General features: G+C 39.8%; 1 protein-coding gene across 4 annotated transcripts; it reads left to right on the top strand.

Annotated features, from left to right (window-relative positions):
* Nucleotides 1-35,317: 35,317 nt before the first annotated feature.
* On the top strand, nucleotides 35,318-63,169 carry C4H15orf39 (chromosome 4 C15orf39 homolog). 4 transcript variants are annotated; one of them, XM_075208181.1, is made up of 4 exons: nucleotides 35,318-35,871; nucleotides 44,195-48,148; nucleotides 59,017-59,050; nucleotides 61,732-61,817. In XM_075208181.1, exons 2-4 carry the CDS (start codon nucleotides 44,251-44,253, stop codon nucleotides 61,733-61,735), a joined length of 3,936 nt encoding a protein of 1,311 aa, XP_075064282.1. In that variant the 5' UTR covers nucleotides 35,318-35,871; nucleotides 44,195-44,250; the 3' UTR covers nucleotides 61,736-61,817. The 4 variants fall into 4 exon arrangements, with proteins under 4 accessions (XP_075064282.1, XP_075064281.1, XP_075064280.1 ...); XM_075208180.1 differs by lacking the exon at nucleotides 59,017-59,050 and having other exon boundaries at nucleotides 35,332-35,695; nucleotides 61,732-63,169; XM_075208179.1 differs by lacking the exon at nucleotides 59,017-59,050 and having other exon boundaries at nucleotides 35,332-35,850; nucleotides 61,732-63,169.
* The last annotated feature ends 8,920 nt before the right edge of the window (nucleotides 63,170-72,089 follow it).

Raw genomic sequence — 72,089 nt, 5'->3', positions numbered from 1 at the left:
AAATGAGGTTAATAAATTAAAGCAACCCAATGTTCAACTAAGCACAAGCAAAATTCATTCTAAGTGCTTAAAATGCAGATGGGGAAAATGATGGCTGTCAGACTCATCGTGTCACAATATGTATTACCTTCCAATTTGCTGCTGTTTCATCATTATTACACAAAGTGTTTTTAATCTGCACTTTACGTCTAAGGTACCTAACTAGATTATAATTTTTGGGGAATTGGGGCTGATTCAAAGCTCAGTGATGAACTTGCTTTTTGCTGTGAATTACAATGGCTCTTTTTAGTGCATTGTCTGGCATCCTGGATTGGTCTGGGTCTGATAAAAGCACGCATGCCGGGGGTTCAGCGCTCGTCGCCATGTATTAGCTATAGAATTACCACAGTTATCCAAGGAATGGGTGGAACGATCAAATGAACCGTAACTGATATCATGATCAAAGGACAATTCCATCTTGCAACACTTTTCTTTACTGACACTGCTGTGTGCCAATGTGTCCTAGATGTGGTATGAACCGCCGTGTGTTTGAGTCATTGCTCTGTCGCTTAGCATCCAGCCAGGTCGCTGCAGTCTTTCTTTGAAAGTGTATGAAAATAATATTGTGACCTGTGAGATGTTCAAAATTGACTGCAAATGACTTGAAATTAGTGTTATTGAGGTTAATAATAATGTAGGGGGGGGAAAAGCAAAATGACATGATTTTAGCAAAAACAATAGGGATTTTAGGAAAAAATAGGGATCCAAAACAAAAACCAAAACCAAAACACACAAGGGCGGTTTTGCCAAAACCAAAACCTGAAGTTAATCCAGATCCAAAACTAAAATCAAAACCAGAACACGGGGTCAGTGAACATCTCTAATTTTCACTGGTTGGCTTGACATTACGAAGATGAGAATAGAGTAGAAACTTTCTCTTCATTTGTGAGATCAAATGAAGAGAAAGTGTCAGAGGGTGCTATAAAGGAATTGAGCTGATTGCTTGTCGAGGGAGATGATGCCATTTCAAGTCTGATCTTATCTATGTTGTCCTTGAAATAGGAAGCAAGATCCTGAGCACTGATGGTTATTGGAGGGTTTAAGGTGGGAGGATTGAGAAGAGATTTAAATGTGTTAAAAAGGCGTTTGGGGTTAGAAGCCCGAGCATAGATGAGAGATTGGAAGCATGTTTGTTTTGACTGTAAGATCCAATGGGGCAAGAACTGATGTGAATGAGTTCTCTGTACAGCGCTGCAGAATTAGTGGCGCTATATAAATAAATGATGATGATGATGAGTGTCCAGAGAATTTCTAGGAGTGGTAGATACCAGTATATGTGATGAAATCATTAGAGGTACAAGATTTACGCCAGTGACTTTCTGCTTTATGAGAAAGTTTTTGTAGAGTTTGTGTTACTTTAGTGTGCCACGGTTGGCAACAAAGTCTACGCGGAGTATGTAGTGTCGCTGGAGCCATTTGATCAAGGGCAGTTGCTAGGGTTTGGTGAAAATGGGGCACTGCCCTATCGGGGGAGGAGAATGTAGAAATTGGGTAGAGAAGGTGTTGGAGAGAGGTGGAAAACTGTTGAAGATCAATAGAGTTAATATTCCTGCAGTTGTGAGGAGGCTTGGATGAGTTTGACCCGAGTAGCTAATAAGGTGACGATCCGAGAGGGGGAAAGGAGTGTTAAGGAAATGAGAAATTGAGCATAGTCTAGAGTAAACAAGATCAAGACAGTGGCCATCCAGATGAGTAGCAGATTCAATCCACTGAGAGAGGTCAATTGAGTGTCACACACCGCTCTCATAACTAGGTGCTGTTGTGTGACTTGCCCTTTAAGGAACTATGTTGGTGCTTGTCTCCTGTTTCAGAGTCTCTACCTTTTCATAGCTGTTTTTTGTTATCCTAATTGGAAACCTCCTTCTGAAGATTATTGGTTACTGAAGACTATATCAACCTCTTGTGATCATTGCCTGATCTTCGTGTTACTCACACTACCGTGGGTTCTGGCTGCATACCTACTCCCTGAGTGTCTCTTGGATATTATTCGGTTGCCGAGATTGCCTGTCATCGCTGATCTCCATTTGGCCCTGCTGAATATCATTTCATGGTTCATCTTTAAGCTGCAACTATTCATTGAACTTTCATCTGCACATTGAACTGTCGTGAGTTGCTTGTTATAAACTGTGCTCATATTGATTGGATTCATTACCGCTCTGCTCGGCTGTTCATTATTCTGTTGAACTACAATCAAGTTCTGCTCATCTGTGGTTCTAGGTCTGGCACTGCTATTATTATCATTCTGCTGTTTGTGAATTGCTGGACTATTTCTAAGAATCATTGCCGAGCTAGGAGCCAGTTCCTTTAATTAAGTTCTGTGCGATATCAGCTGCTTTCTGTCAAAGGGATGAACTTACGTTTCTCTGTGTGTTGGACTTCTATTGTCACGCTGTACTTCTAGCAACATTCTATTGCATGTCTCTAGTTCACCAAGCTCTTGGACTTTATATACATCAGTTGTTCCGCTGACAAGAACGCTAAAGTGAATCACATTCCATCTGGATCAGCCAAGTCTATTTACTATCCTCATCGGACTTTCAAGCTGTGTCAGTGATTCTCCTTTATTGCTGTCTGTGTTACAAGGTTACAAGTGTTCTGGATCATCATCTCAGGGTTGAACTGTATTGCTTGTTTTTTTTTCATGCTGTTGCTCATGGTTACCACTTGAAGTACTGAAGTGATTGTTTAATTTCTCAACTACCGTGTGCTCAGCACAGCTGAGTTGTACATGCCTTTTATTACTGCTGTTGCACCATTGAACAATATACTAAAGTTGCAACACTACTTTATCGTCTGTGTATTTCTTCATTGTGATTCTCCATCTGAACTTCTCCCAGCGTGTTCTGTCTCCACCACCCTCTGCTTTACCATCTGAGTAGAGGTTGGGGATCCACAAATATTCCCAGCCTAAACATTGAGGATGTTAGAGAGTGTAGTTTGGAAGCAGCATTGGAACGTGAATTAGCACTAGAGATGTTGAAGTCCCTCATGATGATGGTGAGGATGTCAGAGGATAAGAAGTGAGGGAGCCAAGCAGAGTGGTGTTCAAGAAATTGTTGGTGTGGTCCAGGGGGCGATAGATGACAGCAACACGCATAGAGAATGGGTTAAAAATCCTAACAGAATGTTCTTCAAAAGATGTGAACGTGAATGATGGGACATTTGGGAGAACTGTGGGTAGAGAAGTGGTCCAACCCCACCTCCTTGTCTGCCTCCTGGTCTGGGGGTGTGGGTGAAATGGAGACCACCGTGTGAAAGGGCTGCAGGTGAGGCAGTGTCTGATTGTGTGAGCCATGTTTCCGTTATTGCTAGAAGGTTTAGGTTGTTTGAGAAGAAGAGATTGTGTACGGAGGAAAGTTTGCTACAAACAAAGCGTGCATTCCAAATGGCACATTTAAAGGACTTCAGAAAAGAGGGGAGACAGGTGATACGTTTGAGTATATGTGTATGGGAGAAGTAAGGAGGACCTGGACTAGGTGATATATCACCAGCTAATAGAAGCAGGGAGGAATAAAGATAGGAAAAATGATTGTAAGATGTGTGTCCTTTTAGTTTCTGGCGACAGGGTGAGGCTTTTAAAGTTATTGAATTCAAATAGGAAAAGAGTTTATGAGTGTTAACTAGAGGTGACTAAAGTAATGAACGGGCAATGTGGACAAAGGTTTGTGTTGCAGGATGGGTGAGGGATGATATAGTCAGTGCTTTTTTTCCCATAGAACGCTGGGAACGGCGTTCCGGGACCTTTTTTTTTTGTTTGCGGTGGCTTCTCCGCCGGCCTTTAACAATAAAAAGTAAAAAAAATAAACAAATACCATCTCTCCGGCGCGGCTGCGCCCTCCTCCATTCTCTATTTGCTAGGACTGTCGGGCGTGACGTCATCACGCACGTTGCGCCTGGCATTCATTCGCGGAGGTGTGAGGAGCATTTTCAACACAAGAAGAGGAGCGCCGCGCCAGAAAAGAAAGCTAATAAGATGTGAAGAGGAGAAAGGAGGCAATAGAAAGCAAGGTAAGTTAAAGGAAAAATGGGGGGCCGTTTAAAAGAAAGTGTGCAAAAAAAAAAATGGTGATTTTTTTTTTAAAAAGGCCAGCATGAGGGTGGGGGGAAGGGGGAAGGGGGTTCGGTATAAAAATTAGTAGGACCCGGGGCACAGCATAAAAACTCAAGGGGGACCAAAAAATTAGTAAGGGCACTGGCATTGGCACAGGATGAAACCTGAAGGGGGACATAAAAATTATTAGGGGCACTGGCACAGGATGACACCTGAAGGGGGACATAAAAATTATTAGGGGCACTGGCACAGGATGACACCTGAAGGGGGACATAAAAATTATTAGGGGCACTGGCACAGGATGTCACCTGAAGGGGGACATAAAAATTATTAGGGGCACTGGCACAGAATGAAGACTGAAGGGGGGCATAAAAATTATTATTAGTGTTTGGAATTTACTATGAACATTTGCCTGAAATACAATACATTAAAGGTATGTTTAGACATGTATATATAATTTTTTTTCATAAAATATTAACAAGATGTGAGTTCCACCACCTTTTTTTTTTACAAAAAAAACACTGGATAGTCCTAAAGATAATGCCATGAAGAGAGAGAAAGAAAAATAATTTGTCAAGCATTGGGATTTGTGAAAAAAATAGCAAAACATGAGGGAGATAAAAGAAGTACCTAATTGCAATGTCCTGTGTAATCAGAGAAGTATTGCAAAGTGAGGCTGTAGTAGATGTAGTTTATTCATGGATGTTGGGACAGCATGGAGTAATGATGTGGGTGGAAGTGTTGAATGGATAGTAATAAAGAACAGGTGATGGAGTAGCTGAGTTCTTGCAGAGAGAAGAGTGGTTCAAAATCAGTTTAATTTCTTCCTACTTCTGATGCAGACAAAGCCTTGAGTAGAATTGAAAGTACAATGATGATCAGGGCTGCCAAGAGGAATTCAGGGCCCGGTACAACAAATTGATGCCCCCCCCCCCCCCCTTATAGTTGAGTAAGCAAAAAAATTTTGCGCCGCAAAATTGTTCAGGGGTGTGGTCACACAATTGGGGGCCTGGCAATGCGCCATTGGGGCGTGGCTAGAAAAACAACATCACTAGGTCCTGAATTCACCGGAGCGTGACATTTGACCAAGCACTCCTGACTTTCAGGACATCTAGCACCCTTGTGTAGTATAGGAAGAATGCAGTGTGTACAGAAAGAGTTCAGTCTTGGCCTGCGCCCACTGGGCTCACCAAACACTCACCAAACATTGGCATTGTCCCTTCTAGAATCACAACATTTCACACACTATGCTGCTCTGTCCCACCTGTTCTTCTCACTTTTACCACATGTGGCTGCTGGTTTCTTTATTTGCTGCTTATCTGGATCCTGGAATGTTGGAGAATCTATTTTGAAAAAAAATGGCTACATTTAGAAAATTACAGCCAGCCCCACCGTTAAATCAATAGCATCCATGATTAATAATTAGGCCTTCCTCCAGCCCCAACATTAAAAGTATTCACATTACCCCGCAAACAAAATAGCAGCCATTAATTAGCCACCATCTACCTCACACACACTACATTGCCAGAAGCTCCGTGCCATCACACACACATTACTGTGCACCTTTATCATCACCACGCTATGCCCCTTATGATCACACTGCACCCTTCATGCTGCCTTTGCCTCTTTCTTCACCCCCCTATGCCATGCTGCCTTTGCCCCCTCCTTTCATCATCCCCCTGTGCCATGCTGCTTGTCCCTCTTTTCTTTAACCCTCTGTGCCATGCTGCTTGTCCCTCTTTTCTTTAACCCCCTGTGCCATGCTGCTTTTGTCCCTCTTTTCTTTAACCCCCTGTGCCATGCTACTTGTCCCTCCTTGCTTTAACCCCCTGTGCCATGCTACTTGTCCCTCCTTTCTTTAACCCCCTGTGCCATGCTGCTTGTCCCTCTTTTCTTTAACCCCCTGTGCCATGCTGCTTGTCCCTCCTTTCTTTAACCCCCAGTGCCATGCTGCTTTTCCCTCTTTTCTTTAACCCCCTGTGCCATGCTGCTTGTCCCTCCTTTCTTTAACCCCCTGTGCCATGCTGCTTGTCCCTCCTTTCTTTAATCCCCTGTGCCATGCTGCTTGTCCCTCTTTTCTTTAATCCCCTGTGTCATGCTGCTTGTCCCTCTTTTCTTTAACCCCCTGTGCCATGCTGCTTGTCCCTCGTTTTTTAACCCCTCTGTTCCCCCCATTTTTTAACCCCTCTGTGCCCCGTTTTTTAACCCCTCTGAGCCCTCCTCTCGTTTTTTAACCCCTCTGAGCCCCCCTCATTTTTTAACCCCTCTGTGCCCCCCCTCATTTTTTAACCCCTCTGTGCCCCCCCTGCCCCCGCTTTCATCCCTTTACTTACGTTTTCTTCTCTCTTCTTTCTTGGTCTTCTCTGCTGCTCTGTGCTCCATTGCTCCAGACTGAGTGAATGCTGGGCGTGACATGATGACATCACACCCGGCATTCAGTCAGTCTGGAGCAATGGAGCACAGAGGAGGGACGCCGGCGCCACGATAACATGAGTATTTTTTTTTTTAATTTTAACTACCCTGCTCCCCCCACCAACGACCGAGACCCAGCCCCTTCGCAAAAAAAAAAAAAGAAAAGAAAAAATGTAGTTTTTTAAAAACATTTTTTTTAAAAAAATCGTCGGCGCTAGGGCCCGGGCCGGGCTCCCTGACATGCCCAGCCCGGGTAATTAGTACCTGCCCTCCCCCCCCCCTCTCGGCGGCCCTGATGATGATATTGAGGACTGAAATAACTGTAGTATGGGTAAGGAGTAGCTGAGCAAGTAGTACAGCAGGCTGATTAAACAGAGGGGATTTTGCAGGGAAAATAAACTGACAGATAAAACAAACTTTCATGAGCTGAGTAGAAAATATGATCAGAGTCCAAAACAGTCTTCTTTTGGTGTGAAGCTTGTAGCCAGGGAGAGATGAATACATCAGGAGTAAAATATGGAGTTTCAGGTGAATACTGACTGTTGTCCTTGTGTAGCTGTGATAATAGGCAGAATGTTCTTCTTTTGTTTCCTCCAGTATAACTCCAAATTATGCTATTTACTTTTTTTACACTTGTAACTATACACTTAGAACTATACGCACTAGCTAAGCAGCCATCACTTGGCTTGCAGCCATTCTACAATGCATATATATTGTTAACAAACACATGTGATCAGTGTTCTTCAATCAAGCCCTCAATAAACTCCCCCAACAAACACTAGCAATAAAAGGTTTAAGCAAACAAACAGTGGAAGGACAGCAGACCATTAGAAATAAAAATGCACTTTATTAATTCAGTTCAAACACTGGTGCAATAATGAAGATGTTCTAGAAGGACATACTGTATCGGTAAAAAGGTTGTAGGACAAAATTAGATAGTAGGATACAGTTGGGATCCCTTTGGAGTCAGAGAAAGGGATGTCAGTCTTAACATAAGGATTAATACAATGTTTCATTGCTGTGCTGTACTGCTGCATATATTTATGTGTCAAATGTAATGCAAAGTATTTCAAAATCATTTTATGTCAGGAGGAATTAAAGGTAGCAGCTAATCCATCTTCATCCACAGCCCACCCATCTGACTATACTCCTATGTTTAGCAGGGAATTACCCCACTACCAAGTAGTATTACCAGGGGAGCAGTAACATGTACACAAACTCTAGTCATCTGATACTAGCAGTTAATCCAAATAAGGTGTATGATGGGTCAGTGGGAGTTTAGTGACAAAATAATTATCAGAGGGAGGATTGTGATTTAAAATGAATCCTGAAGCTGAATGAAAAATAAAATGGAAGCTTTAAGATATTTGTGTTTGTCATAGTGGGAACGTGCAAACTGCAAGCATGGCAACGTCCCTAATCTAATCATATGTGTGAGTTAAATGGCAAACTTTTTAATCCATCAAGCCTTATATAGCTGATGGCTTACAGAGCTACTGTAGAGAGCTAGGGCCTGATTCATTAAGGAAAGCAAAAAAAAAGAGTAACTTTTCACCTTGGCAAAATCGTGTTGCATTGGAGAGGGAGGTAAATTTAAACCGTGGGGACAGATTTATAGTTGGATAGGGTTCGTCCTAGATCAACTTTAAATTTCACTGTATAAATAAAGCTATCAAGTATTTGTGCGCTACATGAATAAACAGACAGTATTTAAATTATGTGCAAAATAATAAACTAATCTGTACTCCTTTCATTGTAACATGGTTTTGTCCAGGAGAAGATTTACTCAATTTTTTGTTTTACTTTCCTTAATGAATCAGGCCCCTAATTTCTTATCTATGATCTCTTATGTAACCTGACTGCATGTTAACCCGAAGCCTATATAAACCATGAGTAACCCTTGTTGTGTAAGTCTGCTGTGGTGAAGAGACAAATATCCATGTTGCATGTTCAGCTTTGTTTTTCATTGATCTGAGAAAAATTCAGTGTCAGAGCAAAAATGAATATACATTTCAGCACATACATCCACCAAATTAGTCATAGAATGAACATTTGGCTTGTTGGAAGGTCAATTTAGTTGTCAAGACTTTTTGCTCAGGAATTTCACAAATTTGAACACAGCCTCACTGCAGGTTTCTTGAGCTTCATTGACGCATGTGCTGGTCGTGAGGTTGTTTGAGTTCCAACTACTTTATGTGCATCATCCCAGGTACAGACTGTAACAAAGCCTTGTTCATGTTTGGTGAGTGACAAGCTTAGTTGCAGGTGAGAATGCAAGCAAAAATGCATCTTATATATGGTTCTCTGTTAGTTCTTCTGTGCAGAACTAGTCGCTTGTGTCAGTGATATTTCTTGAGTGGTCAGTGATCAGATCATGGGGCGGATCTAGAAAATTGTACATAATCAGAGCAGCCGGGCAGCACACTGTCTCTGCCTGTCACTGCCGAACAGACCTGCACATAGTGTGCAGCCGCCGGCAGCAAGCCCCCCCCCCTGGATCAGCCGCTGGATCCGATAAGGTTATTCATACATCTGGAAAGACAAATGAACACACACAGGTGAAGTGTTGCATAAGCTATTAGTTTATCAAAACAAATCAACAACATAAATCATAAAGTCCTTCATCAGCAAATATTAAACAAAAGCATATACATCTCTTGCAGATACTGTTTAGAACAGGACATAATTGTTACAAATCATAGTTGCAGTTTTTGCATGTCCCTGAAAGTTGCTAAAAACTAAAACATATTGTGACTTGCAAAGTTGTAGGCCTGAACAATATTCTTTTGAACTATCTGAAATCGAGTTAACTTTTTCACTTGCATCTGCGTGATGACGAAATAAGGCACACCCTCATGACACATTCCAGTCACATTTTTGTACTATTTAAAATAGGAAGGAGATGGTTAAGACAAGTGAAACTCAGCTATTTTTTTTGAGGCAAGGCTCTTCCTTTTAATTAAATGTAGGGACAAATACATTCAGACTGGAAATGCAAATTCAGGAAACGCAATGAAACAGAACGACTTCATGGTTATTAAATTATAAAAAAAACCATGAATATTGATCACGTCATACAGCAGCTACATAAACAGGTGACAGCTGAAATGCTGTTCAGAAGATCTGCTCAAAAAATGGCAGAAAACATGTGTGGTTTGTTTGTCTATAATGGTATTGGACAAAAGAAATGTAGTAATAATATTGCATTGCACATGGCTAATGCTTATCATTGTAATATGAGATAAGGGTTGTAAAGATCACATTATTTAATTTATTAAACATTTTATTTAAAAATAACAAAATATATAAATATGTAATATACATATTCTTCTATCTGTTTCCGATGTGTATTATATAGAAATACATTTTTAACTTATATATTAACTGTAACGAGCGACGGTTCCCCGCCGCTCGCTCCTACCTGCTTCCCGGCTGTCATGACAACAGCCGGAATGTCGCTTCTGGGTCCTGTGTCTCGACCATTGTCAGGGAAACGGCCGGGGCGCTGGTTTTTTTTAGTGCCACGTCCCGGCAATGCTGTGCAGCTGGGTGCGTGCGCTCTAAATTTAATAGCCTGTGGGCTAATTAATGACCTAATCAAATTACTCCTGGGGCTCATTTAGTTTCACCTCTCCCCTCCTTCCTGATTGGTCCTTTTGAGTATTTAAGGCAGGGAGGGTTTAGCCTCCCTGTCAGTTATAGCATAGATTTTGTCTGTTGCTGACCTGCTCCTGTTCTGTTACACGTGTTCCTATGGATACTCTATCTCTCTGGTATTAGACCTTCCATTGTGACCTCTAGCCTATTTCTGGATTCTGCTTACGTTCTGGTGACCCTGACCTTTTGGCTTGTTATGCAGACACCTCTGCTCGCTGCCAGCCCTGACCATTTGGCTTTTACCCTACTACTCTGTGTGCTTCGGACCCCTTACCTTGGCTTACGTCTGAACACCCATTATCATCTGGATTCCCTCCTCTGGCCTTGACACTGTGGTGTTGTTGATAAACTTGAACTACAATAGAGTTAAGACCTGGGGGCATCCGAGTATCTGTGAGTGCGTCAAGCTCTACGGGAAAGGCGGTTGCTATAGGTGAAGATATCTACCGCTAGTTCTGCAAGTTTATTAAGAGACCTGTCAGCTTAACATTACCAAATATTTGATATATAAAAAAAATCATTTTCGGTGTATACAAGTAATTTTTAAAATAGATTTGGGCATAACATTTTCTTTTGCACAATACACATAAGGAATATCATTTTTTTAAAAAAAACCAAACATTAAAACATATGACATGAGAAATTAAAATGTTCATATGTTATGTTACACAGAGCAGTTGACATGACAATGTGTCCCAGAGGAGGAGCCAGAGGAGGTGGAGCGTCTGTTAGAGCAGGTGGTACAAGAGGCAGCTGTGGTTGAAGAGGTGGAGGTAGGGGGCATCAAGTTAGAGAAAAATGTAAATATTCTATATTATTTGTTATAATGCGTTTCTCAAATATCACATGCTACATGCATGACTCCCAAGAGACAGGATGTCTTTTGGAATCATCAAAGAATCCAGTAAGTGCTATTGGAAACATCTCCAGCGCTGCTGCCGCTCTGTGGTGTGGTCCCAGCCAGGGCAGAACTGCAGCGTCTAGCTGCCACCAAGCTGCAGAGACCCATCTACTGGATCAGCTGCGGTATAATTCTCCTAAAATCACCAGGGTGCTCTTTACATTAGTAAATACAAATATAAATACATTTATGTTTACATAAAAATATTTCCCCCCATAATGTGCAGCTGTGACTGAGCTACAGAAGACAAATAATATGATGCTGCTATTAGGCTACCGGCACTTGTCATAAACTTGCAGAAGTAAAGGTAGAGGTCTTCACTTATAGCAGCCGCCTTTCCCGTAGAGACGTGCTCGTAGGTACTCGGATGCCCCCATGTCTTAACTCTAATGTAATGCTCAGCCCTCCCTTCCTGAAATACAGAAATTGGCCAATTAAGGTTTAGGGGCTGTGATTATCATAATTGGCCCCAAGACTGTGCTTAATTAATTATATTACTTTGTGCACGCGCCCAGCTGCCAAAGCTGGCGGGGTGCAGCACTGACTGTAATAGCGTCCCGGTGATTGCCCAAGGCAGCCAGGAGGCAGGAGGAAAGAGCCGGGCGCGACCGGCGGCTCTCAACAGCTTCCTGTGAAATCTGTGTGAGAAATTTTGGAATAGGTTCACTCATTAACCATTTCCCCAAAACTATGTAACCACTTGATGAAGAATTAATTATAAAAATACAGGTCTTTTTACAATGAATTACAAAAAATACAAGTCTTTTACCATAATTATGTCTTATTGACCTAATTATTTGCCTTGGGAGGAGTTCGCTTATAATACCTATTCACATCTTCAACTGGAATTTTCCCATCATTTTCTTCAGGTAAATGTATATTCAGCTTTTCAATATAACCTTTTTAATTTTCATTTTTATAAAAATAGCATTTTTGTGTGTGTGAGTATAGATCATCATACAAATAGCATAAGGACAGTAGTTATTTAAAACACAACAGACAACCATAAGTAAGTTTACCCAGATTTTTCTGTAGTTATAGGGAGACAACTGTGGGACTGGAGGAGAGACCAAGGTAGGAAGAGTGAGGGGGGAGTGAGCAAAGTTTTATATAGATTGTTTTTTTAATGTAAATGAAAGATATTTAAATGAGTAATGTATTTTTGTTCTCTTGGTACTTGTTAATTAAGCAGATGCCCATTAGAGCAGCTTCTGCAACTTGACCCGTTTAATAATGCGAACATTGAGCCAGCAGAGTAGAATTTGAAAACAATGGTTCAAGTGGAAGAAGCGGTATGGTGCTGGCTAGCTAGTGGTGTCTGTGTAATTTAACATTACCCTTCTTTAACTAATAATACTAATGTAAATAGTACTGCATTAGAAAAATGTTTTATTCCATATTTATGTTAATGCTTATGTTCTGGTAACAAAATATGATGATGGCTCTAAGAAAACAGGCAGTACCGCCTTAATGCTTGACAAATAGGTTTCCCCAACATTGGTTATCACCGGTGATATCCCTAGTAGTATATAGGGCGAAGCAAAAACAAGCCATTTTGCAGGCAAAAACATCACTTTTTTAAAGCAAATGGACTTTTTGCACTTTAATACTACTGTGTTCAGTACTGAAATAAAACATTATTATATAATCTATTGCTATAATATGACATACTGCACTCACATCTTCAAGTAAATCCTCCTTTGGGGTGCTCCATAGTAGCTCTCATTTCCATAGTAGCTAGTACATACCCAAAGAGTAGAAGTGACCAGTTTCTTTATATTGTAGTCGACGTTTTGGTCTCACATCCAGACCTTTTTCAAGACAAATTTACATAGAAGAGCAGACAAGACAAGTATAAACAGGATTATAATTACCTGACTAAATATAGTGCCAAATCAGCTGTAGTTCATCTCAGAGGATTACCAATTCTAAAACATATATCCACCTCACACAATATTGCAAACAATATGTGTTTCACCTTGGAATGCACATGAAGATCACATGGTTTCAGATCTCCGTTTTTAAACTATTAATAGGTGCAACACTCAACCACTACACAGAAATTAACATTTACCATTAATCTACCAATGAACATATCAAGTTCTCCAGGCTCCATTTTTGACAGCATAACTATTTAGCTATAAATTCCTCAATAGATGTTCGTAATTCTAAATTCGTCATGTGTTCCACTGTGGAAAGCATAGCGGGAAGTCTAGTAAGACATTGCTGTTTCAGAGTCTTACTATATACATTTAATTTATTGAGGCCAACAGGTTATGTATCATTCTTATCCACCAATAATATATATATATATATATATATATATATATATATATATATATATAAAATATATATATGTATATGTGTGTATATATATATATATATGTATGTATGTGTGTGTGAATATATATATATATATATATAATCAGCCAGGTATGTAAAAAATAGGTGCTGCAGGGGGGGAGAACATATAAAATAAAGTGTAATATAACATGAGATTTGTCTTTTTGTTGAATTATTTCTTTTCTTTTTCATTATTTATCATTTATCATACATAATAATACAGTTCTGCTGCATTAAGCAACACTAAAGTATTTTTTACTTTTTTTTACCTTTTTTATATTGATAAATATATATTGCAGCTTTGCCCAAGCCTTCAGGCTGCCTGTTCTATGACGCATTCACCTTACCTCCACTTCCCCTGTCTGTTGCTAGTAATGAGAGCCTGATAAGTATACGCCTAAAACCCTGTGCTAAAATGGGACAACAGAGTACCCGCAAGCATAGAAGCTATACGCCAAAAGGGACTGTTATAGGTGAAACACAAAATTAAGCCTGATTTTTGGTGTTTGCAGATAAGATTGACAAGTGTTGTGCTATTGAGATGGGGGTTTCCACTACCTTACGCCACAGAAAGAGTATTCAATGAGGTTGAAGATCATTGGCACAATTGAGAAATAGATGAGGTGGTGGATCATCTATTGGCCCAAAAGAGTATCAAACTTAACTCACTAAACTGTTCAGAGGTGTTTATTTGTATCAGGGAAGAGATCATCTGATTTCCAGGCTCCTGTGTTCTAAAGCACAAAAGCTTATTTGTAAGTGACTAAGGAAAACAAGCTGAGTGCTTTGAGTACTACCCTGGAACAGAGCGGTTCAAGACTGGGAATGTATTTCTATTAGTGGCGCAGGTGCCAATTGCCATAATTTCAAATGCCCTTTTTTATATATATTGGTAGGTGTTTGCATGGAAATTAATTGATTTCAGAGACAGTATGTCATATTTGGGTTTTGTAACTGTTCTATAGGAAGTCCCAAGTAAGCATCTGAATGGAGGGGATGTGTTTTTCCAACTGTCAGGAGACAGGTAATCTCATGTTAATTAGACCTTTTCATTGCTGAATGACCAACACATCTGTTGAGTCTGAAAGCACAGGGGGGTAATTAGACTGACTTGTAGACTTCCTATGCGTGTAAGACTCAGGATGTGAGAAAGTGATTACAGACTAATGTGAATTTTGCAAGTTAAATTGCGAGATTAGAGAAATGTTATATCCTAATGGTAAACATTTAATGGAAAACCTCAGACGTTGTGGTGCCAATAGCAGCAGTGTTAAACCCCTTATGACGATTATGTAATACGTCTAATTATTGATTGTTATTTTTCCTTGAATTTTCATGTATGACAAGAGTCTTTTGAAAGTAACCAGGCCAGACAGATAACATCTCTGAGGCGTGATGAAGTTTGTGTATGCAATCCAGCCACTCAAGCAGAGCAAAGGTGAGAATCATGCTCTCTGAGATGCCAGACATATATCTCAGGCAGTGGTTCCCAAACTTTTGCAGTTCGCGGCACCCTTAGAGTCTCCAAATTTTTTCAAGGAACCCCTCCAAAATAATTATTGAGCAGTCCTGTTTTAGAAGTAGTTGGGTCAAAAAATTATAATAAGTATTTAGGTCAGGACAGAAATACTTATTTAGTTGTATGCAAAAATGCCCCCTCTGCATCCAGACACTCTGTCCTCAGGCACTCTGCCCCCTCTGCATCCAGACACACTGCCCTCTCTCACACTGCCCCCTCCTCTGCCCTCTCTCACGCTGTCCCCCCTCCTCTGCCCTCTCACGCTGTCCCCCCTCCTCTGCCCTCTCTCGTGATGTCCCCCCTCCTCTGCCCTCTCTCACGCTGTCCCCCCTCCTCTGCCCTCTCTCACGCTGTCCCCCCCTCCTCTGCCCTCTCTCACGATGTCCCCCTCCTCTGCCCTCTCTCACGCTGTCCCCGCCTCTGCCCTCTGTCCTCCTCCTCTGCCCTCTCACACGCTGTCCCCTCCTCTGCCCTCTCTCACGCTGTCCTCCTTCTCTGCCCTCTCTCACGCTGTCCCCCTCCTCTGCCCTCTCACACGCTGTCCCCTCCTCTGCCCCTCTCACGCTGTCCCCCTCCACTGCCCTCTCACGCTGTGTCCCCCTCCACTGCCCCTCTCACGCTGTGTCTCCCTCCACTGCCCCTCTCACGCTGTGTCCCCCTCACGCTGTGCCCCTCCTCTGCCCCACTGTGCCCCTCCTCTGCCCCGCTGTCACCATCCTCTGCTCTCTGTCCGCCCTTCTCTGCCCGCTGTCCCCATCCTCTGCTCTCTGTCCCCCCTTCTCTACCCGCTGTCCCCATCCTCTGCTCTCTGTCCCCCCTTCTCTGCCCGCTGTCACCATCCTCTGCTCTCTGTCCCCCCTTCTCTGCCCCACTGTCCCCATCCTCTATTCTCTGTCCCCCCTTCTCTGCCCGCTGTCCCCATCCTCTGTTCTCTTTCCCCCCTTCTCTGCCCCGCTGTCACCATCCTCTGCTCTCTGTCCTCTCTGCCCGCTGTCCCCATCCTCTGCTCTGTCCCCCCTTCTCTGCCCCGCTGTCACCATCCTCTGCTCTCTGTCCGCCTCCTCTGCCCCGCGCAAGTCATAAAAAAAAGAAAGAACACAGAAACTTACCAATCCGCCGGGCGCCGGGACCCTGCAGCCTCCTCTCTCCCGCAGCAGCTTGTCACTGACGTCGATATTCAGTTACAGCTGCGGGAGAGAGGAGGCTGCTGGGACCCGGCGCCCGGCGGATTGGTAAGTTTCTGTGTTCTTTCTTTTTTTTATGTCTGGCCCGCGGCACCCCAGTGACAGGGCCGCGGCACCCCTGGGAGCCGCAGCGCACACTTTGGGAACCGCCGATCTCAGGGATAGATAACTCATTTGGAGAGCCCTGTGTCAATCTGGGAATCAACCTGCCCTGACATTGAAAGAGCTAAATTCCAAAGGGGGTGAGAGCAGTGTAAGAAATTAAATCCGTTACCTGACCTGGTAATGTTGTTCATTTCTCTGAGGAGATCTATCTAGTTGAAATGTGCCATCTTTCTAAAAGTGTATTCCTCTCACTCCAAGGGCTAGATTTACTAAGCTGCGGGTTTGAAAAAGTGGAGATGTTGCCTATAGCAACCAATCAGATTCTAGCTATCATTTTGTAGAAGGTACTAAATAAATGAAAGCTAGAATCTGATTGGTTGCTATAGGCAACATCCCCACTTTTTCAAACCCGCAGCTTAGTAAATCTAGCCCCAAGTCTTAATAAGTAAGTTCGTGATTCTGGTTTTACCTCCTATTCTATTTCTGAAACTAATTTCTGCAACTTATTTTGTATGTCTTGTTATTAACCGTTTTGTAAGTAAGCCTTGGAAACATTTTCGGATTAAATACATTTAATCTAGCATATTTTCCGTGATTCTTTGTGAATTTACGAAGTCAAGTAAGGCTAATGCTACATGTGTATGTGATTTAAGTGTGTAATCTTAATAAGTGGTTTTGGTGAATGTAAGGACTCCATTGTAAATCCTTCATGGTGGCAGAAAAGGTGTATTCATTGGTAAGTAACTAAGGTGTCTCTCGTCACGGCCAGCTGTTCAGATTGCTGTATCTGAGACAGGCTGGGTGTTCGTGACACCTCTCTAGGCTGATTTATGCGCAGGCTGCATGAAGCTCTTGGATTGGTTAGAGGGGCAGGAGGCTGGATTACCGTCTGCCAGGGTATTTGTGTAAATCTGTATAAAAAGTGCACTGTTTGACCATGTAAAGCATAGAGATCTTCACTGACCCCGTGTTCTGGTTTTGGTTTTCATTCTGGATTAACTTTGTGTTTTGATTTTGCTAAAACCGCCCTTGCGCGTTTTGGTTTTGGATCCCTATTTTTTTTCTAAAATCCCTATATTTTTTGCTAAAATTACATAATTTTTTTCCCCTACATTATTATTATTAACCTCAATAACACTAATTTCAAGTCATTTGCAGTCAATTTTGACCACCTCACAGGTTACAATATTATTTTCATACACTTTCAAACAAAGACTGCAGTGACCTGGCTGGATGCTAAGCGACAAAGCAATGACACAAACACACGGCAGTTCATAACACATCTAGGAAACATTGGCACACAGCAGTGGCAGAAAATAAAAATGGTGCAAGATGGAATTGTCCTTGGGCCCTCCCAACCACCATTATGTAAGATATTGAAAAGGACATATACATTTTAACAAAGCAAGCACTCCAGCGACAAGCAGTGCCACTTTTGTGGCTGAAGTGCTTGGTTTGTTTGGGCCCCCAAAAAACAAGCTAACAATGGGCTTAAGGCACCTAAGCAAACAGTGCTGTTAATGAACTCTACTGTGGCAAGTCATGCACCAGTTCTTGCCAGTGATAAGAAGAAGGCCATTGTCATGCTTGGGCATAAGACCAAAAAATCCACCTCTTATGTCTGGAATTATTTTTACACAAATCCTGACAACAGTTGTCTAGCCATTTGTAGTATTGTAAAGCCACACTCAGTAGAGGTAGGGACCTTAACCATCTAGAAACCTCATCCATGTTACGCCATTTGAAGCGAGTTCATGAAAAGCTTTTGTGAAAATCAGAAACTTATGCTAAAAAAATAACAAGCAGTCCAGCATCAGCTACCTCCCTTCTCTCAGCTAGATCCCAGCACCTGCAATCTACACCCCCAACACCTTCATTATCAATATCCTCACAAATGATTGGAGTTAGTCCTGCATCCAAAAGTCAGGGATTTGCAACAGTTGGGGGCCCAGTCTTTCGGGGAGAGGAGCTGCAGATCACCACGCGTTCTTCACCTGTTCCTAGACCTTTAAACAATTTGAGGATAGAAGGCTTATTCATATGTAGATGTGGGGATTTCAGAAAACCATTGACTTTCCCTGCCTCGGATGAAGGTTGGAGGAACTTACTATGAATGATTTTATTTGCAGGGGTGGGTGATATTTGATAAATTATATGCATTGCTTTGTTTGCTGCAGCAGGGAATCTTAAAAAAAAGTTTAATTTATGTATTTCTATCTGGGGAATTTCATGCTCCAAATGCTATAGGAGAGCATGTGCCAACTTCAAGATCAGCTTGGAGTGCAGATGAATCCGCTCTATGTGAGATTTGAAATCTGAGGGCATAGATGCACTCTATCAGAGACTTATATTAGTTTCAGAGATGAGAACTCAGGTGTCATTGTCAGAGGAATCACCTGGTCCAGTGATGTTGAAATGTCTAGCCAAATGATGGGCTATAGTGAACTGGAAAATCAAAGTGGGGTCATAGGAACAAGAGGTGACAGAGATATTTTAGAAAGAAAATTGACACAGGTCCCTGTCTGCCAATATAGTGCTTTTCCAACTATCACACTGTCGGTAGGATGACAAGTAATGAAACTGTGAAAGAGAAAGTGATCCAGACACAAATGTATTCTGAGATTGTATACACCTACCTTGTAAATTAATGCAAACTACATTATTCACATGGGACGATGACCTGGAGCTGACTATTCTAATCATCTCTGTCTGTCAATTACTTCAACTGTCTCATTTATACACACTGCATGTTCATGGACACTTTAACCTGCATATGGCAAAAAAAACAAAACTGGGCTGAATTAATTAACTGATGTTTAATACATGTGTTTTATTGCTAATTAATTAATTCAATTATTGAAGTAAAAAAATAAGTAGGAAGAGCTGAAAAACTATTGTTACTGGTTAACTGTTATGCAACATTTTACAACAGTTGCAACACAAGGACAAAGGAAGGTCCCTGCTGCAAATATATAGTGTTCAAAATGGTTTAACTGAGACATATGCAGAGCCCGCGCTATCATTAGACAAACCTAGGCAGTTGCTTAGGGCACCAATGGTTATGTTCACCTAATACACTGAATGAGTGACAAAATATCACTCATCCAGTGATTTTATTGCCCCCACAGCACTGCCACACTGAGCACCGTTCACTGATATGAATTGGAAGAAACCAGCTGCTCCATAAATGTTTAGCTGCTGAATACAGCCCCTCCATGTCATTGTTATGCTGGCAGTGTGTCATGGACTTCACAAGACCTCTGAAGATGTCCATCGTCCAGTTCCTGTGCTCACTTGCCCATTGTAGGTGCTTTCAGTGGTGGACAGGGGTCAGCATGAGCAATCTGACAGGTCTGCAGATATGCAGCCCAATACGCATGCACTGTGTGTTCTGACACCTTTCTATCATAGGCGGCATTAACGTTTTCAGCATTTTGTGCTGCAGTAACTCTTCTGTGGGATTGGTCCAGACAGGCTAGCCTTCTCTCCCCACACATTTCAATGAGCCCTGACTCTGTTGCCGGTTCACTGGTTGTCCTTCTTTGAACCACTTTTGGCAAGTAGTAAGCACTGCATACCAGGAACACCCCACAAGACCTGTGGTTTTGAAGATGCTCAGACCCAGTCATTTACCCATCACAATTTAGCACTGGCCAAAGTCACTCAGAGCCTTATGCTTGTCAACTTCAAGAAATGACTGTTCACTTGCTGCCTAATATATCCCACCCCTTGACAGGTGCCATTGTACGAGATAATCAATGTTATTCACTTAACTTTTCAGTGGGTTTAATGTTGTGGCTGATCAGTGTATATTTGACAGTCTGTTTAATAATGTCTCCAATTCATTGTTTACCAGTAAATCCAGCAGGATTACAAATCCATATTATTTGGCTGATTACCAACCTAAGGATAATTAATTTATGTTAACTATTTGCTACAAATAGAGAAACATACAATAACATTTATTTGCAGCACTGGATATTGTTTTCCATATTTCTATATATGTGATTTTCCTTAATCTTTACCTCGCTTGTTATTCTGTAGGATATTTGTATCAAATCTGATTGTTATAATGAAAATTATGCTTTTGAGTTCATAATAGGTTCTTAGATAAATATATGATATTAGTAATAGTTATATATGTTTACAACCTACCTTTTAATAAATATGTTGCATTATTAGAGAGTGTTAGGTGGTGTATATGATTGTGGAATATACTAAAACAATATTATATATATTTGTACTGGTTATTCTATTATTATTGCATTTATTTTCTTCTTTGGTTGACTGATTTATCAGTGGAGGATTGCAGCTTTCTGTTTATACCTGCTTAACTATTGCACTTACTTCATCATCATCATCCCCATTTATTTATATATCGCCACTGATTCCGCAGCGCTGTACAGAGAACTCATTCACATCAGTCCCTGCCCCATTGGAGCTTACAGTCTAAATTCCCTAACATACACACACAGACAGACACTACGGTCAATTTTGATAGCAGCCAATTAACTTAGTAGTATGTTTTTGGAGTGTGGGAGGAAACCGGAGCACCCAGAGGAAACCCTCGCAAACACAGGGAGAACATACAAACCACACACGGATAAGGCCATGGTCGGGAATCAAACTCATTATTATAGTTATTTTTATATATTGTGCATCAAAATCACAAGTTTTTTCATTTTTCTAGTTTGTATGATCAGTGCAATATATTTAGGTTGAAGTTATTCTATATATTTCATTAAGACTCAAGAGTAGATGTAGTTTCCGGTTGTCCACCTGGACACTTCTAACCATACCATACATAACATAGAGTTTAGTATTACTGTATGTCAGGAATATATACACCTTGCTGTGTTGCAATCTGTCTAGCTCTGTAATTTGAAGCCGATCTTACATCATTTGTTTCATTAGCTTTGTGCTGGCTCTGTGCATCCCTTGGGCTTGCTGCCTGCAGGATCCAGATACGGATACCTCCAGGGATATTTTAAAAACAGGTCTGTAAGCTTACTTTCCTGTTGTAGGAACTTTGTATTGCAACACAAGATTGATTTACACTATATAGTGATGTTTACATATATATAGTAACCTATTAACTTCTCCTCAGGTGCATTTGTATATATAATATGTATAAATTGTCACAAGAACTAGAAGCCAAATGTCCTTGTGCACACGGTATTGAATAAGGAAGTTTTAAGGCTGCACATTGGTTGGCTGCACATATATGCTGTTAGCAGACAAGCAGTAATAAATTCATAGGGGCATATTCAATTAGGGTTCCGGTTCGCGGTAACGCGCGTTACCGTGAAACGTGCGTGTTCTTGTCGGTATTACGGTATTGCAATAACGCAGATTTTCGTACGCAACCCTATGGGCTGCGAACGAAAATCCACGTTATTGCGGTAACGTGGATTAAGTTCGCGGCCCGTTCCGGCGCGATCCCGCGAACCGGAACCCTAATTGAATATGCCCCATAAATTCCTAGTTGTTGAACTGCTAAATGATGTATACATTTGTTCACAGCTAACACTTTATCATGTCAAGTTGACATTGGCAGTTGTTACTCCCATGACCCTAGTGAACGTGTAGACTCCACAAAGTTCTATAATGCTATGTTCAAGTTTTTGGGGCATTTGTAAATGTCCAGAAGGCTGGAAATCTGCAGCACTTAAGACCCATCCACAAATTTAAGAAAAACGTGTTTAAAATGCATGTAACCAGCTAGAATAGTGATAAAAGAAACATAAAATAATCCTCACAAACAATACTCTTAGTTCTTACTAAGAACAATGTACTCTTGTGGTCTTCCAAAAAAAGCATGCTTAAAAACACTTAAAAATGTAACATTCTGGAGAAAAACTGTGTATATTGATGCTAAAGGGCAGCATTTCTGCCTCATAGCGCTGGGGCCATAGGTTTGATTCCAACCTGAGCAATATCTGTTTGAAGTTTGTGGGCCTGAGTCATTAAGGCAAAAAAGGAGTAAATTTGATCCTAGATAAACCATGTTACTATGCAAGGGGTGCAAATTAGTTTATTATTTTGCACATAAGGAATATCCTGGCTGCTTTTTCACATAGCATACAAATACTTGATAGCTTTATTTTTACATTGGAATTTAAAGTTGATCTAGGACATGCCTTACTTCAAATATAAATCCTTCCCAACATTTTAAATGTATCTCCCCCTCCAATTCATCATGGTTTTGCCAAGGTGCAAAGTTACTCCTTTTTTTTGCTTTCCTCTCCTTAATGACTTAGGTCCCATATGTTCTCTATGTGCTTGTTTGGATATCCTCCAGATCTTCCGAACCACAGTCCAAAAAATATACTGATAGGTTAGTTGGATGCTGACAAAATTAGACCGTACTGTGCATATGTGTGTGCGATAGGGAACTGTACGCATTGGGCCGATATGAATGATCAAATATTCTCTGTACAGCGCTGCATGATAAGATTGTGCTATCTAAATAACTGGATACTACATCCAAAGCATATTGCACAAATCTGTATCTGCATAATATAATGGCACACTATAAATACCTGGTAATAAATAAATATTAATCCTATCATCCAAAGCTGGTTTCTCAATTCCATATTTCATTTTTTATAGGTAAATTAGTTGAATAATTACTGACCCAGTCAGGCCTGGGAATGTGGTACTTGAGAACCCAGGCTGGGACATGGTTTACAATAGCAAGCATTCGCTAATCGTCCAGACCGTTTCCTCCACTATCTCCACTGCTGTGGAGATAGTGGAGGAAACGGTGCCTGTCCATCTCTCCACGCTGACAGCATGTGTGAAGAAGACACAAGATTCAGCATCAGCAGCTAGCTGTAACGCCACATAGAAGGGGTTGGGTATACGATCTGGCGACACTGAATCTGATGACAGTCAGCCTGTTGACACCAAAATGGCGACAGTCTCACTGTCAGCAGATTCAGTGTGTTAACATGGCTAAAATGGCGATATTGTGACAAGTAGGACAGTCACAAAGTCGACAGTTAAAAAGGCAATGCCAGCGGAAGCTGGCTGACCCGGCACAAAATAGTGACTGCATAAATAAAATGTTAAAAAAACAGCGTGCCCCCCCAACCGATTAACCCTAGTCCTGCCACTAGGGGGGGGCACAAAGGGTGGGGGTTTATGTACTGCTGGGACAGGTTAGTGGGTGGGAGGCTTAGAGTGTTCACACATTGCTAGGCTTTCCATATTTCATGGACCCATAAGAGTTCCAACTTTCCAGGATCCAGGCAAGCAGCTAAGAGAGTAAGATATGAGCAGCAACAGAAATTTGTCTCAACTGTAGGGACAGTTGGGTGACATGTCAGGCTCTGCTCGTAAAGAAGGAGGTGTGTGCACCTAATAGTAGTACACACAGAATTGCCATTCTATTTGAAGAGATATGGGAAGGGGTAAGAGATCAGTAGAACTGTCTAAAATGATAGCTGTGCCACTTGCATGCTGGTCATGCCCACTTTGGCAGTGTGGTGTAGAAAACCTATAGAAATCCTGTGTTTGCCCTTGCCAGTAAAATAGATGAATTCACCTGTGAATGGCTACAGAAAACCTCAAAACATGACCTGTTGAAAAATCCTTATGGAAAGTACAAAATCAGTTTGTTGTAACAAGTAAAAATAGCAACTATTTAGATGCCATCTGCCTTTGCCACCAGAGACATGATAAAGTCATTAAAAATATGAAATTGAAGTTTTACTCTTTTTGGTTTACAATTTATCATTCTTCTGTGTGTTCTGGTTATTTTTTTCACATGTGCTTACATTCAATTTTCAAATAGAATTTGCTGTAATTTTACACCAAGTCTATAAATAAAACATAATAATAATAATAATAATAATAATAATAATAATAATAACAACAATGGCAACATGTGTTGCACAGAGAAGAGCTGACAATTAATATGTAGAAAAGTGATTTGCTGCCAAGCAGACAACCATTCATCTCCTTCTACTAATAACAAGATCCTGGTGTTAATGAGGACTGGAAGCTATCCCAAGGGAACAGGCAAGGCTGACGAAACAACAAGCAGCTAACTGAGGCAATAGCATACATAATTACACCAGGCCAGGCCCTATGTATACAGCCTCCCACTACCACAGTCTGTAACAGTGAGAGTTGTATGGATAATTATTGCCTAAGCCCTAACATTTTACATTATGTGTATATGACATGTTTTTATGATCAGCGTAACATGATCTTTGTTTCTTAAGAATCCCGTGACTAGATACTCTTGCTACATTTAAATATTTTATATGTCAGTTATGAGGAAAATCTTTAAAAGCTGCTCAGTTATGTAAAAACAGGTCAGTAAGAGTCATAGTGGTACTCAGAGCACAAGATTCTGTCCAAAGTGTTCCCATCACATAGTGCAGGATCCCATTTTGTGGTTTACGTCAATCTTCAAGTCACTAGTTCTAGTAACAACCACGATGCTGTCCCCACTCTGCAGAAATAATAGATGGGCTTTAAGTGAGGAGAATTCACTAAATAATTAAAAGACAGAATGATCCCCTTTAGAAAAGATTTATTGTGTATGGTTACCCAGAGAGAAGACAAAATAAACTTAATTTAGAGTTGGACAGCTAACAATTTTCGGTGGATACACTTTTCTGTAACAATGCAGCTGTATGAATATTTTTTCTGCATTTAAGGCTTGTTTCCCCTTATGCTTGAAGGCGGAACAAGTATGGTAACCCAGGACAGGCCAGCGTAAGCTGAGTACAGTAAGGGTCAATTCGCATAAGTGCAACATAATTGGGCACCACAGTGGCCTAGTGGTTAGCACTTCTGCCTCACAGCACTGGGGTCATGAGTTCGATTCCCAACCATGGCCTTATCTTTGTGGAGTTTGTATGTTCTCCCTGTGTTTGCGTGGGTTTCCTCCGGGTGCTCCAGTTTCCCCCCACACTCCAAAAACATACTAGTAGGTTAATTGGCTGCTATCAAAATTGACCCTAGTCTCTCCCTCTCTGTCTGTCTCCCCCAGTCTGTCTGTGTGAGTGTGTGTCTATATTAGGGAATTTAGACTGTAAGCTCCAATGGGGCAGGGACTGATGTGAATGAGTTCTCTGTACAGCAGTGTGTTGGGCAGCACAGTGGCCTAGTGGTTAGCACTTCTGCCTCACAGCACTGAGGTCATGAGTTCGATTCCTGACCATGGCCTTATCTGTGTGGAGTTTGTATGTTCTCCCTGTGTTTGCGTGAGTTTCCTCCAGGTGCTCCGGTTTCCTCCCACACTCCAGAAACATACTACTAGGTTAATTGGCTGCTATCAAAAATTGACCCTAGTCTGTGTCTGTCTATCTATCTCCCTCTTTGTCTGTCTGTGAGTGTGTGTCTATATTAGGGAGCTCCAATGGGGCAGGGACTGATGTGAATGAGTTCTCTGTACAGCGCTGCGGAATTAGTGGCACTATATAAATAAATGATGATAATGATAATTTCACATGTGATCTCTTGCAGGATGATGATAACTAACAGTTGCACCATCACGCCACTTCTGATTGGCTGCTTGCGTATTGACCCCTCCAGTTCTGAAATCATCAACATCACAGCTATATTATATCAAGTAGTATCTGTCAATTCACATTATTTACTTGTCGTTTCCATTTGAACTATGGCAGGATTTTTAAAGTGTTTAAAAGTGTTTGCAATTACATTTTATACGGAAAATGCAAATTCCACATTTATTAATAGCTGTCCAGGCACTATTCTCCCTTGTGTAAAGACACTTTATTACAATATTATTTTGTGCAAATATGGTACCGTGGCATTTACTACTAACACTGTTAAGCTGTATCTCTACACTATCCTTAGGCATAAATAGAAACATGTATACCTGACGTTACGCCTGGAGCAAATACTATTATGTTTCTAGTTGTACAAAACTTAAAATATGTCCGACACAACATACGCAAGAATTAAAAAATGTTTTGAGTACTTTATTTTTCTGCATGAGCCTAGCAGCAAAGTGTCCCTACAAATAATTTTCAAACACTGAGAACTACACATGCACCTTATATAGGCCTCTTCAGTATGAATGCATATTGATTTATTTAGGTACCATTTGAATTGTGCTTTGAAGTAAGCTAGTACTGATAAGTAAGCAGTGGTCAGCGTTGAAGGAAAATTAATATTTCTGGAAGCAGAGTCAAATGGAAGGCAAACCTTTCTTCATTACGTTCAGCACAGATGTCTAGTTCATACAAGAATACTCATCCCTATATGAGTATACATACAGTTTATATAGCCTATAGGCTGGCACCTATCCAAATTCAATAATTAACAGAAGCAAGTTCTATAATGAAGAGAGCACGCATGGCTACAAGATAGTAAACATGTAACCAGATACACAATCATTCTGCCATCACAAGACAAATGACTTTTAGAGGTATATTTACTAAACTGTGGATTTGAAAAAGTGGAGATGTTGCCTATAGCAACCAATCAGATTCTAGCTGTCATTTAGTAGAATGTACTAAATAAATGATAACTAGAATCTGATTGGTTGCTATAGGCAACATCTCCACTTCTTCAAACCCACAGTTTAGTAAATATACCCCTTAGTGCCTATTCAGAAATCCTTCTTACAAGAAGCAGGACTATTTTGAATACCATATCTTGAGCACTATCTCATCAATTGTCCACAAAGATACATACATATGACAGTAAGCATTCTATAATCCTAAAGTTAATTAAGACACTGCTTCTGTAGTTAGTACGGAAAGTTCCTTTTTAAAAACTGTAATGACCAGAGGACTTCACCAACTGTCATGAATGACATCAACAGGGTTAATCTATTAGTCACAATGCTTGTATTCATAAAACAGGAAAAGCATATATTTTACTATTTCCAACGTTTAACATCTAGAAGGGACACTATGAAACATTGTGTTTACAGTACATCTGATATGACTATGTTATAAGGACCTATTTTATCCATCATCATAGCTTCAGGAATCCATTCTTTCACTCAGCTTCCAGAATCCACTTTCCAATCACAGCGTGAATGGAAAGTGCATTCCACTGAGTAAATTGCATGGTTTATGCACTTTACAGAGAACTGCGCAACACAGTAGCTTCTGTTGCTCTGTACTTGGGAGTCCCAAAAAATACTAATAGCTATCTAGAGAAGGGTCCAGATAATGTTCCTCTCTTATAAGCAGAGCTTTTTCACTACCAGTGTTATAGCTGGATCTCCATTACATAACTATTCAGCTGGACACGGCTTCTTTAATACTTCTCTACAAACCCATGAGCAAAAGAAAATAATCTGGAACCAGGTTATGAAACTCAGAAGGTACGGTCAGGGCAATATCAAGGAATAAAAGAAGCCCTACGGTAACATTTTGAAGGGCTCCATCCCGTCTTCAATTTCCCACACAATACCACTCTGTGAGTAGCCTGACAACATGTTTCCCATCATATAGCAGACAGCATAAGATCTTACACAGGAGCACAGGAGCTTAAACAGGAACTGTGAATGCAGTTGGCAAAGCAGTACTTGTTTGTCAGGAATTTTGCATTTATGCTTCTTGCTACGTGTATGGAAACATAGCGTAAAAGCTTAGAGAACCTTAGCATAAAATACATGGACATGCAAAGTACGCATATGCAGTTAGCCTTAGAGGCCTGAATCTCATTGGGCATCTTGTGCCTGGGGCACAAAGCAGCTACATGGGCTACTATGGCTATTGTTATGATTCTGACTTAATCTACCCTCTCATAAGGGGGAAAAAACAGGATTAATGACACTAATGAATTTGCAGGAGTTTATATGCCATCTGTGTGAATAATGTATATATTAAATTTAATGTGTGTATGATATCTCTTACGTAAAGTCCCAGATTTATGAAAAGGTCATGTAGGCCCATGTCTTGGGAGGCAGATTTACAAGGGGAGCAAGATGCCTTTTTTAACACTATTATTTTGCAAATAAAACAATGGTTGAATGTACTTCTTTCTTTTCACACACATGGTTGGTGGTAGAGCATGGGACCTTGGAACTAAGTTTGGGCTAATAAGGAAATTAATATTCCTAAATGCGGAGTCAAATGAAAAGCAAACCTCCTTTATTGCGTGCATACACGGATGTCTAGTTCATACAAGAATAGACATACTAATATAAACATACATCAATTTATATAGCCCATAGGCTGGCACTTATCCAAAAGCAAGTTCTATAGTGAACAAAGCATGCATTGATACAAGATTGTGAACTTGTACCCAGGAGCATATAAATTCTACGATTACAAACTAAATGACTTTTACTGCCTATTCAGAAATTCTTTTCCCTGGACACAGGAAATCTATTGACTACTCTTAAGTGTCATATCTAGAACCCTATCTTATTAATTGTCCCTAAAATACATAAATATGACCGTGAACTTTTTATAATCCTAACTTATTCACATGAATACATGGCTTATGTATAGAGCATCTTTGTTAAAACCCTTCATGACCAGAGTTCTTTCCTCTGGGCACAAATTACATTAATGGTTAATCACAATACATACAGTCATTTAACAGGAAAAAGCATGTTTGACTATTCCAACATTTAACTTCTTAATGGACACTACGTTCATCTTGTCTACAGTACATTTGAATATGAGGAAATTATAAGAATCTATATAATCATTATCTTATCTTCAGGTATCTATTTTTACTTTCCTTCAGCTTCCATTATCCACTTTTTTCTCACAAGGCCTATTTGTCCTTTCCTCAAACCCAGGCCTAAGTGCACCTGCTGCAAGAAATAGTTGTCCTATTAGGATGTGTCTTGAAAAATATTCTTGTTATGGCGAATGTTGTTCTAGTGGCCCCAGCTGTGGGTAACAGTCAAGTTAATGTAACTATTTGAGGGGTGGATATAGTGCACAGTGGTAGAACTACCAGCATAGCAGCTGTTGTGGCTATGGTACTCGGAGGTGAGGGGGGTCTGGTGATGGTGATCTGCTGCTCACCCTGTGCTTTCCTGAGCATGTGCAGTTCTGGAACTGAAAGCCCAAATGGGGGGGTTAATTGAGCATGGCTGACCCTGCGCTTGCTCAGAAGAGCAGAGTGGGTGCCTCTGGATGATGGATCAGCATTGCCGGGCCCAAAAGCAAAATTTAGGGGGGGTGAGATTCATAGTGTAATTCTGATGGAATGTTACACCTCTGATAATTCAGGCACTATTTATGTGTCTCCTCAATTCCAGATTAGCAAATTGGTTTATTAGAATTTCTGATTTGATATTGTTTTTACCCCATACTTTCTATTTTATTTGAAAACTTATTTAGAAAATACAATTGTGGGAGATTTATACAAATTGAGCCTCGATGTTCTGTGCTATGAACTGGCAGACTAGCAAATAAAGGACAAAATAACACTTTATTTTTTTCATATAAGATTACTGAATTTTAAAAAATGTCGGGAGTTTTAGGCATGATTAAGGGAAAATGTTTGGGGAGTGAAAGAACTGCAAGAGAATTCTAGATTGTTAGTGTCCTTGAGTTGAAACAGTAAGAGTGATGTTGAAATAAAAAAGAATGAACAGATACAGTATAAGAGCCAAGGAATGTGATCACACAGAATGTTTTTAGGAGTTATGAGATATTTTAGGAGGTTTACGCAGATAATTCAAAACAGCAGTAGGCGCTTAAAGTGATATGAAATGCAACATATGAAGCTATTATTCATACATGTAAAAGTGATAAATGTGTGTTAGTGCACTATGCCAGGCAGTAAAATACTATCATCCCATATCTGCTAGTGGGAAAAAAAAAAAATGTGTAGCTTACATCAAGACAATCTTGAGTGGCCTGGCTTTCACAAACCCCTTTGAAGTACACTATCTTAGCATATTCTGTGTACACAACTTAATTGGGCCATATAATCTGTTAGGAGCAACTTTCTTAAACCTGGCAGTAATAAACACATCTGTCCTCTCTGGTCATTTTTTTATCTCATTATATCAAAGTATCAATGTGTGTACATTACAGTGGTCACTTCCTGTATACTTCCCTTCTTAAGAAATTTCTTTGTTGGTTTAATAATGTGTAAAATATTGAAGTAGGACAAATAATCGTATTTTAAAATACTTATAAAAATATAATTTTTTCTAAACATATGTTTCAAGTACATATATTTTTATTTGTTTATATGGCTAAGGGAAAAACCTATTGCTTAAAGCATTTTTTAAAAAAAGGACTAACAATAATTTGGTATGTTCTAATTGAATAAGTAAACTGTCTTTTCTTGTTTATCTGAACAGTTATTTACTCACAGAATCATTCAGACTCAATTGTAGCAGCAATGTGTGCTAGAGATAACTTGTTTTAATAACCAATTCTTGTTTATCTATTGCATGTCTTAACAAATATATTTTGCAATCAAAGTTTTTCTGTTGCATGATGTTCCTTGTTCTCTGCATACACAGTTCTGTTCTCATATAGTCGTAAATCTGAAACCATAACTCATCTGCTGGCTGGACTTCCCACTCACCAACAAGAAAGATAAGTTTTCAAGCAGGACATAGATTTGGATATGACAACATTCCTTGTCTTGAAATACCAAATTTCATGCTACAAACTTCCATATTCATATGTTGTCTAGTATTTCTCTATTTGAATACTATTTTATTATTTGTTTTTATAAACAACTGCATGTCATTTTATAACATTTTTGTATAAGCACTGTGACTATACTATTTAAGATTATATATATTGTAAGATTGCAAGTAGGGCTTTTTTTTTACCTTTGTCTGTTAATACCCTGGGGTAAATGTATCAAGGTTCGATTTTTTTCAGCGTTTTAAAATTTTAGTATCCAAGTTGCCAGATGTATTAAACTGCGATTTTGACTCTGATCTTAAAAATTGCTGGCGATTTGCTGTGATGTCAAACACTCCCGTGTTTAGCTAACTCTCCTGTGTTCATCATCATCATTTATTTATATAGTGCCACTGATTCCGTAGCGCTGTACGGAGAACTCATTCACATGTGTTTCCTACATGTTTAGTAAACACATCACTGTTACACTGTTCTGCCTATACAGCCGGAGCTCCGGCAGCTGTCAAATGTTTTAAAATAGATAAATGTGCAAAAAAAAAAAGCGTGGGGTCCCCAAGCCCAGCCACTATTAACCCTAGTGCTGCCAGTCTACTGCTGGTTACGTGAAAATCGGGGAAAAATTATGCAGTAGGCTGGCAGCACTAGGGTTAATAGTGCTCGAGCTGGGGGGATCCCTCGCTTTTTTAAAAAAAAACAAAAAACTTTTATCTATTTTTAACACTTTTGACAGCTGCCGGACCTCCAGCTCTATAGACAGACAGTGTAACAGTGATGTGTTTACTAATCACGCTGCTAGGATGCAGCGTGTTGTATCTGACGATTTTTAAAGCAAACTCAGGAGAGTTTGCTTAATCGCTGCTTCATACATTTGAGACTTGTATAGCCGGAGTGGCAAACAGTCGGGAGTTTTATCTCTATCGATTTTGGAAATAGCAATTTCCAAAATCCAAGTTCCTTCATTGCAATGTAATTCACCAATTGATCTCTCTATTTAAAGGACCTAACACTGCCCCGAGGCTTAAACCTCATTGTCTAGCAGAAACATAAACGTGCCCCACTCAACCCCTTCTCCCCATGCTTAAACCTTACTTCCCCACCCTAAACGCTAGCTTTCTAGCCCACACTTTTAGCAGAATAATTAACCCCCCAGAGCCAAACCTCTCATTTAGTTATGTGACAATTGCAGGGCATGGTAGCAGATATAACAGAATACAATGAGTTAGATACGTCAGTGGGTGGTGGGATATTGATGTGGGTTCTGTGAGCCAAAGCCCTGCATTTATTTATCTGAATAAGCCACAGAGTTACTTTATCTTAACTGCTAAGAAAATGAACTGTATAGGTGAGAGAAATTCCGGGAGTCTGACCAGCACCAGTTTCAGTATCGCAGATCATTTCTCAAGTGTATGCTCCTATGAGTATTACATCATTGCTGTGGCCACAGTATGGCTTGTTATATTTTCATGCCATGCTCTATCATGGCAATGTTCATGTAGCCATCTACAAATGCAGCTGTTGAATCACACTGCAGCATTGTATGGCGCATATGCAAATACTACACACCAAAGTAAACCCAAAACGCCTTTGATGTCAAATGGCCTGTTACCTGGGTAAAAATATACTGTCCCATCTATAAATTATAAGCTGAAGTGCACATTACACCAACAGTGTTATCTAGAACACAGGAAACCTTGAGGCTTTGACACCTCTTGTATAAACGACATTTCCTTGTTTAAATATCTTCCCTCTGAACACTTGTCTCTTGACTTGCATAACCTTGTCCCTTTCATCTGTTGTGTGAAGAGAAACACATACACAGCCCTATCATGTGCTAAACAGTATTCAGTTAGTGCTTGAGGTTACATTCTTACTATTATGCTGAAATAATTATTGAAAATTTGTTTTTTTAATGTGCTGCCAATTTACTTCAAAGAGGCTTTTTATTTTACATATGAATTTTACTAAATCACCTCCCATCTCAATAATAGTAAATTGTAGTATTTATACGCGACAGCTGATTCTACCACTGACAGCACAGATATAATACACTGTTCATCTGCATGGATGGAAATTTTTATAGACCTGTTGTTCCCTGCAGCTCTAATACATTTTACAGTGCTGTATTTAATAGCATGTTATAGACCTAACTATATGAAATATTGCGCTTTACATTGCAAGAGAGCTGTAAGGAAATATGGGACTGCAGACTAGTGAAATTGGCTTATAAAATATTTTGTGTTGATCGGCGATAATTATTCAGGAATAAACCCACGCTGATTCACAATGCAAAAAAATAAAATGTGAAAAATGCCAAGCAGGTAATTAGTTTACATAGCCACTGTAGCTTTTTGTGTACATAAACACATTATGGGGACTTGACATATTGGACATAAAAAACATCATGAGGAAAATGCTTTGTCAAATGAAAACATAGAAAATAAAAATGCAATCAGTTCTCTTTTGCTACATAAACATATTATCTTTTATTTATATAGATCCATTTCTGTCAGGAGCCAATTATTCTACCAATGTGTTTTTGGACTGTAGGAGGAAACTGGAGCACCCAGAGGAAAAACCCAGGGAGAACATACAAACCCCACACAGATAGGGCGCTGGTTAGAATCAAACCCATGACAGCAATGCTAATCACTGCGCCACCATACTGCCCAATGAGCCATTTACATTTGAACTCTGCATTATGCCTCACATCCAATCTCTCTCGCAGTCCCGTTGCATTCACCTTTGAGATATTGCTAGAATATGCCCTTTTCTTACCCAAGATGCAACAAAATCTTTATCCATTCTCTTATGATCTCCCACCTCGTCTACTGAAACCTTTTCATTCTATTATAAATGCAATGGCATGCCTGATCTTCCGCTCTTGTTGGCTCCACAACAGATGCACTACTGTGCGAATCCCTACCCTTCATACATCTCAAGCCTCGTCTTGAAATACTCTCTTTTATACCCACTCAGATCTGCCTCTAACCTCTGCCTCGTCTCCTCTCTGTTAACCACCTCTCACTACTGCCTACAAGACTTCTCCAGTGCTGTTACCCACCTATGGAATTCTCTACCATGCCTCTGCCCCAGAATTGAAATTTTAATTGTTTTCTGAAAGCCCATCTATTTATTAAAGCTTGCCCCACATCCACCTATATTACTTACAATGTTGAACCCTTACTACTGTCGACATAAGGGTTTACTGTGATAGCGCTCCCATCTTAATTTCCCTAGATTACCCTATTACCATCCTCTACACTGCTAACGCAAGACAACAACCTTCTGACCAACATTGCAACACACATAGCCCACTCAGTACTTTTACCTTTGCAGGCTGGCTGGTCCATTGTGCAATATGATGTAGCACATGCCCTTGTGTTTCTAACAGTTCTTCGAACTGGACATGCGCACAAAGATCTCCGCTTTGTCTCTGCAACTATAGAGGTGAGTGACAGAGAGGGATCATGTGATCCCTCCACACATGCGCTGTCCAGCTCTGCTCTTCGGAGCAGAGCTGACAGCACTGAAATGTTTCAATTATGATAATGTTCGCCAGCTTCAGCTGGCGTACATTAACATGACAAGTTTCCGAAAAAAACTATTTTTCGGAACTTGTTAGATTGCGAGAGGGAGCAGTCACCATACTATTGAGTGGTGACTGTTCCCAAAAACGAAGCATAATGCAAAGCAGCAGATATCCACGATATCTGCTGCGATGCACCATTCTTAAATATGCGGGACACACAGAAGGCCGTGGATTTTATGATAAGTGGACGATAGTGCACCATCACTATATGTTAAATATGCCCCCAAATGTCTCTAATTTAAAGGGACAGTCCAAGGATTTAAGTATTTATCCCTAAATGGCCCTATTCTTCAACATTAACCAACTGTCCAATAAAATACATCTGCATGGTAAACGCAATTTCAACACCCTACTACTAGATTGAGGATTTAAAACGCAAAAAAATAAATGAAAATCAGTGAACATGACATAATGGGGATTCTAGCGCTCCAAAGTCAGTAGCAAAGAGTCTCTGGAAATTATTTCTATACATATATATGTGGATTGCTCATAGTTGCCACCATTTGAAAATAAAGTCTTCATACAATTTCATAACTTGAGGTAATGTCACCTTTTCTCATAGTATAACCACGTTATTTTACATAAATATTTGTAGATGTGTATTTTTAGATATTTGCCCCTGGCACCGTCAATGCATCCCATATATATTTGTATAAATGCAAATATGCAAAGAAAACATGTTAGCTGCCATAGTAAATCAAGATGACAATGCATTTTACAACTAATTTATCAAAAGAGAAAGTTTATGTATGTGATCTTATACTCTATCTTGTAATTTCCTTCCCTAGCCCCCGCCTGTTACTTCTCCCTAGTGACTTTGTTCTGCTATATGCATGTTGTTTCTCCTCCCTGGATCCCTCCTCTTTCTCGTTTCCTCTTCTCCTTCCATCTTGGCTCCCAGCTGTTTCCTCCCCTCTGTAGGCTACTTTCCCTCCCCCACAAGCGAGTACCTCCCCTCCCACACAGTTGCCGTTTCCTCCCCCCTAAGGTATAGTTCACAGTCTCACCTAAAACTGGTAGAATATACGCTCCAGTATTGTGCAGATTTCTGGCTTTGACAACAAGAGCATTGTTGAACATTTTGGATGACAAGAGCGTAGACTGAAAAACTCGGTTTACAGCTACTCGCAGAAATATTGCAAACTGACAGCACTTCACTTTCAATCACAGCTACTGTGTAATGGGCAACAAACACTTCAGAGATCTAAACCCGCAGCGTAACTGGCAATACTGGTGATCAGATCACAAGTAACTCTGGACAGTAATTGGCAGTACATGGCTAAAGGACACTTTTCAGTCTCAGAAAACATCACAAATCACATGTGAGTAACTGCGGAATGATCAGAACTGATGCAGAGAGGTGTGCGAGTACGACCAGCCGATGACACATGTGTTTATACATGTGGTTATCACTATTTTACGCCGTGGAACCTGGAATATGTCTCTTCGTTCTATTACTCTGCACTGCTTGTAGCAGGTCAGTTTGCGTAACTGAATGGTATGTCTACCTAGAAATATAATGCCTAGCTGCATTGGGTGGCGGTCAAGTAGTTAAACTGTTTATCTTAAACACTATTATTTGGATGTCTTGGATTTCTTTTATGATTATTTGAAAATATTTCACAATTTGTGTGTAAACAAATAACTTGGTCAGTTTTACATGCTGTAGTGTGTAACAACGTGCATGAATACAGATGTCCACAAACGCTATGGGGAAGTGTACTAATAATTAGTTTGGAATATCTCCTGAATTCTGTATAATATATGTATATATGCCTGGGAGCCAACTTTAATTTAAAACGAATGAGGGTGCTCACGTTATCCATTCCTATATGACTGAAAAAATGCCATGCATTAACATGTGGCATGTGCATGTATGTTGTGTTTTTATTTCTAGTGTACTTTAACCTAAAACATGAACTGTGTGCACACATTTGTGTGATGTATTGCAGGAAGTGCTGACACCTTTTCATAATGATTATAGTCATTTTTCATTATTTCTGGGCAGAATGAGCTCTGACTCTAGGGAAAGAAGCTTTAGAACATTCAGTTAATAAATAGCATATATTCTATTTGCAAATTCACGTGCATCCGATAATCAAGGAGTTTTTGCACTAAACTGCATTTTGAAATGCTTTTTGTATTAGAAACTTCATTTTAATTTGCATGTGTGAAGAAACCACAGTTAGCTGGGACGGTGGTTACTCTCCGTGGGATTCAACTCACTGGGGTAGACTAGAGTATATCCAAAATAAGGCTTTATTTATTATGACAGCACAACACCATAAGACGTTCATAATGTACAGGGTAAATGGTAGCGTGTAGCCTCTTACAGACAGCGCTCCAAAGTAATAACCTCAGTATATTTCAGAATCGTATCCTCCTGCAGTATTACTGCTACCGTTTAGCACTACTGGCTCACACAGACCCTGTCTTGGTAGGGTTTCCTTTGGCAGCACAACAGTGCTTGGCCCAGAGTCCTTTTTGCTGATGCCAGGATCTTAAAAGCTAGAATAGCTTCTATTGGCATTCTGCTATCCTTATATTCCTGGCTGTTTACACAGGAAGTAGGGTCAAATGTCTCAATCCCCCCTCCTTTCAGCAGGTGTCTATCAGTGGACACCTAGGGGTAAATGTATCAAGCTGCGGGTTTGAAAAAGTGGAGATGTTGCCTATAGCAACCATTCAGATTCTAGTTATAATTTATTTAGTGCATTCTACAAAATGACAGCTAGAATCTGATTGGTTGCTATAGGCAACATCTCCACTTTTTCAAACACGCAACTTGATAAATTTACCCCTTAAATTATGTAACTGTTGGACATACTAGCGTCTATTTATCATACAGTGATTCCATGTTAAATCCCCGAAAACGTTATCATCATTGCATCGTAGCAGCTATATCGTAGATATCTGCTGCTTTGCAACTGTGTTTGTTTTACTGAGCAGTCCCCATAAAAATGTATGGGGACTGCTCAGTAATGCTATTAATATCAATTGTCAAAAATCTTTTTTTTTTTTTTTTTTTTTATGGCAGTGTACACCTGCCAAAGCTGGTGCACGTTAATATAATAAAAAAAAGTTTCATTGCTGTCAGCTCTGCTCCGAAGAGCAGAGCTGGACAGCACATGTGTGGAGGGATCATGTGATCCCTCCCTGTCACATGATAACAGTTCCTTGATATCATAGTCTCTGTGCGCATGCCCAATGCTTTTGGTTGGGGCATTAGTTCATGCCGTCATCGCAATCTTCCGTGCAATGACCAGGCAGTGAAAAGGTGAAGTGTTAAACTTCACAGGGACACAGGAACAGTTTATTGTGACTGCTGTCCCTGCTGAAGTTTTTTGATAAATATCAATGATAGTTCAATCCTTATCAATGTGATAAGGATTATAAATGATCTTTCATATTATGCAGTGGTAAATAAATATGCCCCACTGTCTGTTACCTTGATTATAGAATGGAATGGCTTGATTAAATTAGCTATTTGGTTTGATGCACTTAACAAAGGGTTACACTATTACGTCACGGAATGACACTTCACGCTTGCGTGAAACGTTTAGTGGGGTATTCAATTGTTCGTCCGGACCTCAGAAAAACTCGTGCTCTAAAACTATTACCGTTAATACGGTGAGTAAATTACCGTATGAACGGTATTTACGCACAATATTACCGTATTAACGGTAATAGTTTTAAAGCGCAAGTTTTTCTGAGGTCCGGACGAACAATTGAATACCCCCCTTAGACTTTTAACATATTGGGCCTGAGTCATTAAGGAGGACAAATCATAAAAGAGGAGTAACTTTGCTCCTGAGCAAAACTATGTTGCATCGGAGGAAGAGGTAAATTTAAAATGTGTGGACAGATTTATAGTTGGGATAGGGCATGTCCTAGATCAACTTTAAATTTCAGTGTAAAAATAAAGCTATTAAGTATTTGCATGCTACATGACAAACAGCCAGTATTTTTCTTACATGCAAAGTAATAAACTAATTTGCACCCCTTGCTTTGTAACATGGTTTGTCCAGTAACAAATTTACATCTTTTCTTTCTTTGCTCTCTTTAATGACTCAGACCCATTGTATCTGCAGCATTACACAATCTGAGTCTGTGATACATTTTGATACAGTAACATTTATATTAATACATTTCCTAATGCTATTTCAGACAGTATAGTACTGTGGAGTCACATTGCATATCATCTATAAGTTCTAACCTAATTACCTCTCAAATTACCTGTTGACCTAGCTAATAAACTTGGGCTGCCAGCTAGCTACGTTAACAGTCACACAGACATTGTTCCGATTACAACCCAAATATAAGCCATACCTCATAACAATAGGCATTTGAGCCAAATGATAATTACCTTAGCTAACACAAGCAAAATTGCTACTGCTGTCATCATCATATATTTATATAGCGCCACTAATTCTGCAGCGCTGTACAGAGAACTCAATCACATCAGTCCCTGCCCCATTAGAGCTTACAGTCTAAATTCCCTAAGACACACACACACACACACACACACACACACACACACACACACACACACACACACACACCAAGGTCAATTTAATAGCAGCCAATTCACCTCCACGCAAACACTGGGAGAACATACAAGCTCTACACAGATAAGGCCATGGTCGGGAATCGAACTCCTGACCTCAGTGCTGTGATTCAGAAGTGCTGACCACTAAGCCACCATGCTGCCTGTCCTTTTATTTTTACACAATAAGGCAACATTCTTTATATTTCTAATACATACAATATTGCAGATAATGGCAAGGACAAAATGTACCTAACAATATACATAATAGACTGATACACTGGTGTATATACTTAGACTGGGCCAAGGATTAAAAACGCACCATTTTACTGCATGCCCAAAAGACTATTCAGAGTTGTGTTTTACAGGCAATTGTCTAATGACCTGGTACATTTATCTATACAAAAAAAATCACTCTGTCCTAGTCATCTAGAATGCATGTTGGTTGACACTGATTGAAAGTGCTTTGAGTGTATCAAACAGATGTGGGTCTATTTTGTCTGACTCCGGTTGAAGAGGGACTAAGATAGATCCCTAAGTGAATGCTGGCTTTTGGGGAGTGCAGTTTCTCAAGGCACAGGCCATTAGGAGACCCCTGAACTAATGGGTTTATTGTTTTCTCAAGATTTGTTTCCTGCTTATTTATGCAGTAAACGCCAAGCTCTGCAGCAAACAACTATCCAAAAACATACTGGTAGGTTAATTGACTGCTAACAAAATTGACCGTAGTCTGTGTGTGTGTCTGTCCTCCGGTGTGTGTGTTAGGGAATTTAGACCGTAAGCTCCAATGGGGCAGGGACGGATGTGAGTGAGTTCTCTGTACAGCGCTGTGGAATTAGTGGCGCTATATAAATAAATGATGATGATGATGATGAATAGAGATTGTGAATTCATACATGCCCACTTGCTGTATATCTACAGACACAGGCCTTAAGCCGTGATGCAGTTTAGAAATGTCACCACAAAATGGCATTTTTGCACTTCCACGACCTCCAGTAAGCCTGGAACCACTGGCAATGATCGCAGGAAAGTCCAGAGGTGGGGCCAGGTTACAATACAGAGAGGTTCCTTGCCCCATAATCATTATACATGACACTTAAAGTGATTGTCATATGTTAAATGCCTAACACTCTTATCTGGTATCACATACTTGACAGAACTATGAGAAAAAAGTTAGAGCAAAATCTAATGGCGCAGAAGTAATTATGGCAAGAACAGGACTAGAATGCTTTGTGCCTTCACAGAAAACAGGGACCACAGACTTAATGTTACTGCTTTTCTGCAACTAAAATTGTAATATTTTATTGAGTAGCATAAAAAATGAATACTCATTTGTGTGCCCTGCAGGGTTCATGAATACATATCATCTTAATGTGTATAAATAAAATATTACAATTTTAATTGAAAACATTTTTTTTTTCTTGGTCTCTGGGCACCCTGTTGATAACTTCTGTCTCTGATTCCTTATGTTATGGAATAATTCTAGAAATTTTTTTTTTCAAAAGCTGATTTTATTTGTATGTGCAAGTAACAAAATACTTTTTAATACCTTTTTTTTTTATAGTGGAATAATCACATGACAATTAAGTCATAATCTTCTTCATTATCACCATTTATGTATATAGCGCTACCAATTCCACAGCGCTGTACAGAGAATATTTGTCTTTCACATCAGTCCTTGCTCCATTGGAGCTTACGGTCTAAATTCCTAACTTTCAAAACCCATTGATCATTCATATTACTTATATGAGTAATATTTATAATTAGCTTACTTTCAGATTTGGTGAAAGTATTCAAAGGGGCACCTAACCCATCTGAGTATAGGGGTAATTGGATGTGTTTATTTAAAACATTGGTCATTTTTCTACTTGGATATGACCAGAATCTTTTTACTTTACAGCACTGCCACATATGTGAATAAATGGGAGGACTCACCATTGGTATATACTCTTGACGACATTTAAAAATGCCACTACCTTTGATTTCAATGTAGTCGACCTCTGAAAGAAAAATTTGTATTGTAATGTTAATTGTTTGCCATTGAGAATATATTATATATATATATATATATATATATATATATATATATATATATATATATACACCAATCAGCCACAACTTTAAAACCAAAACAGCTCTGGCTCGTTGAGGCATGGACTCTACAAGACCTCTGGAGTTGTCCTCTGGTATTTGGCATCAAGACATAAGCAGCAGATCAATTGAGTCCTGTAAGTTTCAACGTAGGGCCACCATGGCTCGGGCTTGTTTTTCCAGCACATGCCACCGATGCTCGATCAAATTGAGATCGCATTGAGTGCATTATCCTGCTGAAAGAGACTACTGCCACCATGGAATACCATAAGTGTGAAGGGCTGTACTTGATCTGCAACAGTGTTTAGGTAAGTGGTACGTGTCAAAGTACATTCCACATGAATGCCAGGACCCAAGTTTTCCCAGCAGAACATTGCCCAGAGGATCACACTGCCTCTGCCAGCTTGCCTACTTCCCATAGTGCATCCTGCTGCCATCTCTTTCCAGATAAACGGCGCATACACACCTGGCCATCCACATGATGTAAAAGAAACCGTGATTCACCAGAGCAGGCCACCTTCTTCTATTTCTTCATGGTCTGGGTCTAATGCCAACGTGCCCATTGTAGGCGCTTTCAGCAGTGGACACCTTGTCAGCATGGGCACTCTGACTGGTCTGTGGCTACGCAGTACCCTACGCAGCAAGCTGTGCTGCATTGTGTATTCTGACACCCTTCTATCGTAGCCAGCATTAACTTTTTCAGCGATATGTGTTGCAGTAGCTCTTCTGTGGGATTGGACCAGACATGCTAGCCTTCGCTCCCCATACGCATCAGTGAGCCTTGGGTGCCTATGACCCTGTCACAGGTTGTTCTTCCTTGGACCACTTTTGGCAAGTACCATTGCATACCGGGAAAACCCCACAAGACCTGTCGTTTTGGAGATGCTCTGACCCAGTTGTCTAGTCATCACAATTTGGCTCCTGTCAAAGTTGCTTAGATACTTGTGCTTTTGCATTTTTCCTGTTTCAAATAACTTCAAGAACTGACTGTTCACTTACTGCCTAATATATCCCACCCTTTGACAGGTGTCATTGAAACAAGATAATCAATGTTATTCACTTCATTTGTCAGTGGTTTTAGTGTTGTGGTTGATTGGTGTATACATAGCATTTATCTATAATATTTGAGTTTTTGTTTTATTTTAGGAGAACTATGCTAATACATTTGTTTTCTGAATACATAATTACTGGGGACACACAAAATGGCCCTGGGAGTTATTTTTGGCACAGTTTTAGAAAAAATATTCTAACCTAATAACCAATAGGGAAAATTATGTTATATGTAAATTGACATAATTTTATTTTAAAATAAATATATTCAGGGTTACATTCAGTTAGGCACACTGTGGCTCAGGTTCTGAACATTTTTATGGAGGAAAATAAATTATATTTCTATAGAAGCCATGCTTGAAAAAGATTGTAATGTGTGTGGTCAGGTTAGTTTAAGGGGGGTATTTTATTGAAGTGAGGAAATTAAAAACTTGCCTTAATTTGTCCTTTGTATGCTTCATATTCTGTAACTTGAATATTACTATTTATTTCAGTCTCTTTATGCGAATAAATAAAAGTGGATGTGGTTTAATGTCACATTGAAAAATCACTTTTGTAGAATACAAGTAATGTAGTTTTTTTTTCTTTTTCTTCTAAATCCCAAATATAAACAGTTTATTTTCTTAAGAAATTATGGCAAAAGCAGACTTAGAATAAGAAGGACAAAGAGGACATTTTTACATCCTAGTTAAAGAATTGCATGAAGGTGTATGTGGTTTTATTTACTTTGTGCTCATCGTTTGTCTTCTGAGTTCCCTTAACTGGATTAGACTTTTGTTTTGATTCCAAACTCTCATGGGATCCAACCTTAACTCCTGAGGGCATCACAGCAATCTAGATGTGAATGTGTGCCACCAGACATTCTGTGTGTATATGTGTGACAAACCTGTTCTTGTACATCCCTGTTTATATTTCTCTCCATCAAGCCTCTTTTTTTTCTTTTTTCTTTCAGGTTTGTTTGGATTTGGTGTTAATATGCTCCTTTTTTTTTTTTTTTTTTAATCTTACAGGTTTGGTTGTTTTGGTGTTAATATGCTGATCCTCTTGTCTATACTAACTTATTTTTTTTTTCCATGTCTGTCAAATGAACATTTCTGGCATGTTACATTTCTGACTGTTAGCTGGTTCGGAGTCATGCTTAGGCTTACTTTGTAATTATTAGTTGATCAGTCATGAGGAGCATGAACATACATGATGTTGTCCAGAGAAGTGTTATAAAGTTCAGTTTTGGCATAATGATAATAGTTGAATTAAATTATTAATAGTTTAGGGAAATATAATGGCTTAAAAGAAAATCGTGTTTTTAGCTGAATGAATAGATATTGGTAATTTCATGTGTTTAAATTGAAGCCAGATGCTTTTAACAGGACATGTGTTTAAGAAAATGTAAAAGTCAACATATGCTTTATGACCTTTTAGGATTTAAGATTCCTAAATGTTTGTAAAATTTGTCATGTATTTATGCTTGATTATATGTCATCTGGTGTACATTATTACAAAGAAGTATTGTATGATTAATGCTGTCATTTAGGAGGCTGGATTTAGAGTATAAATATGTGTAAATTTGAATTGGAGCTCAGCCTCATGCAAATCTGTCATGATCATCATCATCATCATCATTTATTTATATAGCGCCACTGATTCCGCAGCGTGTTCCTTGTGTGTGTACATACTATAAAAGAAACAAGCTATTCACACTTGCTATCTGAAGAACTTGCTTCAACAAAGTGATGTTGCGAATATAGAGCAACTGCTGCTTATGCTTCATGTGTAGAAAACATCATAGTTGTTTTCTCAGTCCTGCTTATGCTAGTGTTTTATCCATCAAATTGATTTCTACACTGGTAAAACATCTTGCACATGGAACACAAAACTCGTCTCCCACACACACAGGATCTTCATTCTACTGATAACGTTACTGCTGTTCTGGGTAAAGTGAATTGTACCAGATGGCTCTGATCAATGATTGCTCTTACAAACTTCTAACGATGTAAGAAAAAATATGCTTAGATGTTTATATATTGATATTGCAAATAAGATTAATGCATGGTTTTCAGTGGTGGTGGGGTCACAATATCTCTTTATGAATATGCTTTTGTTCTGTGTTTCATTTTAGTTTATATTTCTCTTACAGGGAAAGGGCTTTAGCCCACAAAGAGAACTAAACGAGCAGTACCCATTTTCTTTGCAATGGCAGGGAAAAGGCAAACCAGTACCATCGACCACATGATGTTCAACAAGCTGTCACGGATGGAGGTGGCACCACAGTTTTCTATACCATTTCCTGGGAAGACTGCCCCAAAGGATCTACAAACTTGCCAGAACTTTATTACATACTCTTTGCCATGCACTGAGGGACAAATATCTTCCAGTCCTTGGAGCTCTGCTGCTGCATATCGACAGTATGAAGGCAATGCTCTGAGCCAGCATGTGCAGACTAGTAGAGTTTCAAATAAATGTCAAAGACCGGAAGCTGAGATACTACATAATCCCTTGCAACTATCAAATCATGTGAATAACCACTTCTCAGTTCACCAGAGCCACCCAATTCATAGTTACAATATGTCATCTCCCCGACCATGCCCTCCAATTGTCATGCCACGACCTGTGTACAGGAGTCCCAGTGGTTTCATGGATTCAGCATATGGGACTCTGGGTGTTTGTGTTGGATCTCAGCCGCTGTGTCCACCTGCTATAGAATGGAGCTCTTCTACAGGGTTTGCCTATCCACCTTCTACTTCATATGCATCTGGCGCAAACAAGCATTTTTCCACATCTAATGATTACACTGATGTAGCTGGCAGTCCATCCTCTCTCTCTCGGGGCTTGCAGGAACGAAGTCCTGTTCACAGACACAGAGTGGATATGAGTCTTGCGGTGGGAGTTTCTCCTACATGTTCCCAGGAAGAAGGTTTTAGAGATCACTGCCACTCTTTTGCTCCTTCTAATGTTCAACTACTCTATGCTGAAGGCACTGCACCTGTAGTAAAGCAGAGAAATTCAGCCTTTAATATGCCCTCTCACCAACATCAGAACTACAATCCTAGCATATATCAAGGTACCCTAGACAGTAGAATGGGGCATTTGTATTCGAAGAGTAATTATAGTAACACAATAGATGGTACCCACCAAAGGACCTTTCCCTTTTCCGGCAGTATGGACATGACATCATCTCCCCACAGCATAAGTGGGGGTACCACTTATCCAAGCAGGATGCAAACAATGCAGCCAGGATTTGTGAACCCAGAGCTAAGAGTGAGAACATCTTACACTGGTGGTAATTTACAAAAAAATAATATTTGGGCTGAAAGGGATTTGCAATTTGGGACAGCCAAGACCAATACAGAACTTCAATACTCTACCCAAAGGCATAAGGATTTGTGGGTGCAATCTGGTCAGATGAGCAGAGATATATGTGTGGGCTCTACCAGAGTTGACAAAGAGGGACTATTTGACACAGTCCAGACAAACAGTTGTTTGCAGGAGAGGACCAGATATGGGAACCACTTTTCAGAGCAGAATGCCCATGCTGCTGCTCTTCAGCAAAATATTAGTTCTAATATAACACAGGATGTCTCCATTAATAGGATGAAGGTTAATCAGGCTGCTAGAGAGAGTTCAGTAACTTCAAAGTCTGCATTGTCAGAACACATTAGCCAAACTCAGAACAGGAGTTCAAATATGAATACAGAACATGCAAAATCTACAGTTCATATTCCTCCTGCTGCTTCAGAAGTAATAAGCCAACATCAGAAAAGTGATGACGGCATGGAAGAGAGACATGCATTGCTGGATCCTAACTGTGATCATCCAGTTACTAATGTGATGGATGTTGACGTAACACATAATCCCCCTGTGCCAGTGACTAAGGATGTGGATATTTATGGTCCAAAATCCTCCCCCATGCCTGTGAGTAAGGATGTGGATGTTGAATCTCCAAAATCACCCCCAATGCCAGTAATTAATGATGTGTTTAGCCTTGCACCATATTGTGCTTATTTAGATGGAAAAAACAATCCTTTTCCTACGTGTCAAGATTGGAATGATAAAAACAAAATATCTACCACTCTTTTCTCACAACAGCCACTTTCTCCAGGCAAGAATGGGAAAATTGGAAAAGAACTTACTAAATCAGGTAATATCACTGTGATTAATGCTATGGGCCCTCAATCAGTAAAAAGTCAACAAACAGAGACTTTGCAAACTGGAGAACCACAAGGTGTCTCCTACCACCAAACAGTTGGTGAAACAGTAGTTCTTGATCTCAGTTTGAAAAAGTCACATCAAACAAGTTCCTCTGCTTGTAACCAGGAGAACTTGTTCCAACTTGACCGGGAGGCATTGCCCTCTCTTGTCACTGATAATTGCTTGACTAAAGCCTCTGATAAAATGCTACATCAGGGCCAAGAGATCTGCAAGTCTCAAGTCACTGGGAGAATTTCCCATCCAGGTGATGAGAACCGTCGATCTCAGACCAGTGGAATAAACAAAAACCAGGAAAACTGTCAATCTCAGGTCACTGGAAGAATGTCCTCCCTGGATCAAGAGCGCTGTTTGTGCACCAAAAGCGTTTTCAACAAGGGCAAAGAAAGCATCCTGCCTCAGGTTACTGAGACAATGACCTCCCAGCTTCGTAACGATAATCCATCTCAGACTGCCAAGTGCCTGCCCCAACATCTTCATGAGGGCTACCGATTTCAGGTCACTGAGAAACTGTCCCACCAGCTTCAGGAGAACTGCCAGTCACAAGCCATGGACAGCTTAACTCGCCAGAATCGGGAAAGCTACCCATCGCAGATCACTGAGAGCCTGCCCAAGCAGCTTCGGGAGAATGGTCCCTCTCAGGCCACCAAGAGCATGCACCGCCAACTTCAGGAGAACTACCCCTCTCAGGCTCCCAAGAGCATGCCCCTTAAACTTCAGGAAAGCTACAAGTCTCAGGCCACAATGAGCCTGTCCCACCAGGAGAATTATCCATCTTGGGCAAAAGAGATGCCACACCAAGGTCAGTCCAGCTGTATGTCAACAACTTTTCCTGTTCATTCTTTAGTAGCATGTTCTCCCCAACCCTCAAATCTATCGCTTTTTGTGAGTACCATACAGACTCCAATTACATTTTCATCTCAAAGTGTTGTACTTGCTTCTTCTCTACCTGCTTGTCCTCCAAACAATATTAAATTGCACTCCCCCCAAAAGCACCAGTCCATAGAATCACCTGGACGAAGAGCTAGAAATTCTCTTGGTAGATGCCGTTCAATTACTTCACCTTCAGGGTCAGAAAATGAGGCCAATGGTTTCCACAGTTCCAAATCATTCATGTTCCGAAAGTATAAAATTATGAAATTTTCCTCATCTGGAGAAGAGATGCAGGAACTCGTTAGTGACTCCTCTTCCCGTGCCTTACCCAGTCCATTTCCTCTACCATCGGATGCAGTACAGTCTTTACCTCCCAGTGCTCCTGAATCCTCTCCAACTCTTGGGGAAGCAAATGTGTCTTTGGCAAGTGTTGGTGAGCTTTCACTGATCGGTCCTGGGCAACCGTTCTCTGAACTTCACCGGTCAGTATGTGTAGCTATCACAAGTTCAGTTGTTAGATCTCCATCAAGCCTTCTCAAGGAGTGGGTTGAAAAAACCGAGGAGGAAGAGAGAAGCAAGATGCCAGTAAAAAGCAAGAATGGTTCTAGGTCATGGGACCATTCCACAGACTCACCAGTACATGCTATATGGCTCGCTTTTGATGGGGTCCGTTTACTTCTTCATAAGCTTCTGTCCCAGCTGGAAACCTTCATGTTCACTCGGAGCTGCCCTTTTTCTCATGTCATACGGGCAGGTGCCATCTTTATTCCCATACACCTGGTAAAGAAAGTTCTGTTTCCAGAATTATTAGGGCCATCTATAGACCGAATTTTGCAAAAGCACAAAGTAGAACTCCGACCCACTACTCTATCTGAAGAAAAACTCCTCAGGGAGAAAGAACTGAAAGACTGTCCTTCTCGCATGTTGAAATTACTTGCTCTCAAACAGTTGCCTGATGTGTACCCAGACTTACTAAACCTTTTTTGTGGACATTCTATACAGCAGCAGCTTGGTGAGTTTATTTTTTTTTTGCTTTATATTTACATTTATTTAAAATGAATTGATTATCCTCATTTGAAAATGTGTTTTGTGATTTGTCCCATTGTCTCTCACTTAGAGAAAAAAATAAAATTTATTTAGGTGACGTGTCAAAATCAGAAATGAACCGTCCTTTCCACAGAAATTTCTATGGCGATCATCTTTTTTAAAGGACTAAAATGCTGCAAATCTTTCTCCTCCCCACAGTTAAATTGAATTGATTCATCCTCAAGTGCACCTTGCTTGTTATATGTATTGAGTTTTCACTTTTTATGTTTTCCCTATTTTCTGCATATGGGTGTGTGAGCAGATGGGCTTACTTTGCCACCCGGTCTGTAGGGGGCAGAAGAATGAAGGGATGTTACACAGTTTATCTGAGTTGCCTTCTAACTGTCAGTAACCGACTGTTACTGACCACTCCTGCTGGTGTCGCCTTCCTCCAGACACTAGGGGACTTGCGAATGCCAGCTGTGCAATAGTTGGAAGAAAATTCGGCTGCCACCACTAGGCTCCTTCAACGGCGCCTAGAACCACTTACTCTAGAACCGCTTTCGGTAGCTGGTATAGCTGTTGCAGCGCCTTCTTTCTGTTGATTATGCTGGTACCTTCTTATCGCTTATTATGGATTTGGACTGCTGGGTAGCGCGCAGAGCGTTGACACACAGACGCTGGGATCAAGACAGGACAGACGGGGAACGGATTAGAATGTAAGCTCTTATCTGTTGGTCACAGGACACAGCAGGTAATAAACCTCAGGCAGAATCTTCAAGCAGTGATATTTATTTGCTCAAGGGGTCTTTACAAGGACCATTACACACTAGATGGAGGTACTAATGATCATCCAGAAGTACAGATGGTATAATACATTACATGGTCAAACAGAGCTCTCTGTATACCGTTTCTGACACATGTTGGTAGGGGGTACCCCAGCACCCTGATCCTACCGGCACCACAAAGTCTGATATATTACATTAAATTATTAGCTTGAGGATGTGATGTTCTCTAAACTTGGATTTAAATGCAATTTAAACTTAATAAAATTTACATCACTTTGTGATTTCCTAAATTACTTGCTGTTAGGTTTCCTATCTCTCTAACACTCGAAGAAAGTGTAACGACCCCCTCCCGTGCATTCAGGCTAAATGATGTCCTGGTGAATGAAAAGGCCTAATTAGCATGGGATTTCCTTTCTTCCTTTTTTTTTTTTTTCTTCCTTTCCTCCAACATCTGTCTACTGCACAATACATTTCTAATACAAAAATCAGTACATTTGCAATCGAATATATGGGTGCATTGTGCCATTAATTAAAATAAATTTATGCAATAAGTTATTTATAAGTGATCCAGCCACATGGTGCCACTTTAATTAGACAATGAAGGAAACTGACTTAAACTTCATAAGCACACAAATTTTCTGTCCTTTTAGGGTTCTTAACAGGCTCTTGTTGCTTGCAAATGGTGGAAGCAGCCACTTTATGAGTTTTATTACTTTGTGAGAATGCAGCCAGGCCGCTAAGTAGAACCTAATGATATTATTGTATGTAACTGATTGGTGCATTTCAGTTAATGATGTTTGTCCTTGATTGTCAATACATTTTAGAAGTTTAATTCAATTAACGAATATTCTTGCTCTTCAGCCAGTCTTGATTATTTCATTGTTCAGTAGGCTGTAACAAGATCACAAAATAACATATTTGAAGTTTTAAAGATAAATTATGAACCTCAAAATATATGGATGTGCAACCCACTTAATTCTGTGTGGATGCATCTATTTAGTGCCCTTGGGCACGTCTACTTTTTCTCTTTTGAGATGGATTTTTATACAAAATGCTTTACACATACATTTGGAGGATTGCAGGCCCAGATGGAAATATACATGGTGAAAACATTAAAAACATCACTACAAAATCCTGCTTATTACTTTTGTACCAACCCGTAAAATAACAACTTTTCCATTTGTTCCCCCCTAAAATATTGCTCATTGACATCTTTTTTCATGTCTTAAGTGATTAAAGTAAGCTGACATTGGGCTTCCTTACTTCATGTATCACATTTAGACTTTCTATAAAAAAAAATTTTTTTACAACGGTAGAATTGTGCCTTTTGGATGCAAAGCTTATTACCGTTTAAAAGTGTGACGGGTTTTGCAAAAGGTGACCACAATTACTGGCACTGGATAAAAGAGGCTTTGTGACCATCTGCAAAACTGGGAACAATGGGCACAAAACTTTATAAAACATTTGTGCTATAACCTGCGGTTTTGACATTTTTCATAAATTTACCTTTTTAGGTCTTGTCCACAGTCACGCTGGGAAAATAGATGTAAATGCATAAAAAACAAAATGTGCCTTAGACTTGTTTTAATTATGCGTTTTAAATGTGCTGTGTTTCTACAGATATAGTCTATTGTTCAGGTAGAGTGCATTATTGCATGAAAAATTGCGGTTTACGCCTACGTTTGGCCCACAATTTGTGGCCTATTCTAAATTGGGCCCTAAATGCAGATAGGTGTGAACAAGCCATTATAGTCTTTATAGTGAAGTGCTACTTACTGTTTATACCTTCATTCTTTTCCAGAAGGTATACCGTTTACCAAAGGTTAAGCACTGTTGATCAACAAATTAAACCAGACAGATAATCATGTATAAATCAAGGAAATGTAGAAGTTAGAATGGCAATTGTATTAACCAAAACTGGCCACAGAAATAGAAGCATGTAATCTTACTCCTGAGGAGTGTAAATGGTAAGTTTGTTTGAAAGTCACCAAATCTCGGTTATGGGTCAATATTGTGCTGACATCACTTTTGCATTTCTTCGGCAGCCCAATTAGTTCCCTTTTTAATGCATTTTTTTTCTTTTTAACCTCTTTAAACTGCATATAATGTGATTTATAAAAAAAAAAATCAAATAAAATTTGACCATCAGCTGATATAAAGGGTCTTTTCAATCTATCAAATTCTTTATCCCTGGAACACCATTGAACAAGCTCTTTTCAATAATACATGCAGACCTGCAATAGATATGATAAATAAAAATGGGCTAAAGTAAAATACTGTGGAATATGCATAACAATGGGGTAGCACATCATTGAGATTTCCGTGTAATACAACAACGTACATGATTTAGGCTACCTGTAAAATAAAGGCATTCTAATCCATTGAGGAGATCCGTTAAATCATCGAGTGGATCAGTTTCTTTCCACAAGAATGGGAAGAAATAACTTATTGTATACATTTATTTTTCATATTGGTGCCATGCCTCTGACATTATTGAGAATGCAGTGAGTGTATTTTTCGTTATAGGTATTTTTGAAGAGACTTTTTTTTGTCTAATATTTTGAAAAGTGGAATCCCATGTTAATTATTTAGTCTGATGGCAGGAAGGTGTTACTATTTCTTTAGGTTGAATGCACACAAGAGGATGTCTGTCCCGTGGAAATATCCCAATTCTGAATAGTTTTGGTTAAATTGCATATTGCTATTTACATTAATTTTGGGTGATGCATTGCTTCCTGTGCCATCCACTCATGTATTAATATTAATATATGAAATCCCAGCTCATGGCTAGTGGTGCCAGGGATTGGTTAAAGAGGCAGGGGGCTGGATTACCCACTGTTAACATGTGTCTTAAAAAACCCCCCAAAAAAACAACTGTGTAAAAACGAGTAGCAGAGCCCTCGTAAAATATAACATCTTGTACTTGTGATCATCAGTACCACAGACTGATGTATAAAAGCTACTTTTGAACAAATAAACACCATTCTGTTTGCAAGATCCTGTTGTATCCTATGAATTATAGATAAGTGCTAACGTCCAGTCTGTTCCCCGGTTGTCCTGTGTTGAACCAAGCATCCTGTGTCACCGACTGCCTGCTACCCACGGTACTAATCCAAAGTAAGTGGTTAGGAGTAACTATCCAGTCACCAGCAAAGAGGTGCTGTAGCATCTATACACTACACACAGAAGTAAGCGGTTTCAGATGTCTGTGAAGGAGCCTGGTTGGGACAGCAACTACTTTCTTACAACTGGTGCACTCAGTCAATGAGTGACTGGCTGAGTGGTGAGTAATGGCGGGTTACTGATGGCAAGAGAACCACCAGACCAAGCTGTAAAATTCAAATAAACCACCAAGAGAGAGATAGGATGGCAGAGTAAGCCCATCCAGTCAGTTTAACAGTGGCAGTCGAAGAACATTTTGTCACAGGTGCTATAAATTAAGTTATGTGTATATAATCAGTTTAATAGTAACCCGGGAATATCATGGGAGTGCATGTCTATAAAACTGAGCAAATAGTCGACAAGGGAGATGCAGGAAACACCTAGTACACAGTAAAAATCAGTCTGTCCAGATGTACAGAACCTGCCGAATTGCTATATGTTGAATGTAAAATGACACAATCTTATATGTTAAATAAACCCTTCAGAATTATCCTGGCAAAAAAACAATCTCTGTATATCCGTTAAGATAACCGCAATTGATATAATGGCATTTTTGGCTTCAAAATTATTGGAATTATCCAATCAAAGCTAATTGAATGATATTAGAGTGTGCCTTAAAAAATCTGGTTTACGGATTATCAGTATAGGGCTGTGCACTTGTGTGTGTGGTTACCTGCCATTTGCAGACCATTGTGTGATCAGTTCACCCCTCCAATGCACAGAATGGTCTGATCTGTCTATTTTGACCAACATATGTGGCCAAATTGTATTCATGTCTAACAACAGGATTGATGTTTTGCCAGAATTATTCTGCTTTGATCTCGCTACCCCTATGTGTTTCTGTAATTGATTCCAACCTTCATCTACAGTCTTTACAGAGCATTTGTTACTTGTGAAACTTCCTGGTCAGTCTGACAAGCTCTGACTTTCCAGTGCTGCAATATAGAGGGACACTAGCATCTTGGGCAATGGCTGTTTTCTTTAAAAAGCATATTGAACAGACTTGGTTAATCATAAATACGTTCAATATTTCATATATTTTCTGTTTTTTTCACTAATACACAATGGGGTGATGCACAGTTGGTCGTAAAATGGGCGTAAATTACTATTAAATAAAGCACAAGCAAAAATACCATATTTATGCCTATATGCAGAGCCATACATATCTCGAGATGCGTACTGCTACGCATCAGCAGCTTGTGCATATGCCTAGCTTCCTAATAGGCATATATGCGCAATTCTGCAGATCTGCATGAGTCATATTTGTGGAAATACGCATTTGTTGTACTCGCCCTGCGTTGGCACACCCTTTAACCTACAACGACCGTCCATACTTGCCTACTCTCCTTTAATGTCCAGAAGACTCCCAAATTTCTGGGAGTTCTCCCGGGAGAGCAGGGCAACCTCACGGATTCCATTCAGTTCGGATAGATAAGTGGAGGAGGCAGGGCTTAGTGACGCGATTCACGCATCATTGCGGCCCTGTCCCCTGCTGTGATAGCTAGAATGGCTGTCAGTTTAGGGGGCAGGGCCAATGGACGTGTTCCATATGGCCACACCCCCAGAAATCGCAAGTGCGATCTCACCGGAAGGGACATCTCACAAATCAAAGTATAGTTCCGCCTCTCCCTTGTAAGGTGTTGCAAGTGCCAGATACGCGCAAGTCTGCATTGGCACCTTTCTGTGCATTCACTTTGTGTGCATGTGCATTGTGAATTTACACTCTACAATATGGCAGTGGTTCCCAAACTTTTGCAGTTCGTGGCACACTTAGAGTCTCCATAATTTTTTCAAGGCACCCCTCCAAAATAATTACTAAGCAGTCCTGTTTTAGAAGTAGTTGGGTCAAAAAAATGTAATAAGTATTTAGGTCAGGAAAGAAATACTTATTTAGTTGTATCCAAAAATGCCCCCTCTGCATCCAGTCACTCTGCCCCCTCTGCCCTCTCTCACGCTGCCCCCTCTGCCCTCTCTCTCGCTGCTCCCTCTGCCCTCTCTCTCGCTGCCCCCTCTCATGCTGTCCCCCTCCTCTGGCCTCTGTCACGCTGTCCCTCTCCTCTGCCCTCTGTCACGCTGTCCCCCTCCTCTGCCCTCTGTCACGCTGTCCCCCTCCTCTGCCCTCTGTCACGCTGTCCCCCTCCTCTGCCCTCTGTCACGCTGTCCCCCTCCTCTGCCCTCTGTCACGCTGTCCCCCTCCTCTGCCCTCTGTCACGCTGTCCCCCTCCTCTGCCCTCTGTCACGCTGTCCCCCTCCTCTGCCCTCTGTCACGCTGTCCCCCTCCTCTGCCCTCTGTCACGCTGTCCCCCTCCTCTGCCCTCTGTCACGCTGTCCCCCTCCTCTGCCCTCTGTCACGCTGTCCCCCTCCTCTGCCCTCTGTCACGCTGTCCCCCTCCTCTGCCCTCTGTCACGCTGTCCCCCTCCTCTGCCCTCTGTCACGCTGTCCCCCTCCTCTGCCCTCTGTCACGCTGTCCCCCTCCTCTGCCCTCTGTCACGCTGTCCCCCTGTCCCCTCTCCTCTGTCACGCTGTCCCCCTGTCCCCTCTCCTCTGTCACGCTGTCCCCCTGTCCCCTCTCCTCTGTCACGCTGTCCCCCTGTCCCCTCTCCTCTGTCACGCTGTCCCCCTGTCCCCTCTCCTCTGTCACGCTGTCCCCCTGTCCCCTCTCCTCTGTCACGCTGCCCCCCTGTCCCCTCTCCTCTGCCACGCTGCCCCCCTGTCCCCTCTGCCTCTGCCACGCTGCCCCCCTGTCCCCTGGCCTCTGTCAAGCTGCCCCCCTCTCCTCTGGCCTCTGTCACGCTGCCCCCCTCTCCTCTGGCCTCTGTCACGCTGCCCCCCTCTCCTCTGGCCTCTGTCACGCTGCCCCCCTCTCCTCTGGCCTCTGTCACGCTGCCCCCCTCTCCTCTGGCCTCTGTCACGCTCCCTCTCACTCTGTGCCCTCAGCCGCAGCCAGCCAGAAAAAAAACAAACTAAACATAAACTTACCAATTCGCGCGGCGCCGGGACCCAGCATTCTCCGTCTCTCTCACGCAGCTTGTCACTATAGTGACAAGCCGCGTGAGAGAGGAGGATGCTGGGTCCCGGCGCCGCGCGGATTGGTAAGTTTATGTTTTTGTTTTTTTTTTCTGGCTTTCCCGCGGCACCCCTGTGACAGCGCCGCGGCACCCCTGGGAGCCGCGGCGCACACTTTGGGAACGGCTGCAATATGGTGTAAGTTGAGGACTGGATCAGGCCCACTGTGTTTTTTGCTCTTTCAAGATTTTTTTTATAGTAGAGCATATTTTATACAAGGAAAAAAAAAGGTTCTGAGACATGTATTAATCTATTATAAAAACAAAACTTTATTAGCAATACATTTAAAATTACAGTTATATATATTGGTTAAAAATATGATAATGAGCTCTCTTCATTTGACTACTTGAAAAAGGCTAAGCGAAATGTTTGTCAGAGGGCTCGTTGTACAGAGCAGCATGGCAGCTTAGTGGTTAGAACTTCTGCCTCACAGCACTGTGGTCATGAGTTTGATTCCCAACCATGGCCTTATCTGTGTGGCGTTTGTATGTTCTTCCTGTGTTTGCATGGGTTTCCTCCCACAATCCACAAACATACTAGTAGGTTAACTGGCTGCTATCAAAAATTGTCCCTAGTCTGTGTGTGTGTTAGGGAATTTACACTGTAAGCTCTATTGGGGCAGGGACTGATGTGAGTGTGTTCTCTGTACAGCGCTAAGGAATTAATAGCGCTGTATAAATAAATGATGATGATTACAGATTGATGACACTACAGATGCCGTTAAGGTCCTCTATGTCTCTCTAACAAATCAAATACACTAGTATGCTTAGGAAAGGAATTAAGAAATGAAGCATAGCAACAGTGCTGATCAGACAGCATTTAATGCTGGTAATATGTCTGCTAAGAATGCAATGTGAGCAGTTATTAATCTGGCAATTAACATTAGCTGCATGTACTTTGTCAAAATTACACCTGACACTAGTAGTGATCTCAGTACTGAAGTCTGCACCAGTGCAGGAAAAATGATTATTTGACGGCATTTCATGCTAGCAGCATGTGGTCTGCTAGGATCTCTGTACAAACAGCACTTACAAACCTATTAATTAACACTAGCGGCACTCAGACTGTTGAAATTAATTCACCCTCACTTAGTTTTATAATAAAGAGAGAAGGATTGTTGCTTTTTGTCAGAACTGTACCTGACATTGGTAGCGATCTGAGCACTGGAGCAGTAATAGCAATGATCAAACAGTATCTTATGCTAACAGTGTTAATTGATAAGTGCTGTTTATATAACATTCATAGTAGACCACACACTAACAGTGCTTAGTGTGGGAATTACAGTTATGTCTGATTCAGTTTCATATCAAAAAGATTGTGGCAGAATTACACCTGACATTTGTAGCAATCATAGGGGCCTTTTTAACAAGTTCCAAATCCCCCAAAAAAGGCCGTTTTTGGGGGACCACCACCGCAATTTTAAGTATCCCCTCTCTCTCTCCCTCTCCCTCTCTCTCTCTCTCTCTCTCTCTCTCTCTCTCTCTCTCTCTCTCTCAGTCTCCACTGTTTTCGAATGCAAAAGCAGTCCCCATAGGTTTCTATGGGGACAGCTATTTTGCATGATTTAACAAGTTACGAAGATCACTGTGGTGAGAGTGAATTTTTGCCAAAGAACTAAAGACTTGTACTGCAGCTGTGGTAGGCGGTGTCAGAAGTCGCCGGCACAATCGGGCTTCTGATTTTGATTTCTTAAACGCACAACTAAAGAGCGGTAAGAGTATATCAACAAAAGGCACTCCAGTTCTCTAATGTTCAATAAACTATTAAATATTTGCTTGTGTATACATACATTGACTCAAAACTAAATATAGAGATTCCAATAAATGGGCAATATGCCTTTAATATTTGGATCACAAATAGGCGATATATTAAAAACAAGGATAATAAAAAATTAATAGGGAATGTGGAAAGGGAAGTTAAAATTAATCAGACCTTCGGAAGTATCAGCCGGCAGGGTTTTAAGGCATAAGGGATTAATGAGATATGTAGTTACTGTATTAGGAGTCTATAATTTTAATATCCTTAAATGTATGCTCCAATTGTAAGTTATCCCCATGTGAGTTTAAATATCTGAATACATTATATATATATATATATATATATATCAGTACATTATAATGAGGTAAGTTCCATACCTAGTGCGATAAACATCTCTTGTTTTTTGTATTCTGATCTTGACTATAGCTCTCAAGCAGTCTATATACCTAAATACTGTTCAAATTGTGATGATCCTTAAAAAGAAATCTGGTGCTTTGAGAGGTCCTTGCCATTTTAACAATCCAAGATAAACATATACATCAATCAAGACATCAATTATTGGAAGCGTTTTCCTATATGTGCTAATTTGAGAAGTCAGAAAAAGATTTTTTATTTTTATATTGTATGAATTTGTTGTACTTTTTTTTTTTTTCTAGTATAATTTACTGTATATTGTTCTGGGAGAGCTTATGATCATTATCTATAGTGGAATGTATGTTAAACCTTTTAAGCCGTCAAGCCTATTATAGCCTGATGCATAACTGATGCCTTATAGAGCTAATGGCTTATCTATGATTTGTTTCCCAACCTGTCTGTATGTTAACCTTAAGCCTATATAAACTTTGTGTAACCCACATTGTGTGTGTCTGCTCCTGTGAAGAGAAAGACATCAATGCCACTTGTTGAAATGAAGCACTTTACTTTTCATTTGATCTGAGCTAAGTGAAATGTATTGACATATCCTAGTTTACATTTGTAAAATAGCATGCAATATTTTACTCTAGAAATTGTCTTTAGAGCTTGCTCTTGTGTTATTGCAGTCTTTCTATCCAGATAAATAAGGTAAAAGCAATATACAATCCTTAACCTCATTAAAGGGCACAGGACCAAAATGTGGGGGACATCACTGTCTCTAAATGTAATGTAAAAGTGTATTATTTGGGGGAACATGAATATAATGTAAAGGTTTTTAAAAGTGGAAAAAAAAATCTGTTACAGTTCAATAAGACTTGTTTCATTCACACCACCCAACACTAAAGCACAGTCTCCAATTTCCCCCATATGTCAACTAGAGACAATTTATGTAAAAAGCTGACTACTTTTGTGGCATCCTGCTAATACTTGGCACTCAAAATATGTAGGAGAATATAGATGCAATACATTTATTTATATAGTGATATTGATCTGTTTATAAACATACAAACAAGCATTGTGCATTTGTGTGACACCTCTTCATTTTTATTTATTTTTTTCTAACTAATATTTACTGGCACAGATGATTGAAAACATCCACATTCACAAGTGTTCATCCTTGTGTCGTTGCATTGCTTCCACCAAAATCCACTTAGGGGTATATTTATCAAACAGTGGTTCTGAAAACCCGCCGATTATCAGCGGTTTGCTGGCAGTTTTGAATATGGCAATTTTATTATAGACAAAACCGGATGGGCTTTGTCCTTTAATAAAATGGTTGTTTTAAAAACTGACGGCAAACCACTGCTTGATAAATGTACCCCTTTAGTATTGTGTTTGCTTTATAGTCAATCAAGCCATTGCTATGTCCAGGCGGACTGCTGCATGATATTACTGTACATCTTACTGTACTTAGTGATGCTAGATCAGGGGTGTGCAACTCCAGATTTTAGCAAGTAACAGACATTTTTTTCATACATCTCTAATTAAAATCAACTATGTTGCTCATTTTTACGTGTGGCTAATGAAGTATATCCAAAATTTAATACATTTCCTTTTCGTTAACACTCAAGGTCTGGAGTTGTGTACCCCATAACTGGATCACAGGAGTTTTCCTGTCCTTCCTATTCCCTTTGGGCTCATATCCCTATACTTTATATCTTCCAGGTTCCCGCACACAGTCTGAGCAACATACACACAAGTACGTATGTGTTCCTTGCAAATCACACTACACAGGGGTGTGCCATTGCGTGTGTGTGCGTACCTGTGTGTATGCATCTGTGCATATGTCTGTGTGCTTCTTTTGTATGGGGGAATAATCTTTTACAGACTTTGTATATATTATTTTACATAGAAAAGAGCAATGGTACATGTACCTCTGTCAACTTGTTAGAAATAAAGGAAAACTTCATTTTTGTATAAAAAATGTTTTAAGGGGTGAATAGACCAATAGGGCCAACTATTTTATAATCTTTTTCTACATACACTCTTTTATATATTAGTGACTTGGCCAGAAGCTCATATCTTTGAATTACTCCACTCTCAATCTAAGGACAAGGATGAGAACAGTCAGTTAACAGCTTGGCAGATGTCTAAAAATGTCAGTGTGTTGCAGTAGTTCAGTAAGCAGCATTAAATAAGTGATTAATACACTGACATTTATAAAAAAAATACTTTTTCTTGAAAGTGAATACAATAACATAATTTAATTGTATACAAAAAACCTTGTCCCCTTATTTCTATTAAAACAAATAATTTAGTTAGAATGTTTGGGTACAACCCAGATTTAGTATTAGTAAATGTACAAGGCTTTTTACAGCAGTACTGGGTCAACAGGATGTACGTTTTTAAGTATGCATCCATTTACTAGCAGGGTATAATATGGATCAGTAAATCATGGATGAATGGCAAGAGCTTGCATAAAGGGGCTCAAATGAAAATGTATTGGCATGTATGGGGAGAGATACAATTTGTAAAATCAAAATAGATGTGGAGTTCTCAGGGTGTAGGGTAAAGGCACAGATCAGTTTTAAAAAAAAAATAATTATTCATGTTTTTGCCATTTTCTTATGGTTCGTCTTTCATATTCTAAGTACACACAATAGGAAATTGTCACTGTCATTCGTGCCAGTCAGTGCTTTACATGAGATGTTCTGCTAAGTTCCTAACTACATGGTAATCTTATGCGCCACATGACCATTACAAGCAGTGTATTCTCTATGTAGAGCTCCACTTACATTTCTCTCTCCTGTTCTATGCTCTACAACTTCTCATTTTCTCTTTAAATATACTTTCCCAATTGACATACTCGGTGGGTGGTTTATTATGAGCTAGGCATACAAAATAATAGTATCTTTGCCCGTCACCTAAGGAGCTCCACATTATGTACTGAAGAGCAATTATGGTAACTCAGTAAGCCAGCATAATTTAAATGTAATGGCTTTTTTCTTTTCTATTTTCGCTGACTCCTACATCGTTAATTATTGTCACTATCCTTCACACCTGTTTTGACTGTTTTCTAACTCTTACATTTCTTCTTTTGTGGTACTTGTTTTTTCACTTATCTGTGTCCTGTTTAGAACATCTCTTACATTCTCTACTTTCCTGAAATATTCCTTTGATTGTGTTATTTCTTTAAAGGGGAAGTATAAGTTTTGAAAATCTTCTGTTTCCAAGTGTATGTAGTATATTCATTTTAAAATATTAGTTAACTATTGGCAATTTTATTTGCTTATTTTTAATGGAATCCTCTTAGGTACTCACCTCAGCTAAAACTGACACAGGAGCTTGGGATGTGCCATTCATTATTATGGAAGGATGATAGATGGGAAGGATGATGGTAGAAATGTGACTAGGGTAGTAGTGGAGGTTTATAATATTGGCAGTAGGCCAGGGCTGGAGGGGCATAGTCTGTCTAAATTTGAACTCAGTAGTGCAAATATGACCATGACAAGAGTCAAAGCAAGGTGAGTTGGGGTGATTGCCCTACATTCAAATGAACCTGACGGTATATGCTTGCTGTTAGATGCAAAATAATAATAAACTGGTGTAATTTTTGAAACATAATTGAATATAGGTTAGCAGTGATGCTACAGATTATGGAGAAGCCCAAGTGCCAAGCTTTCTTTATAATAGATCTCATACCCTTTTATAAAATAAACCAGGTTATCCCAAACTTTTTCAGTTCAAGGCACCCTTAAGGTCTCCATAATTTTTTCAAGGCACCCCTAAGACAAAATAATTGCCAAGTAGTCCCCCGCCTTGCTTACCACAAGCCCTGGCCGAGGCACCCCTGTGAGATCTCCGAGGCACCCCAGGGAGTCTAGGCGCACAATTTGGGAGCCACTGAAATAAACTATTGAAAGCCAACAAGTGAAGACCAAAGTTAGAGCAGTGATTATATTTTTTTAAATGTCTGATGAGAATGCCTGTCATGTATATTGATTTTAACAAATGAATGATGCTTCCCTTTTAATTGATAATTTTTTGCCATCACAAGTTTCATTGGATTTTTATTGGGTTTTGTCTGTCAATATTTCATCATCATTTATATAGCGCCACTAATTACGAAGCGCTCCGCAGAGAATTTGCTCACATCACATTTGGGGGTATATTTACTAAACTGCAGGTTTGAGAAAGTGGAGATGTTTACTATAGCAACCAATCATATTCTAGCTATCTTGTATTTAGTACATTCTGCAAAATGACGGCTAGAATCTGATTGATTGCTATAGGCAATATCTCCACTTTTTCAAACCCGCAGTTTAGTAAATTTACCCTTAGGTCTTTGCCCTTGAGTTGTTCATGATTTTTCTTTATTGTGCTTTTTTTTGTTTTTGGTTTGGTTTGTCAGTCTAATACCTCCTGTAATTATTTCAACAGATAATGGCTCAAAGAATGGCCTTGAGAAAGGGGAATGCCAAATAACTAATTCATCCAACAAAGAACCACAGATTGCCTCACCGAAGAAAGGAAAAACATCCTTAATTCTGAAGCTAAAGAGAGTTTTCAAGCACTCTGGAAGCCATGTGTATAAGGCCCAAAGATTAAAGCCTCCAGACAAAAGAGGTACAGACAAATTACAAAAAAGCAGAGTGTATCGTAAAAAAAGTTACAGAGAGCGCACAATGTTTACCTACAAAAGGAGGAGGAAGGGTCGCCGCAAGTGTAACATCAGTAAAGGTTTTCCAGATTTGGTAGGGAGACGTATCCTCCACTTGTTTGATGATGGCAAGCAAGAAGCCTGGTTCCCCGGTAAAGTCCAAAGGGTGCATCGGCATTCACACAACCCACGTGACACCCAGTATGAGGTGTGGTATGACGACGAACCTGGCACTCGGTATTTTTTGGAACTACTGCAGGACTATGAGAAAGGCTGGCTACAGTTGGACAGTTGAATCACAGATAAAGCAGGATTTGCCAATCGCAGAGTTGTCAGGCAGGCCTGAAGCACACAGATTGGCTGAAATATTCTGACGTTTCCTATTCTAGTCTGTGAGGGGAGGTGTAATTTCTGAAAGAGGTTAATGTGTCCCCTTCTCCACATTCCCTGAATGGTCTTGTCAGTTTTGATATATATGTATGCATATATATATTTATTTTTTTTGTTTGTAAATTTTTATCCAGGTAACCTGGTAATGCCAGTGTATTTTGATTGTAAAATTTGCAGAGCTCTGGTTGGGTTTCTATGTGCATCATTTAGATTAGCCAGGTATACTTGAATGCTAACAAATTCTGAGGGCATTTGTTGGTAACTTTTATCTCCAGATCATTTGCAGCAGTGATGTGTGTTTGGGGGGTAAAGTTCATTTTAATGTGGTACAAAAAAAATCACGCTTTTTTTTATTGAATTAGCCCCGGTCAGCTTGCTATAGGTCATTTGTTCTTGGATGATTATGACATGTTTTTGTGTCATAACATATCTCCCACACAGATATTGAGCAGCATAGCCTCAATTTTATTGTGGCATAATTGTTTACCTTTATATCATGGATAGAATTGTCAAAAGTAATATTTTGTCAGCTTTTTATCTACAGAATTATCCCTGCTTTAGTTCAGTTAGAGTATTTTGTGGTTATGTGGTCAAATAACAGTGCATTACGGGTTTTTCTTTGTTAAAAAAAAATGTCAGAATGTATTGTGTTTAGGCTCATCTGTTTTTATTGAAATACAATAGAATGCAATGTGGTTTTATTTTTTTTTAGCCATTGTTCCTTCGAAATTCCTGTATGAATAAGCTGTAAACATATTGTTTCTATTGCTGTATTACATGTGTAATATAGGGGACATTGAGTGCCTTAATCTAAAGAAGCATTAAAAAAAAAATGCACAAAATCTAAAGTTTATACATTATTGAATGGTTATTGATAATGCAGAAATTCCATCAAACAACGCTATTTTAGGACACCCTTTTATTTCTCCAGACATGGTGGAATACATTGGATGCAACCTAAAAAAATTGGTTATTTGGGCCACCATCACATTCGTAAATCCAAAAACGTAAAGTAAAGCGCAGGGTACATGGCAAATTGATTGTTGAGAAAATAAAAATTAGAAATATTTACACAATAGTTTCCCAAGATAGTCTGGCCATCAATCAGATTCTATGATTCAATAAAGGCGCATTCCATAGAATAGTGGTTGCCAGTTTAAACAAAGACATATCCACAAATAAGATAATAAATATTCAAATTGATGTGCTATTTGCAGAGGATCAATATAGAGTGATCACACAGTCCCATGACCAAAAGTAGTGAATAGGTAAATCATAAGCATCCAAGGTTTCAAGTAGCTGTAAGCGCTGAATTTTCAAGTGCTTCATGTGTTTTAAACACCACTGAATTAAGTTTTTGGCCAGTTAAAGGAAACTACCATCGCAAACATGTTCACATTGTTTATTATTATTTATTATTCTCTATTTGTATGGCGCCACAGAGCCCTGCAGAGCAGGACAATGTGGAAAACAGGGCATACTTAAAATAGGTACATACAAGGTAGATAAAATAAATCTACCGCTGAGACAATAGGAGCAGCTGTGTCTCAGAGTGAAGATAGGGGCAGTTGTGAGTGTGTACCAGTATGAGCAGTAAAGGTCTGAGTACCAGTAGAGAGGGTGTTCAGAGAGCTTTTAAAGATTTGAAAGTTGTGAGTGAGTCTGATTGAGCGTGGTCGGAAATTCCATAAGTGGGTAGCGGCAGGGGGAGAAGTTCAGGGATTGGAAGTACGAGGTGTTTTGTAGAGTAATGTGGATTATTTGGGGTAGGGGAGGAACATTTGATTCAAGTTGTGCAAGGCAGTGGAGACAGATGGTAACAACAATGGTTGTTGAGCTCAGTGGGTTCAGCACCTGACCTAAAGCTGGTCGTCCAGTAGATCCTTGAAAAAGCCATTTTTGTTGGTGTGACACTCCTCAGCATTACTGTGTCATTTACTTACAGTTTAAAATGTGTTTAATGCTTTATATTTGTGAAAATAAGATAATGTATGATGTAGGGCCTAAAACTGAGCTATCTCTATGCGTGCCACTATCACATGAAATCACGATAATGATTGCTGAGATAGCTGAAATTAATTATCAGAATACAGCAATTAACAAAATTGTATGTACTTACTTGGGCTACATAAAGAAGAGTTTGCGATCATTGCTAGAAATCCCTGGAGGTGAATTATGTGGCAGACCATATTGAGAGGGGGAGGGGAGGCTTATAAATATTGTATATTCACATTTCAAAATGTTTGTCCGATTTAAGAATTAATAAGTAGAGGATAAGTAGAGGATAACTCAATTGTATATTGGCTACTTGAACATTGGCCACTCCAAACAACACAGAAATCTTAAAATTCCCAAAATAAGCGCACACAATAGAGAGAGACATACCTATATGCTCTATTATGCAGATGTTTAATGATTTACTAGTATTGTCGATGGCCACTCACATTGAATATAATTTAAAGTTTTATCTCAATGGGCTAGAATTATAATAATAAATTATTTCCTTTCTCCTCTCTGTGGTCTCACCTGGAGCTGCTGCTAGTGATGAGAGATGTGTTTACCAGAGCTATTGAGATTCTGGCTCAATAGCTGCTCTGTACTTTCTACATCTTCACTCATAACAGAGATTGTAGTATTAGCAGACACAATATAGAGAATAAAGCTATCCTCTACAAGTTTTATTTTGGCAAACCTCTTCATCAGGGATAAAATTAATAGGATTTGTGCCATTGTTATAACAACCAGATGACCGTCTGGGCTCATTCTTGGCCTCGCCTGTACTAATTAACTTGTGTGTGTGTGTATAGAGTAGTGGGAGACTAATTTGTAAAAAGCGATAAAATTAAAATCATATTTTGTTAAAGTTTATTCATTGTTTCTGGGCTGAAATTTGTAATACACTTAATAGACTTTATTTTAATGAAAAATTATGTTCTAGGATATTTACCGACAGACTAAGGTACTTAATTTTCCCCTAACCAGGTAAATCTTTTTATGGGGCTATGGGAAGAGATTCAATGTACACAGAAGGGATTTCCGTCAACAAGGCGCTACACAATCTATATACACAAACTATAAATCATATATATTGAAATAGTGAAGGAAAGTTGCAGAAAACAATAGTCCATAGAAGATGTTGTTAGGTAGATTTTCTCTCCACATCAAATAACTGAAGTCTTCCAAGCAGAAATTCTAGATGTATATAAAATGTAAGCAGATAAAGAAAAATATGTAGTGTAGTAGGTTTATGAAATAACGAATTCAAAATATGAAAGCACATAAAAAATACTAAATATAGAGGACAAGATGGTCACAGATAACTACAAACCCCTTTGTGAATGTGATCGCTGATCGCTTTCATGAGAGAGAGAATAGTAGAGCATCAATCACCACTTGTGACTTAAATGTTTTTGCTGAGGAATTGGGTGGTGAGGGCTTGACCATCCAAACTGGGGTAAATAAGCAACAGATCTTCTGATGTGGAAATGTTCATTTTGTAGTTTGTGAAACTACCATAATGTATAATTCGGAAGAGGCTGGGGAGAGATGTTCTCAGCTGTTGGAGGGTTAAGAGTACGTCATCGGCAAAAAGAGAGAACTTGCTTTCAAGGGCTTCCCACGTCTGCCCACTCCTTATGTCAGGGCAGGCTTGAATGGTTGCAGAAAGGGGTTGAGTTCGAGCCTTGGGGGTGGGGTGGGGGGGAGATTATCTGAAGAAAGTAAGGTATCGATCATCTGTGAGTGCCTCTGCTGGGCCGAGATATCTGAAGGTTGAGGGAGGTTATAAAGTTTTGAATAATAGGATTAGAAAGCAAAGCGGATCCGGTGGGGATCATAATGTAGGATCCTGCTCGTATTACTGACGCCCAGGAGATTCCGGGCGGCTATCTTAGCTCGAAGTTTAGTAGCCAGAAAGGCTTCCAGCCATATCGCCTTTTTCATAATATCGCTGATTGAGCCACTTCATCTTACTGATGCTTGGTTGGAAAGGAGAGCATTAAATTCCCTTCTAACAGAGCTAATCTCTTGTAGGATATTGGGATCCGAATAGAATGTATGCCACAGTTCTAATGCTCGCAACACGTCCATTAGTTGGATGGTTTTGGCTAGTCAGAATCGTTTAGATTAAGAAGCTTGGTCAATGAGGACAGCCATGTTGGTATCCCAGAGATTCATTTGGGACAAGTCATTCATGTCAAAATATTTTCTTAAATGTCTAATACTGGTATATGTACTATAGTAATATGATTGGCTCAAGAAGGATTTAAAGTTAATAGTATATGTTCTGAAGTACATCCAAGGGGACCAGTATTGTTTAGATGTCAGAAAAATGTTAATCCAGGTTTGATAGGACGATTGTGGGAAGAAGTAAAGGAAGAAGTATTCTCGTGGAACAAGGAAACCCCAAATATGTGTAATACGGAAACTTCGGATTAGGTCCCGGATCACTTCGGATCAGGGACCCTCAGGGTCATTCCATGCCAAATCATCACAGCCTCCAACCCGACCATCTCAGATTTTCATGAAATTTTGTAGGATGGTAGATGATGTAAAGTTACTTTCATATGTAAAATTTTAGCCCTCAGTGATACACGGTGTTCATGCAACAGGGTTGCAAACATGTCAAAAAATGTAAGATTTATGCTTGCCAGGTCAACTAAAACAAATCATAACTTTGCTTCTAATTGTGGTAGAAGTTTCATGATGGTCTTATTTTGAAGCCAACGGTCCTTAGTTTTCATAAAAAATTGTTTTATATTAAATTATTGACTTCTACACTTCAAAGTCACATGATCTGACTTTTGACCTTGAATATCTTAAAAAGTGTGTTCAAATGTTTGGGACATAAAGTATGTTATACAGTTAAATAAAATCTCTCTTTGGTATAAGTTTAATTTGGGAAGTGTTGGGGTATCGGGGTTCACAATACTTCTATCAATCACCTTCAATGTCGGTCAGATCTTCCTTGAATTTCAGTCGACTGGTGAACAGAAAAACACTCAACACCTGTATGATAGTGATGAGCAGCTCTGATTCTGTTCCACTCTGGGCTTACTCTAGGGTCTCTATTTATACAGTAGAATAATCGAGGTATAGAAGCTTAACCAATTATAAGATAGTAGATAATGAAAATAAGTCAATCAACAATTATATCTATATTGCAGTTTTTTTGCAGTTCAAAGAAATCTTTCTGCTTTTGTTTGAACTCTTTCCAGGCTTTTTGCCAACATTCTGTGATACTCTCATCCTTGGGTCCTTATTTGTAAAGAACACTTTTGCTTTCCAGGTGTGTGACCTTGGTCTGCTTATGTTCTTGGGAACATCCTGTTATATAGTTTCACAACCTTAAATCTTTCTGGTCTCAAAACACAATATCTGCTAATTTCTTTTAAGGTTCTAACATATTATTTTCTAAAGCTTTAATACATGATAGATATTCAATAATCATACAAATTTACCCGTAGACTCCCCTCTTTTGATTAAACATCTATTAATAATGTCTACCTATCAGTCATGGTGATAATCAGCGGAAGACAGTTAGCACTTACCTTTACACTATATGGTATCTTAAGGACCCCACATAGGTAGAATAATAATTCATTCAGCACATATCCCATGGTATCTTTATCACCATAACTCTTCTTTCCCTATTTAATGTTTTATCTTGGTGTATAGAGGGGAATACTTTGCTGATATCTATTTAGAAGTTTCCTTGTATTACGTTTTAGGTAACCACATAATCATTATAGTTAATACAAGAAGGATTAGTAACAATGGATCACTCAATATATTCATGGCTTTCTTCATGGAATAAGATACATAAACAAATATGTCACACAAGACCATTTTTTCAGTCCCACCCTACAGTTGTTTGCTCGTTTTGCTCATAGGATTTTAACAGACTTAGTATCTGACCCCGGATCCACACCATCAATTCTACCACAAAAAAAGATATAAATCTTCATTCTGGTTTCTCGATGGTCACTGTCAATCTCTTACAATGTCAGGCGTGAATCCAGGTGTCTCTTCCAGCAACCTTTACTGCTGTGGGCATGGTTAAAAGGACCTGATAGGGACCGTCATATCTGGGGTCAAAGGTCTTCCTGACGTGTCTTTTCCGATATACCCAATCTCCTGAAACCAAGCAGTGAGTCAGGATCTGGAATGGAAGAGAAAACCTGCCGATAGAGGTTAGTCATGGTTTTACATACTTCTCGCAGATACCCTGTAAAATCACCATTGGTTATGTTGCAAATGTTGTGGAAAGTAACAACCTGTCCTGGGGACACTAGCAAATAATATCTCATATGGTGTCAGCCTGTGTCCCTTCATCGGTGTAGTTCTAATGTTAAACATAACTATTGGTAACCATTCTAACCAAGTCTTTCTGGTTTCTTGCATCATTTTCTGTAGTTTCAATTTAATATCCCCATTGAGGGCCTCTACCCGCTCACTTGCTTGTGGGGTGTGAAAAGCTTGTGATATTCCCAAGTCCTTCATCACATGCTGCATTTTATCTCCTGTAAAGGTTGTACCTACCGTATATACTCATGTAGGGCAGCACAGTGGCGTAGTGGTTAGCACGTCTGCCTCACAGCATTGGGGGTCATGAGTTCAATTCCCGACCATGGCCTTATCTGTGTGGAGTTTGTATGTTCTCCCTGTGTCTGCGTGGGTTTCCTCCGGGTGCTCCGGTTTCCTCCCACACTCCAAAAACATACTGGTAGGTTAATTGGCTGCAATAAAAAATAAAAAAATTGACCCTAGTCTCTCCCTCTCTGTCTGTCTGTGTGTGTGAGTGTGTGTCTATAGTAGGGAATTTAGACTGTGAGCTCCAATGGGGCAGGGACTGATGTGAATGAGTTCTCTGTACAGCGCTGCGGAATTAGTGGCGCTATATAAATAAATGATGATGATGATGATGTATAAGCCGAGTTTTACAGCACATTTTTTATGCTGAAAAAGCCCCCCCTCGGCTTATACACGAGTGAACTTGTCGCCTGATAATTCACTCGTTAATGAGTTAAGAAGTTTAACTTAGAACTGATGCCGGAGCAGAAACTGACAGCTTCTAGGATGGCTGCACTAAACAGATATGCAAGCAAGTTCATGCTGAGTTACAGATTACTCTTGCAATACACAGTGAATACACAGTGAGATCAATGAGTGTGACAGAAAGCTTTGATAGTATCTATGTGCCTACCAGACAGTGTTAATGATTTGTGAGTAGACTATAGGATTACACTTTGATCATGCTAGATAAAGATGAATGAATGAGTTAACGAGTTTAACTTAGAACTGATGCCGGAGCAGAAACGGACAGCTTCTAGGAGGGCTGTAAACGGATATGCAAGCAAGCTCACACTGAGTTACAGACTACTCTTGCAATACATAGTTAATTCTATTCATGACTTGACTATATGCTATGGCACTAACTAAGATCAGGCTATATGCATTGTTATAAGCAGCAGGTAAAGGATAGATATCCCCAGGCTGATTTGAGGGGGATTTAATTCAATTAATACTATAAAGGGCTGTACTTATTGGTGAATAAGGGATAATTATATTGGTAAGTGAGAATCATCCATGAAAAACACAAATATCTGGCCATGTATAATAATAATGTCAAGATTCAAAGGTCACAAGACAATTCATCTAGAATTCCCCTCTCTCTCTTCCACACCAGATTAACATTTACTGATAGTCTCTTATTAGTTTACAAACAGAGATTAAATAATGAGTGTTTACCTAATGCATTGAAACCACCCCCCAATATTTTTATTTTTGAAATTTACCAGTAGCTGCTGCATTTCCCACCCTAGGCTTATACTCGAGTCAATAAGTTTTCCCAGTTTTTTGTGGTAAAATTAGGTGCCTCGGCTTATATTCGGGTCGGCTTATACTCGAGTATATACGGTATATCTGATACAATAAATTCAGGTGTTCCATATCTCCAGATGACGTCTGAGATTAATTTCTTTGCTATGTTATTGGCAGTAGCTTTTCCTACTGGCCAGGCCTCTGGCCAATGGCTGTGGCTACTAACACATACTCATAGGTACCACATTAGGAAATTGTATATAGTCGATCTGAAGTCTCTGAAAGGGATAGAAATCCTTTGGAATGCCTTTTCCTGGGGTCTTTACTCTTTGTCCTGGATTGTGTATTCCACATATTCATCAAGCTGCCACATAGTTTGTAGCCGCAGAGTTGAATCCAGGGGCAATCCAGTTTTTCCATACCCTATTAGTCATTGCTTCTTTGCAATGATGTACTTGTCCATGTGCAATTTGAGTCATTACTGGGTATAAAGCTCTTCGTAGGCACCATTTATCTCCTACTGACCATATTTCTTGCTCATTAAGCTGTGCACCTTCTTTTTCCCACTTTTCCTCTTCTTCCTTTGATGTTTGTTTCTGAAAGTCTTTAAGGCTTTGTAGATCTGGTAATTGAGATTTTTCCGCATCCCATCTGTTGAGTCTATTAGATATGTAGTAATATTTTGCAGGAGGGCTACCTATTTTGCTGCTCGATCTGCAAAATTATTTCTTCTTGCTTCTGGAGTTTGTTCTTTAGTGTGAGCTTGAACCTTTATAATTCCTACTTGTTTAGGGAGTTCCAATGCTCTAAATAGCTCATTAATTAAATTGGCATGTTTGATGGGTTTTCCCATTTGATCCTTGGAATTCTCTACTTTTCCAAATGGGACAGAAATCATGCGCCACTCCCTAGGCATAACGTGAATCTGGCTGTTTATACTTCTGCATATACACAAGCCTTAGTTAATGCGATCAATTCTGCTTCTTGAGCTGATGCTCCATTAGACAGTGTTCCCGATTTCAAGCACTTCATCTTCAGTTGTGATGGCATAACCTGTGTATGGGACTCCATCCACATAATATCTAGATCCATTTACGTAAAGAGTTAGGGTTGCATCTAAAAGTGGTGTGTCATTGACATTATGCAAAGCCGAAGTTTCTAATTTCATAAGTTCCAAACAGTCATGTGAAAACTTTTGTGTGTGTATTTCTTCAGTTTCTTCTGCAAAAGTTTCAGACGCTTTATTCAGGTTCTCATATCCCCTGTCTGATGATTCATCTTATTTGTGACTCCCCTTACTCCCCTCTTTTGAATCATCAATGGGGAGCAGGGTTGCTGGATTGAGGACTGTGCATCTGGTAATTGTCACGTGTGAGGCGCTAAGCAAGGCTACCTCATATTTAGTTAGTCTAGCTGCAGATAGGTGCTTTGTTCTTGCTTGTTTGAGAATTTCTGTGACTACATGTGGAACTTGAATAACAAGTGCATGGTCCAATTCCATATCTGCTACCTTTTCTTTCAGCATTGCTGCTGCTACTGCTTTAATACATGGAGAGCCTCTTATAATTGGGTCGAGTTGTGCCGAATAATAGGCCAGTGGCCTTTGTTTCGTTCCATGTTTCTGTGTGAGGACCCCTAAAGCATGTCCTGACTTCTCATGGCAGAACAATGTGAATGGTTTCAGGTAGTCTGGTAGTCCAAGTGCTGGTGCCGTAGAGATGGCGAATTTCAAGGCTTGTACTGCGTTTTCTATCACGGGTATATTGAATGGTTTAATTCCTTGTTGTTTTCTCAAGCATTCATACAGTGATTGCATAAGAATTGAAGCCAAGGGGATCCACTCTCTACAATACCCTATGAGCCCCAAAAAATGCTCTGATTTCTGATGAAGCACTCAGAAAGCAGCAAGTGTGGAATGGCAAAGTTC

This window comes from Mixophyes fleayi, chromosome 4 (genome assembly GCF_038048845.1).
Source record: "Mixophyes fleayi isolate aMixFle1 chromosome 4, aMixFle1.hap1, whole genome shotgun sequence".
In the NCBI taxonomy this organism is placed as follows: Eukaryota; Metazoa; Chordata; class Amphibia; order Anura; family Limnodynastidae; genus Mixophyes; species Mixophyes fleayi.
This window is presented reverse-complemented; position numbering and strand designations above follow the sequence as displayed.

Excerpts from the sequence above, each read along its gene's own strand:
- C4H15orf39 (XM_075208180.1), top strand. The coding sequence starts at position 44,251 with ATGGCAGGGAAAAGGCAAACCAGTACCATCGACCACATGATGTTCAAC. Across the intron at positions 48,149-61,731 it reads TTCTATACAGCAGCAGCTTG|ATAATGGCTCAAAGAATGGC; the intron begins GTGAGTTTATTT and ends TTATTTCAACAG.